At 48.0% G+C, this 54,916-nt stretch overlaps 2 protein-coding genes and 3 pseudogenes across 3 annotated transcripts; 2 read left to right on the top strand and 3 right to left on the bottom strand.

The window, feature by feature from the left end:
* The first annotated feature begins 6,827 nt into the window (after positions 1–6,827).
* LOC144097635 (cytochrome P450 2H1-like) lies at positions 6,828–8,254 on the top strand. Its single transcript, XM_077630289.1, has 2 exons — positions 6,828–7,153; positions 8,143–8,254. Exons 1-2 carry the CDS (start codon positions 6,828–6,830, stop codon positions 8,252–8,254), a joined length of 438 nt encoding a protein of 145 aa, XP_077486415.1.
* A 7,555-nt stretch (positions 8,255–15,809) lies between these two features.
* On the bottom strand, positions 15,810–36,393 carry LOC144098763 (cytochrome P450 2J4-like). Of its 2 annotated transcripts, XM_077631620.1 has the most exons (9): positions 36,283–36,393; positions 31,326–31,596; positions 29,997–30,124; positions 28,050–28,156; positions 26,237–26,538; positions 25,597–25,709; positions 23,448–23,721; positions 18,623–18,810; positions 15,810–16,465 (listed from the first exon to the last, which is right to left on the bottom strand). In XM_077631620.1, the coding sequence occupies exons 2-9, from the start codon at positions 31,583–31,585 to the stop codon at positions 16,203–16,205; spliced, it is 1,635 nt and encodes a 544-aa protein (XP_077487746.1). In that variant the 5' UTR covers positions 31,586–31,596; positions 36,283–36,393; the 3' UTR covers positions 15,810–16,202. The 2 variants fall into 2 exon arrangements, with proteins under 2 accessions (XP_077487746.1, XP_077487747.1); XM_077631621.1 differs by lacking the exon at positions 36,283–36,393 and having other exon boundaries at positions 31,326–32,569.
* LOC144099593 (U2 spliceosomal RNA) lies at positions 19,980–20,127 on the top strand (annotated as a pseudogene).
* Positions 36,394–44,540: 8,147 nt separating the features above from the next.
* Positions 44,541–44,682, bottom strand: LOC144099656 (U2 spliceosomal RNA; annotated as a pseudogene).
* Positions 44,683–50,420: 5,738 nt separating this feature from the next.
* On the bottom strand, positions 50,421–50,592 carry LOC144099643 (U2 spliceosomal RNA; annotated as a pseudogene).
* Between the last annotated feature and the right edge of the window lie 4,324 nt (positions 50,593–54,916).

The following is a 54,916-nucleotide window of genomic DNA, read 5'->3' as shown; positions in this document are numbered from 1 at the left end:
GCTCAAATATTTGAACTTCATGCCCAACGATCAACACCGGCGGCATCGCACGCCTGAGGCGCAAATATGAAAACGTGTTCGGGTGCGTGCTTAATCTTTTGTTCGGTGTATTACATCCGACGATTTCGGAGATTTCAGGCAGGATTTGGCAATTAATCCGACATCGGTTCGTCCTTAGCTCATCATCGCGTCTTTCCTGGAATTCCTTGCCTTGGATTCCCGTGTCCTCGAGGAACGTTCAGATGATGTGCTCGTATTGACTCCTTTGTTCCATTCGCTAGAACCGCCTACGGAATGAGCTTTGTGTGGTGTGAGTGCTGCGGATATTGCACGACCTTTAATTGCTTGCTGAGCCCTGCTGGTTTTGAGGAAAAGAGCTGCGTTCCACTGTGACAAAACAGATATTAGACATATACGGTCTGTGCCACATTACGGTTGAAACATGGGAAAGCACGCGAAATTTATAATTTCAAGAAAAAATGCAAAAAACAAATTGGGAAATCTGTTTTAGAGGGAAACATTTCACGAACGTATTTGTAAAAGTATGGTTGTTCGTATACCGTGAAATTTATTCACGGAAAGAAGGCAGAAAGCAGGCAGAGAAGAATACAGACGGGCCCTTAGTGGTTCTTCCAGTTGTACAGCTTCTAACAGGGTAAGTTTTGCTCAAGTGGGAGCTTTAAGCTGAGCCAAGCTTTTGTATGCCTAATCAGATACGCAGCAAGCGCTGATACACTGTGGTTAGGCAGCGGTTGTCCCAACATGGATAAAATTTGTTCCATTCAAGACGGGTCTTTGATTTTCCAAAAAAAAACAGCAAAAATTGAAAACCTTTTTCATCTTTACACCCACACCTTCATACTAAAAAAAAAAAGACGTCGCAGTATCTTGAAGCAAAAGCTTTAGAACCTTTACTGTCATATATTCCTTTACATTCGCATATTCCTTTAATGTAAATTGAACCAACTCGCCTAAACTAAGGTACTTTAATGACAACACATCTTATATCCTAACATACGTTGTATGCCTCATTGTTAGCAGGTTACAAGAGCTTCGCGTGAGTGTTTCTTGTGAACAATGGAGAAACAAAGAGTCGATATCTTTTTCCCCGAAAGACCTGTGTAGTTAAAACGTAAAACTTCGAATATTTTTGGTTGATCAAATTTTAAGAAACAAAATTAGGCGCCAAAATTTCAAGACTTCTTCCATCAATAACTAGATTTCATTTTCCTGTTCAATCTAAAACATTTTATTCAAATCAGTAACAAATTAATCGCCACCGACGAAAACCATTTCTTTTTTTATTTTCCATGTATTCCCCGTGTATGTATGACTATACATGGAAATCAGCTATCAGCCCTAGTCTTCGGCGTTAGTTTATGTGGACCGTGATCTGGACCAGAAATCGTCGCATTCACGTGCTAACTAACCAGAATCCTGGGCCATGCGTAAGTATATGTGCAACGCCGACTTATGTAGGTGCTCCATTGTTTGCGGGCTCGACGGCGTGCCATATTTTTTACTCATGGGGTATCCACGTGGGCATAGATTTGGTAGCTTTATTGTGGAGAGCGCAATACACTTATCTCTCTTCTGTGCCTTTTGCGGGAACTAAAATTTTAATTTTCTTTTTGAACGTACATATCAAGTTTCTTTTATACAGGTGCAGTGTGACGCTTCATCAGAGAGCCCATATACGCGCTTCTTGTACATTAGGATAGATAACAACAAATTGAGACAAGTATGAATAATTTTATTGGCATGATTACGCGATTGAAGGTTTGAGAATAACAGGAATCTATATCCTGGGAGGAGCAGATGGGGGAAAAAAGGGCAGAGTTGACCTTCAGCAAGGCGACGCGACCCCTAGGGGTTCAGCGCAATGAGGAAAGAAATAATTTAGGAGAGGCCTTTACTCTATTTTTCGAAGCCAGAAGTGGAGGCTCTGCCTCGTCGGTTGGCTGGTCATCTCAGCGCGTTTGCGCATGCGCCGCGAAGGTCAAGGCGAGCAGACGATCTGGGGCCTCTCCGGGATGCCGGCAGCTGACAAATTGGTGATGCAGGCGACGCATCTGGGCTATAGGCCAAACAGTCCCAGTTGTCTTTGCAGGAACATGTAACTTCCGGTACATTTTTCTCATGCAGCTCTGATTGCGAGGGCTTCTCATAGGCTTTCCTACCTACATGGGTGCAACGTAATAAATACAAAGTCAATGCACGTTACATCTGAAATTTTCAATTCCTTCTTGGCTGCCGTAACTATCGTCACTATCGTATAATCACTATAAAGGCAGGCTTCATCTGGGCCGCCAGTACGTGGTGTTCCTTTGCGACTTCGCTTCCGTCAAGGAGGCCCTCTCGCAGGTCGCGCTGCTCAACCGGCCTGAAGAATTCCCTCTCAACGTCAACAAAGGAACGGAAAGTGGGTACCTGTACTGTCGGCCGCAAAAAGTTGCAGGATCTGCAATGAGTTGCGGAGCGATGCAAAACTGCACTGCTGCATGCTCCATCTGCTGTCGCAGAGCGCGGTGAGTGACGAGGCTAACGGCACGCCTTGTGCGGCAATACCATGAGTGAGCCTCGACACCACGCTCTGTGACGGCAGATGGCGCAGCAATGCAGTTTTGCGTCGCTCCGCCACGCATTGCAGACCCCGCAAACTTTCGCGGCCGACAGTACGTCAGCACTTTGCCTGTTGAGCTAGATAGGGGAACCCGTGGGCAACCGACAAACGTGGGGCTATCAATTTAAAGTCATTATTTTCACAATAATAGCAATTAAAATAAACTTGAACAAGGCAGTTAGTCGTGCAAGCTCGCGTACATTTACCATACCAAAAGACTGCGATAACACAGGACATAAAATAACGCTGGAACTACATTACGCATTCTATGACCGGTCTTTTCATTCGGTCATCACAGCAGGTCTCGTATACCTGTCGTTACAAAATAATTAAAAGATGTCTCAAAATGCCAGTTCCTTCACGGACTTGCACGAAAATTCATTTGGGTGCATTCCCAACACTGCGGCTCGCATAGGTCGCCATTCCCCTTTGCCCAGGATAAAATTACGCAGAAAAACGGCCTGAGGGGGGCGAGTTGGTGCATGATGAAATGAACGGCGGCGCAAACAAGACCCTAACAAGAAAGATCTGGACACTACATGCGCACACTGCCAACTGTTTATTACACGGAAAAGTGACATATTTAAACATTCCGCTCAAGCATGATACTCATCGCATTATCGCTCCGAACCCAGCACGTGGAATAAAAAGCAGCTACATCAGGATAACAGACAAGAAAACTTTAACCCCTGCGAATTAAATTAACAGATTTTAATAGAAGGAATTAGAAAAATTAGAAAGAAATCTCTTAGCAAAAGCAGTGTCAAAGAATCATTTCAAAATTACGTAGGTTTAGTGCTAGACCAGTTCAGCTCTCTTCAGCGGCATCTTGAGTAGTAGATGGCACGAAGAAGTAAGGAACCTGTTTTTGAGAACAATAAAAAGACGGCAGACGTTGTATCGGTAGGCTCCGGATTATTTTCGTCCACGTGCGGTTCTTCAGCGCACTTTTGAGTCACTGACATTGCGCAACACGCCGTAGTTTTTGCATTTCGCCACCCCCACAACATGGTCGCCGCGCCTTGGAGCGGATCCTGCGACTTGTATGCCCAACAGCAGAACGCCATTGAGACTGCCCCACCGCGGTGGGTTCATGGATTAATAACTATGCAGCAATGTGTAGACATGTTCTTGGCAGCCATTTCAATTTTGGACAGTTCTCTTTTACGCGCCTAGTGGCTTCGTTGTGCACCGTATATTACTCGCTTATAGATCGACCTGGTATTTTCCAAGACTCGCTCTCCAATCTCGGGGTCTACTAGTATGCGAATTATGGCTAGAACTAAATCGGAAATCCGGTGGACAACGCAGAAAAGGACAGCAGGGAACGACGCTAGCGATGTTACTTCGGAAAGCATTACCTTCCCGTCGAAGTTCGAGCCGTCACTGAGTACGGCAGTTGCTATCACCGTTACTGCGCAAAGATTTCGCGAATGCCGTGCAAAATCATCGGACAAGGTCGATACGAAGATAAGAACCACGGATAAGAACGGAGCTTCGCCTCGCTGCCTCATTACCGCGCCGTCCATGGCCACATCCATAAAAAAAAAATAATAATAATAATTGGTTTTTGGGAAAAGGAAATGGCGCGGTATCTGTCTCATATATCGTTTGGACACCTGAACCGCGCCGTAAGGTAAGGGACAAAGGAGGGAGTGAAAGAAGAAAGGAAGAAGGAGGTGCCGTAGTGGAGGGCTCCGGAATAATTTCGACCACCTGGGGATCTTTAACGTGCACTGACATCGCACAGCACACGGGCGCCTTAGCGTTTTTCCTCCATAAAAACGCAGCCGCTAGCTCGTCGTCGAGAGCAGATGTAAGCATGAAATGCATTGCAGAAAACGCGTGGCGCACTCTACGAAGGTTCATAGATGGTGCTAGCTGCACTCGCGTCTTGGAGCCTTCGTCATCAGGCGCAATTTCTTGTCTGTTTTACGTAGCGAGCGACAGCACGCTCGGCTATCTTCGGCGCTATTGGCGCTGTTACGGACGGCGACAGCCAGTCTGGTTTAGCAACGGCGACAGCAAGTCTCGCCTGTGGGCAGCCAACACTTATGCTTCTACCGGGTGGCTCCGAGCCACTCGATGGCGATCGTTTCTAGGCCTGCCGTGCCGGACCACGCGGAATGGACACAGGTGTCAGCTGGTTCCAATTACCGAGCTTTGCCCGGTAGGAGTGTGGGACCCGAAAGAGCGGAGGTCTGCAGCTTGAGCGCAACCGGCCCCCTTTCTGAAGTCTCCGACGCCGCCGCATTTAGCAAGCGGCCATTATCTTCCCCAATCGCCGTGACTATGTCGGGGAACAAAAGGGGCATCTCTTCGGCGTAGAGAGCACCGCGGCGGGCTGGCGGGCATCGTCCCCGACCTTCGCAAGCATCTCTAAGGACAGTGGACCGCTTTCGGCCCCTCTTCCCGACCTTGCGTTCTGGCCTTGCGCGTCGGCTGTCATCTAATGAAGAACAGGTGTTGGCAGCACGTGTTAACCTTCGACTGGCCAGATAACACCACCTTCCGCAGTCGACATGAACCCGACGGCATGCTCCTCTCTCCCAGGCTCAACATGTGACGGGGGTTTGTTTAAATGTGCGGTGGTGCGAGTTTGTTTGAACAAGTGAAAGTTTCAGGCCACTCCCACCCCGGCGAGGGCGTCCTCAACCTGGGGAATCTAGGGAAGATGAGCGCTATAAAACTCGACCGCGAGTGCATTCGAAGGGATCCTCCCTTAAGATCCTGCTTTGCTATTACGCTTGTAAAAATGTAAATAAATCTACTATACAGTTTCCTCCCTAACGGAGTCCGACAACGTCCTTCGGAGTCGGGACCTGCGGTGCTGAACGAGTCAGCCTATACTCAAGGGCCCCTCGGTCTCCAACTCTGGTGCCACCGGTGGCGTTGAAGCGCAATCCTCAACACATGGTGGCCTGCAATGGGATAGCCCCATTCTCAACAGTGCACATGTGCGACGACTCGTAGGAATAGCGCCGACTTAAAGAGGAGTTGCCGTCAACGCGCATTACACAGATCGCGGTCGCAGTCGATTGAATGACCGCTGCCACATTTATTGCAGTTGCACGGCGCCCGGCCGAAACGAAGGTCACATCATTCTGCTTGGCACGGGCTAGCCCCAGCTCTTCGGAACATATTCGGCTCTGGTAATACGGGCCGCTGAAGTATAAGATACGCTGTTAAGCCGCTTATATTTTTGTTATGGGAAGGGATTTCAGCGTCCCTTGCTTCAATAATAATGTCCCTCCCTCTGTTCGCATGCAGTGTCTCGCCGTTCGCTCTTCTGCGACACTCGCCGCGGTGACGTAGTGGTGATGGTTATCGGCTGCTGAGCCCGTGGACTCGGGATCCGTTCCCGGACGCGGCGGCCACGCCTTGGCGGAGCTAAAATGCAAGACACCCGATAACGAAGAAAGCAATATAGTACAGTTGAACCTCGTCATAACGAAGCGGTTTATAACAAAATAATGGCTATAACGAAGGAATGACGATTCCCCTTGGAAGCTCGGTCAACATGGGCTATAACGAAGCTACGGATATAACGAAGTAATCGCCGGGTTTCTTCAACCTCTTTGTAACGAGGTTCAGCTGTATACATAGTTTCATTGTCTTCTGCAGTGAACATTTGAAAGTGGTTATCACGGTCTACATGCGCATGGGTAATAAAAATGAAACTCGTTCCTGTGTTTCGTTCGGAATAAATTCTTTGCTAAGGCATCGTCGCACTAATCAGGTGGGACCATGTCGGCTGTTTGGCCTGCTCACAGGCATACTTGTGCTCAATGGGCCATCATGGAAGGAGCCACGCCGGTTTATGAGGAAAACGTTCTTACGGGCCGGCGTCACGCAATCTGTGGAGATATAGGTACACGTAAGAAAGAGTAACTGGTTGCAACTTGCGAGTGAGTTCTCTCTTATGGCGCAAAAATAAGAAGGACACATAGGACTACTTACGTGCTTTAACTAAATGTGAAAGCATTTCATTTTTTATTATTTTTTCTCTTCTTTTGTAACCACGCACCTACTCACTAGCATACAGCCTAATGCAACGCATATGCTAGGTGCACCTTCCAGCTTTTTTTTTGTACAATTATCTGCCGTCTGTTACTCATGATTTCATTGGCTACAAAGGCAGTTCGTAGGCGGTACGGGCTGGGAAACACTATTTTTCTTTCTTTTTCTCTGCCCACACTAATATATGTCCGTTCGTCCGCCTGTCACACAACTGCAGGAGGAACTGTCGCACCTGGTACAGAAGCTGACGTCACTCAAACGAAAGCCAGCGTATCCCGATAATGTGCTGACGCCCAGCACGACAAACGTCATCGCAGCGCTGCTGTTTGGCCAGCGACTGGCCTACGACGACCCCAAATGCGCCAGGTTGAATGAGCTCATAGCGGCTCCTGGTGACCAAGGATGCGCCCCCGACTTCATTCTCTGGCTGCGCAAGCTGCTTGTCTTTTTCAGTCTGGGAACCCACGGAAGGCTGAGGGACGCCCTCGTCCGCAGGGATGATTTCTCGGAGTGAGTGGCTGCTTCACAAAAAATAATAAATATAGAAAAGAAAAAAATAAAGTAATCTGTATTATCACACAGGGTAGATCTATGAGAGCCTTTCTCTTCGAGCACTGGTTGTAATTTAAAAACTACTTCTGAGTAGTTGTCAATTTTTTAGCCATCTTTACCGAAATGCAATTACACTTTCTTCGATACTGCCGCAAAAAGTAGGTCTGAAATATTCGATGCTATTTTCATCAACTAATAGATATATAATTCTGAACATCAATTAAACTAAATTGCTAGCTATATACTTCCTGAACACAGGTCCAATTCAGTTACGAATCACCGGGAAGAATAACTACAGCTTATTGAGAGACAGAAGACGGCAGTCATAGAACCCAAGGAGCATAGGGGATTATTTTTTTAAATATAATTTCTGGTGCCCATCAGTGGAAGATTAACAGGGTTATCACCCGCTGTGCTACTTTAACTGACCATATGTTGTTACACTGTGTTATCCTTCTGGTTGTCTTTTTACGAGGTACGTATATATTTTGTGTTCTTTCCATTAAAGTTTTAGTTTCGAAAAAGCCCTCGTGTCGTGTCTTGTTTCTCCCTTTAGTCTTTGTTCCTTTCGATCTACCTATAACTATGAGTCAAATTCAACTCGCCCAATTTTCAACCTTACTACATATGTGGTTACTTTCCCCATTAAATGTCTCACCCGTGTCTATTTCCCTTTCTTGATCTGAGGTATGATATCATTAACTCGATGTTTGTTCCTGAACACACACCGCTCTCTTCCCACCTCTTCCTGTTACCTATCATCATCGTTTCCATAGAGCTCACTGGCCAGAGAGCCTTCACTTCAACTATAAACTGTCAAGGTGACAGCTGGTGTTATGTCATGCTAAAGAAAAAAAAAGAGTAAATTTATACGAACAAAATTCCAGCACGGTGCATACGATGATGTGTCCAGGAAATATTTTCGCCTTTTTTTTTCTCCCTCATAGCACCGTGATCGACATTCACGTGGAAACGTACAAGGAAGGCGTGGTCCAGGACTACATCGGTGCCTTCCTCGGCGAGAAAGAAATTCCTTCACGCGAGAGTGCGCACCTGTGACGTAGCCTGCCATGCTCATAGGAAAATGCTAGCCCCCAAGGTCTACGTCATTGCTCGGAGCGGAGAAATAGCATAAATAACTTTATTGTCTCCTCCTTCCCTCCCTCCTTCCTCTTCTCCCCACTCTTGCGAGTGCCACCAGCCATTTGCACAGCCTGGACTACCATTCAGGTTGCCCACCCGACTTAAGCATGCTTCCGCACCGTAATCTGCCACCATCACACGTCATCTACACACTCTGTGCATTTGTGTTCTCCCTACCACTTCTCTCCCCTCTGGTGTTGAGTAGCAGGCCAGAAACATGTACTCCGACAGGCTTCTCTTTTCCCTCGTTAAAGATCTCTTTCCCTTTCTCGCTCCCTCTTCGGGTCATGGCATCAGGCCCTGCCAAAGGTCGTTCATCTTTACCTTTCTCTTTAGCTTGTCTCATGGTGTAAAAAAGGAAAAAATGTCTCCAGCCAGACCGCACAGGACCAATGCTTCTGTTGCCAACAACAAAGAAAGACAAGGACTCTTTGAAATGCTTGCCGGCTTGTCAACTCCTTATTGGTCCCCTGCGCAAGGCCTCTGAGATCTGCAACGCGCGGTGCCCGTTTTGAAATTGAATCACGGAGGCCACGATCCGTACAGCGCACTGCTTTGCAGGTAAGGCGCTAACCAGCAACGTGTCGTCGTTCTTGGGCGCTGGGAGTGACGTTGTGTGTACGGCGCTCGAGTGACTCCTGCTCACTTGCGCCTCCAAGCCGGAGCTGCAGAGCCGCATCCAGTCCGAGATCGCGGCAGGTGTGGGCGGCAGGTGCTAGCCTAACAATGGTATCGTTAGCGTTCGCAACACCTCTGCCTTGTCTATAGTAGAAAAAGTTATCAGACGACCACCAAAGATGCTCCGGATTTCTGCGTTAGCCCTATACGTTAGTGTTAGTGATCTTTGTTAAAATGGGTTGTTTCCGGTACTCTTGCCCGTTTAGATCATCGATTTATTTTTCCGTCTGACGCCTGATATTTAAATCGCTCAGAGGGACGAGGGAGACCTCCACTACGGCACCTCTTTCTTCCTGTCCTCTTTCACTCCCGCCTTTATCCCTTGCCTTACGGCGCGGTTCGGGTGTCCACCGAGATATTTGAGGAAGTTACTGCGTCATTTCATTTCCTCAAAACCAATTTTCAGTTTCCAGGGAGACAGTCCGATTCTGATAGCGGTTGAACCTGGATCGCACAGTTGCTCGTCCTTTACCGATCGACTGGCGAGCCGCGGAAAAATTGGGGCAAATATAGCAAATTCTGTCGCGGCGCTAGATGAGAGGATCACACCTGCTCGGCAAAGAATGGAGGGAGATGGAGCACCTGTTCTTACCGCACAGCACAAGTCCTGTGCTTTACAACTGCGGTGCCCTGTGTGGACGTCGTATGCGGCAAAACCGGCCCAAAGTTCCTTGAACAGTTAGCGCTGTAAAAAAAGGTCTCGGACATCATTTTGTCGCTACCATAAGGCAGGAAGCGGGAGCGACATCTAGGTCACTTCTCCCACAAATGCTCCCACCGCCAAGCTGATCAACATAACGAGGCAACAAATGGCATTTTCTCTGGCCTATAGGGTGTATGCATTTATCAAACAATCGGTACTTTTGACTTGTGATTCGAGGTGAACGTTCAGCTCAAAATTGGTAAAACATTCAGCCCGAAATAGCCCCCCCCCCCCCCCTAGATCTGTCAAGAAGAAAGTAAAGCGCTGCTTATTCAGCGTGCGACTTCAGCGCAGACGGCAAGAACCAGAACGAAATATTCATTCAAGCTATAGCGCTCAGCCCGAACACTCGATTTTTAGCGCAGGCTCTTAATCCATTCCCGATATTTTGTTCGGAAGACTATTTGAGATAAATTTCTGCTGACACTTTTTACGAAGATGACGTACATCTCTGCAGTGACATGAACCTGTACACGTAAGAAAGCTCGCGACCATAAAAATTCAGAGGGGCACTTTGCTGACCTAAAGTGCGGTGGGGCGAAAGCCTTTAGCGCGGTGTTGCTGCTTGTGTCACTGATGTGTGGTTAAGATGTTGATTAAGCACACAACAGTTTGTGAATCTTAAATGCTGAGACACTGGAGGGCGTTTGGGAGGCATCCGTCTGATTCGACGCCTTTCCGCAAACACTCCCCAGCGTCCTAGACAAGCAGAACTACATATGCGTTGGCAGGAAGTTGCGTAGTCGTTAGCACGCTGGGCGGAACGGAAGGATGGTGGCTGCTGGATGTAACGGACGCTGGATAGATCTATGGCCGCGAGTATGAGCCATTAAAGGCACCCAGAAAGAGGGTCACAATAAAGATGCGATATGTCTGGGATGTTAAAAGACGACGGTTCATAATTATCCCCCAGCAAGAATTATTTTAATGTGTTTTGTGGAAGCTGAGTTAGTTATATGCAGACAAAATTTGAACTTCGCGCCATCGCGCCTTTCCCTCTCATCTCGCACGTCTGAAAGGATTTGGCGCTGTGAGCCAATGATAACCCCAGGTTGCTGACGTCATTTGCAAGACGTGACGTCGTCTGCCAGGTTTTCGTACGAAAGCCCGGCACCGCGCGTCGCCGCGAGGTGCGAAAGCTGGAATTTTTAAAAATGTGTTGTAAATTTCCCGCTCGCTTCTGTGGTCTCGTACGCGGCATGGACGCTCGGTGGCCTGTACTCTACATTGTGCAAGAATTTTGAAGCCAAGCTCAAACACCCCTTTCTGTGGCCCTTTAAAGGCTTTCGCCTTAACAGAGGCCTTCAGTCTTGTGTGATGTCCTCGTCTTGGTCGCAGCACCAGCGAAGACGTGAAGGTTGGCGGCTACGTCATTCCACGAGGCAGCATCGTGATACCCGCCCTGTGGTGCGTCTTCCACGACGTGTCCACCTGGGGAGACCCGGAAATCTTCCGGCCCGAGCGCTTCCTCACGGAAGACGGGACTCGAGCTAGCAAACCGGAACAACTCATCCCGTTCTCATACGGTAATAGCGGTACCGACCTCCTCCTCGTTTCACCGTAAATAGACGTTCAGGGCGGTAGATTAATCCGACGATTAAATAACGCCTCGTGTACATAGTATCAGCGGCTCTAGCGCGCCCACAGTACTTAAATAAATGCCTGAATTGTGAATTTTTAAAAGTATTCGAAACAAATCGAATTCGTTCTCAGGTTTTCTTATTGTTATTGATGACTTCCATGGCTGTTCGTTCAGAAGAACACCTTCAGCTGGGTCCAGGCTGGCGCCAAGGTCGAGGAGCCCCTTTAATCTCACCGCACCGTAATTAATAAATACAAATTTTCACCCCCCCCCCCCCCCCCTCCATGCTTCAATAACCAATCAGCACAACAGCGCTGTCGATGACTGTATAGTGATCCGGACGCTCCAAGCGATGGCGCGCGTTGTCGTGAAACCGACCTTACCTGCATTCCCGTTTTAGATGAAGACGCTCTTCTCAAAACTGTCGTCATCAATGCTTGTAGAGGGGAAAATCCGAGATGTTCACGGTGGCGCCGTCTGTACGCTGATTATAACAACTCGCTACGGTTCGAGGGCGAGGGAGTGCGGTGCAAGGCCTGTCGGACAATGCTATGTTTTAAGGCAGTTATGGGTGCAATCAGGGGATTAGGGTGGGGGGAGATATGTCGAAGTAAACGCAGCGCAGCGTCCTCCTGAACATAGTCTGTGGTCTCACGGTTCAGGCAGCTCCTGGGCGTAAGTGCACTAATATTTTGTATACCAATGTGCACCTTGCGAGGGCACGATTTGGATGCGAGTTATGTGCGGGTGCATGCAAACCTGTCTGCAGCTTTCTGTCGCCAGTCTGAATCCTGTCTGTATGGGCCCGGCTCATGTTGCATCCGGCTGCGTGATAACTAGCTCGCAGTTTTTTGTTTGTTTCTACCTCTACCTCTACGCCATGCATGTTTGTTTCTACCTCTACCTCTACGCCATCCAGTGATGGCGTAGAGGTAGAACATCCGCCTCGCGTGCAAGAGGACCGGGGTTCAAATCCTGGTGCCGAGCAATTCTCCACCGGGTTTAAAAAAAAAAAATCCGCGTGTCGATGGAATTGCATAACCAGGCCTGGAGTGCGGCCTTATCTCGGTGACCAGAACCGACAACGCACTCTCTCACCAGAGCAGGATTTGGCCACCCTGGTGTAGTACTTGGCCACAACCTTCTATGATCAAACCAATTAACCCTCGGCCCTCAGTCCCCAGCGGCTGCAGAGCAACTGACCACGGCGGCGGTCAGACCTGTGACGCAGCGGAGGGTGCTAAGAATCTCTGGCTCCGGACAGGCCGCCATTGGAATCTGAACCTGGCAACGTTTAACGCTAGAACTTTAGCTAGTGAGGCTAGCCTAGCAGTGCTGTTCGAGGAACTAGCGGGAATTAAATGGGATGTGATAGGGCTTAGCGAAGTTAGGAGGACAGGTGAGGCGTATACAGTACTAAAGGACGGACACATACTGTGCTATCGCGGGTTAGAGGGTAGACGAGAACTAGGTGTGGGTTTCCTCATTAATAAGGATATAGCTGGCAACGTAGAGGAGCTCTACAGTATTAACGAGAGGGTAGCAGCTATAGTAATTAGGCTGAATAGGAGGTACAAGCTGAAAGTGGTGCAGGCCTACGCACCCACATCCAGCCATGATGACCAGACCGTTGAAAGCTTCTATGAGGACGTAGAATCAGCAATGAATAGAGTAAAATCGCAGTACACTGTACTGATGGGCGACTTCAATGCGAAGGTGGGCAAGAAGCAGGCTGACGACCACGCGGTAGGTGACTATGGGATAGGCTCTAGAAATAGCAGGGGAGAGTTATTAGTCGAATTCGCGGATAGAAATAATTTACGGATCATGAATACCTTCTTCCGCAAACGAGAAAACAGGAAGTGGACCTGGAAGAGCCCCAATGGTGAGATTAAAAATGAAATAGACTTCATACTATGCGCTAAACCTGGCATCATTCAGGATGTGGCCGTCCTCGGAAGGGTGCGTTGCAGCGACCATAGAATGGTAAGGTCTAGAATTAGCCTAGACTTGAAGAGGGAACGGAAGAAGCTAGAGAAGAAGGCCATTAACGAGTTAGCCGTAAGAGGGAAAGCACAGGAGTTTAGGATAGCGCTGCAAAACAGATACTCAGCTTTAACTGAGGAAGATGATCTTGATGTTCATTCAATGCACGATAACCTGACATCAATAATTACGGAGTGCGCAGTAGAAGTAGGCGGTAGGACAGTTCGAAAAGATACCGGCAAGCTATCTCAGGTGACGAAAGATCTGATTAAGAAGCGCCAAAACATGAAGGCATCTAACCCTACCGATAGAATAGAACTAACGGAGCTATCAAAGTTAATAAATAAGCGCAAGGTAGCCGACATAAGGAAGTTTAATATGGAGAGAATCGAGCATGCTCTAAAGAACGGAGGTAGCCTAAAAACAGTGAAGAGGAAACTAGGCATAGGTAAAAAAAACCAGATGTATGCATTAAGAGACAAGCAGGGCAATGTCATTAGCAATATGGATAAGATAGTTAACGTAGCCGAAGAGTTCTATACAGACCTGTACAGTAGCCAATGTAATCAGAACGCTAATGAGAAAGACAGCAGTGCACAGCAATGCGTCATCCCGCCAGTAACGAAAGATGAAGTAAAGAAAGCCTTAGAAGCAATGAAAAGGGGAAAAGCAGCTGGGGAGGATCAGGTAACAGCAGATCTGTTGAAGGATGGAGGGGACATCGTGCTAGAAAAACTAGCCACCCTGTATACGCAATGCCTTATGACCTCGACTGTACCAGAAGCTTGGAAGAATGCAAACATTACCTTAATTCATAAGAAGGGAGACGCCAAGGACTTGAAAAATTACAGGCCGATCAGCTTACTATCCGTTGCCTACAAAGTATTTACTAAGGTAATCGCTAATAGAGTCAGGGCAACGTTAGACTTTAATCAACCAAATGATCAGGCAGGCTTTCGTAAAGGATATTCTACAATAGATCATATTCACACCATCAATCAGGTGATAGAGAAATGCGCAGAATATAACCAACCTCTATATATAGCTTTCATTGATTACGAGAAAGCATTCGACTCAGTGGAAACCTCAGCAGTCATACAGGCATTGCGTAATCAGGAGGTAGAGGAGCCTTATGTCAAAATACTGGAAGATATATATAGCAACTGCACAGCTACTATAGTCCTCCATAAAGTCAGCAATAAAATTCCAATAAGGAAGGGCGTCAGGCAAGGAGACACGATCTCGCCAATGCTGTTCACCGCATGTTTGCAGGAGGTATTTCGAGGCCTGAATTGGGAACAGTTGGGAATAAGAATAAATGGAGAATACCTAAATAATCTGAGATTTGCTGATGACATTGCCTTGCTGAGTCACTCAGGAGGTGAACTGCAAATAATGATCAACGAGTTAGACAGGCAGAGCAGATCGATGGGTCTAAAAATTAACATGCAGAAAACCAAGGTAATGTTCAACGGCCTAGCAAGGGAACAACAGTTCACAATTGGCAGCGAGAGCCTAGAAATTGTGCCGGAATACGTCTACTTAGGGCAGGTAGTGACAGCTGATCCGGATCATGAGAGGGAGATAACTAGAAGGATAAGAATGGGGTGGAGCGCATATGGCAAATTCTCGCAGATCATGAGTGGCAGTTTACCAATTTCCCTCAAGAGGAAAGTGTACAACAGCATAATCTTACCGGTACTCACCTATGGGGCAGAAACGTGGAGGCTAACGAAAAGAGTTCAGCTTAAGTTAAGGACAACGCAGCGAGCCATGGAAAGAAAAATGATAGGTGTAACGTTAAGAGATCGGAAACGGGCAGAGTGGGTGAGGGAACAAACACGGGTTAATGACATCCTAGTCGAAATCAAGAGAAAGAAATGGGCTTGGGCAGGGCATGTAATGCGAAGGCAAGATAACCGCTGGTCTTTAAGGGTAACGGAGTGGGTTCCAAGAGAAAGTAAGCGTAGCAGGGGGCGGCAGAAGGTTAGATGGGCGGATGAGATTAAGAAGTTTGCAGGCAAAGGGTGGATGCAGCTGACAAAGGATAGGGTTAATTGGAGAGACATGGGAGAGGCCTTTGCCCTGCAGTGGGTGTAGTAGGGCTGATGATGATGATGATGATGATTATGATTTATGGGGTTCAACGTCTCAAAGCGACTCAGGCTTTAAGGGACACCGTAGTGGAGGGCTCCGGAAAATTTTTACCACCTGGGGCACTTTAACGTGCACTGACACTGCAGAGTGCACTGACCTCTAGAATTTCGCCTCCATCGAAATGCGACCGCCACGGCCGTAATCGAACCCGTGTCTTTCGAGTCAGCAGCAGAGCACTGTAACCACTGCGCCACCGCAAACTGACAAATTGAAATTTGTATTTTACCTCAGCTATGATATGACAGCCATACTCTCTGTGTTCGTGAAAAAAAAAATCGACGACTTTGCCAAATGCGTGCTTCGGAGGTGAATGATGCCACGGCCACGTATGTAGATCAAGTGACACTGGAATAAATTATCCCCTCGTAAATTAAACAGCGTGGTGATTTTATTAGCTCCACGCGTCTACAATAAAAGCATACTGGCAATAGAATTCGGCCAGCAGAGAAAACGGTACACTACAACTTATCTGTCCATGAAAAGTGAATAATCAATCTAGGCTCACTTTACGATGAGAGTCATAGTTCTAATCACCATCCATATCATTGTACGTGCAGGGAAAAACAGTGGCTTGCTAATTCACTTTTGCTTCACTTCCTATACTCAGATTACAAATGCAGCAACAGCAAGAACTAGAGAGAAAAAGCTCACTCGAATGCAACGGGGCGTACTGCTAAGTCCCATTATATCTTCACATCCGTATTAGTCTATTCGGACTGTACTAAGCTTATCCGACTTACCAGAAACTAGCCCCGTTTCTAGCATTGTTGATATGCAGCCGTACTTTCAGTAATAAGCCTATCAGTTTTTTGGTGAGAAAACAAGTCCTGTCGGCCGAAAATTTCTCTCCGCCTGAAGACCAACTTTTGGGGTTTGGGCCTCAGCGAGATGCCGAGCTTTTCGTCAAAGACAAGGGCAGGTACGTCTGGTGGCAGCTCAACAGCGAAGTGGCGCAGGATGGTGGCGAAAAAGATGAATGTCTCCATGTTGGCAATGCCTTCACCGGGACACGACCGTTTGCCTGAAACAAAGGGCCGTTGTCAATATGGGTGATACCGATGGATTCACAATTATACTCGATTAAACAAGCGCGAAAAACACGGACTTAGAGGGGAGAGGACAAACACGGCGCTGTTAAAACAACCACACATTCCGGCGCAAGCCTGAAGCGCTCTTCATCCTTCATAAGCCGAGACACTGCATTATATAGGGCGACCTTCCAAACGGGTCTCACCCGGGGCTATTCGCAGAGCTTCAACCCGAGGCGAAGAATACGGTGGTACCACTCTGGTATAGGCTGACTTCCGAAGTGCAAAAACTTATTGCTTTCAAAGCCATGAGTCGACTTCTTCCTGCGGGGGAGCAGCGGCCGGATACCGTTATACGAGACTTCAGTCAACGAGGTAAAAGTCTTTTCCCAGTCCCACAGTAGACTACTGCCGCCGGTCTCCCCCAACCAGTCCGCGTGAACCTCGCAGGGAATCCCTGTAGAACCACACCTGCCGCCACTATTCTGCTTGGAAAATACGGTAGAACCTTTTTGTGTGTCCGACAGAAGGATTCAGCCATCCGCACAAGGCCTGGACATCAGTTGGACACGGTCCTTGCCGCAGGTGCCAAGGTGGATGCACAATGCTGCTTTTACAGCGAAAGCTGTATCTGAGACTTTATCCGGGATCAACGGCAATGTATTTGGTGTCGTACGTCATAACGGGAAACTCGCCCGCATTCACCTCCTGTCCTAACATAATCTCTTATTCAGGTCGGCCCGGGCCGTAAGGTCCATGTGGGTTGAAGAAGGGGGACTCTCGAAAATGTACTATCTGTGATCCATGTGGGCGTGGTGGTGGTTAAGGAGGGAGGGTCTCACTTTTCGGTGGACACCTGAACCACGCCGTGAGGGAAAGGATGAAGGGGAGAGTGAGAGGTGGCAAAGAGAAAGAGGCGCTGTAGCGGAGGCTCTGGATCGGTTTTCGACCGCATGTGTATCTTTGAACGAGCACTGCGACGTGCGGCCTCACACGTGGCAATGAGCACGTTGCCTCTGGGGTAAGCTGCCTTTTGTACGAGCACATAAGCGTGAAATGCTCATGAAAAACCAGCCCAAAGCGTGTGGCTGTCTGCTTTCCTTTGGCCACTTAATCTATAGATGCACTTGTTTCGCACAGCTACCAAACTGACGACGCTATGTTCCTGTTTACAAATTTGCACTGTCTTGGCACTGATTCTAGTGCAAGTCTCTCACTGAAATTAATTTCAGGCTATATAAACACCTTTTTCTAACAAACAACGTAACATGTCTCTGACTGTCCAAGCGATCATTGCTAACTAAATGTGGCTCGCGATTGACAAAAGCACTTTCCTAAGCCTCTTTAAGGTTTCACTAGTGCTGAAGAACGACTTTGGTGAAAATGGCTTAGCACGGTTTGATCGCGGTAAACTTATAACGTTACACGTCGTACGCCAAACTATACTTTTGGTTTGGTTTATGGGGGTTTAACGTCCCAAAGCGACTCAGGCTATGAGGAACGCCGTAGTGATGGGCTCCGGAAATTTCGACCTGGGGTTCTTTAACGTGCACTGACATCACGCAGTACACCAGCGTCTAGAATTCGCCCAGCTATACGTTCTATAGCTCTAATTAGGTGACATATTCGTCAAATGCATTACACTGCTACACTTAACTTTCCGGTGTCCTCGAGTGTCCGCACATTTTTATCCGCCCATGCACCGATACCGCACCTGGATAACATTAACTATCACCTGGCTAAATACTCCAGGTCGAAGCACACGTCGACAACATTAAAGATCATCCAAGCCTTTATGAGCGTTGACTACGCGTTAATAGGAGGATTCTTCTTGTTGTCCAAGTGAAATGCGTTCCTTTATTTTAATTATTTCTCGTATAGACGAATAATGCTCGTGAGATATCCGCAACTTAAGTGTATAATGACAACAAAATTCGTTCTTGTGTGCAAACTGGTCGTTCCATTTCATATTGGAGCTATACGTGTATGTAATGTTCTATGAGAGGTCCTAGAAGGGATCGATCAACGAAAATAGGGAAAAATGGGTGTCGTACTCCATTTCAGGAGGCGGCGTAATCCAGCCGTATCGCGAATTAGCGCGCGAGTATTTTTTTTCATCACCCGCCATTCGACATGCGACGAAGAATTACCGGATGAGAATGGGATCAGCCTCTCCGGCTTGCTAGCCCGTGTTCCGTCGTCGCTGAGGAAGCGCTCCGGCCGGAAGACTTCCGGGTCTCCCCAGAAGGACGCGTCGTGGAACACGGACCACAGGCAGGTGACCACAACGCTGCCTCGTGGGATGACGTAGCCGCCTATCTTCACGTCTTCACTGGCACTGCGATCAAGAAGCGAGCATCGGTCACGTTACGTATACTGCCACTGCATGCTTGAAACTGTACAAAAACGCCTACCAACTTGGAAGTCAGAGAATCAATTTTATTGAGAAAGCAATTGTAGCCGCACTCCCCCAGTTTCAGCGGTGTGTTTTTGCGTATGCGTGTAAAGCGTCTGAATAGCAAGTGTAATTGGCTCACTGGGTCAATGGACACCTCAATCACGCTTTGAGGTACAACCGGCGGGAAAATAAGTCAAGGAACACGACAGGCAGCCAGAATCAAGAAAAACTGCATCACCGCGCCATTCGACGTTGCACTTCTGGGGTAGAGACATCGCAGTGCGCGTGCGCGTCCTTTCATGCTGGCAGCCCTGTCTTTTTTCGTCGCCTGCAGCGGACTGTCTCATTACATGCAGCGTTTGGCGGTAGGTGTCGCTTTCTTTATTCACTACGTCACGCTCGCGCTTCGGCGGGTGCCCGCCCAACTGCCAGAGTCACGCTGTGCATAAAGAAAGCGACACCTAACGCCAAAACGTGGGTATAATCAGATAGTCCGCTGTAGGCGACGAAAAAAGACAGGGCTGCCAGCATGAAAGGACACGCACGCGCACTGCGACGTCTCGACACCAGAAGTGCAGTCAGATGACGGGGTGATGCAGTTTTTCCTAAAGTCACTGGAACGGGAAAAGTACCGCAACCAGCCGCCATATTTGGTCCAGCGCCGCTGAAGCGACGGCTGCGCGCAGTCTCTACGCAGGCATGAACAGCACAAGCGTCACTACGCGACTGGCAATGCTGTGCACGCTTATCTCTGCCCGTAAGAGCAAGTGCTACGTAATGCACCGGACGATCTGTGTGCCGGCGGCCGCGAGAAAGAAGCGAGCGGACCATTTATGGCGGGGAATGACCACGTGACCGCGGAGAACGAATCGGGAGCGCACGCGCACTCCCGGTTCGTTCTCGGCGGTGACGTGGTCATTCCCCGCCATAAATGGTCCGCGCGCGCTGGCCCGCCGGCGCGGCGGCGAGAGAAAACGAATGCGGTACTTTTCCCGTTCCAGTGACTTTAGTTTTTCCTGATTCTGGCTGCCTGTCGTGTGCCTCGACTTATTTTGCCGCCGGTTGTACGTGGCGGTGGTGTCCACCTGCAAAAAATCGTGCTTCTGCATAATACTTCGAGCTTACGAGCTGATACGGGTCCTATTTGAACCCAACATATACTTATTTTTGGAAATGTGGCGGAGTGCTTGAAGGTTGCTTCACTTCCGCCACCGGTTGGCCCGGTATTGCACTGCCTCCGGGATCGGCCTGGGACATTATAGCGCGCGTCTTTTCTATCCTGTCTTTCAACTCTCCTTCTATCTGCACGTGGTAGCGATTGTGGCTCGGCTTGAGCCAGTGGGCAGACCTGTGCACTTTCCTTTCCTTTCTTCCTGGCAACAACAAAAGAAGAAGAAGAGAAGCTTAGCAATGCTAAAGGGTCAGCCATTTTTTTCCTGGGAACAATAGTTCGATGAAGTCGAACTCAGTGTACCTTTAATGTGACATCACTGGACGTTTTCTCACGTACGGGCCAACGTGAATTTGGATTTGAGTAAATTATTAAGGCGAATGCCCATTAGTAACGGAACGCGGCGTCGCTGCCGCCGTCCAGGAAATGTGGCCCACGGAGCCCGCAATGACGTGATCAGCAAACTTCTTCCGAAGGTGCGGGGAATTGAACCGAGAACCTTCAGATTGTGAGGCGAGCACGCAGCCCATATGCCACAAAACAGTGTTGTCTCATGGTGAATATTGTATGCGCTGCCTTACGACTGTATGCTAATGAGTAGTTATGTCACTAGAAAGGAAGGGAAAAAATTGAGAATTAATGATTTCGCCTTCAAAGCATGCACGTCAGCAGTCTTAAGTGCTGTCCTTAATTTTTTCCTCCTTGATTATAAAATTTACATCCAGGTACAGTGCAAAAGAGTCCTTGCTTGAACCGGCTCATCATCAGCCAGATTTCGTCCACAGTAGGAAAAAAAATTCTTCATTTGACCTCCCCTCCGAACAGTTTAAGTGGCTGCTTTCGCTGAGTTTTATGTGAATTCTGTATTACAGCCTCAATTTTTATGTTATTATTGTGGCTTCAGAGCGATATAAAATGTGCAGCTACGCAGGGCGTATTGTGTTTTACGACACTTTTCGTCGAAGTGGGTGATTTACATCCTGAACCGAGCAGGTGAGTCACATAAAAACAGAGAATGCGTCGATGGTTTCTGCGAATTTTTCAGTGTAGCAGCTGCACAAGCAGGAGCTTATCCATGATGCCTTCCGGGACCTACACGCGGAAAAACAGGACACATCTGCCGCTGTGATTTTATATTTTGAAAGAAAAAGCAAGCGCGGTTAGCTTTTTTACCATTCGGAACGACCGTAGGCCGAATTCACTATCGCCAATTTTCGCAAAATTTTCCACTATTTCTGTTTTTCACGCTTTCGGGGCATTTTTTTGTGTGTGCGTGTGCACTATCAGCAAGTGAGAACGAGGCCTACATGATCCTGCGCCTTCGCACCATTGGCTCCTGAGCTCAGGAAGCGAGTTACAAGCAGGCGCCGGTCATGAAGATTTATCCAAAACTAGCCAATGGAATTAAACTATGCACAGTGAAGTACGGGGTAATGTTCCTGTGGTCTGATAGACGGGAAATTTCACGATGATGCCTAAATATTGCCACAGTACTCACCCCTCCATTGGCTCCATCGGCAAGCCTTGGGCATTCTAGGGGCCAGAGGCTTGTCGTCTTCCTCTCTCGAGCCCCCTGTTGTCTTACACGTCCCAGCACGTCTAAGTAATACTGTCCTGTGCACGTCAACCGTTTGTCGGTGACAAGTGAAGAGCTCAGACCTGAGATGTGGCTCAGACTACGCTTTTTTTAAAGGGTTTTTCTGCCTTCTTTCTGATGTGCATGTTTCAGCGAGGACAGCACGTGTTTAAGTTTTCGTTCAAAAAAAGAATTGACAGGAATAACATAAACTCCATGCGCGGACTTAATTTAGCGCTAGCATTAGCTGCTGGTACAAGCTGATTGTCTTCGGAGGAGCAATAGATTGCTACGTCCACGCAGCACGATTGTAAAAACAATTTTTAAAATTTTTGTTGTTCCAAATAACCCCAAAGCCTTTAGAGTGATACCATAATGTGGAGCAGGCATGTCACAATGTGTATACGTTTAATCTGGGTCGGCTGCACACACTCGAAGGCACAGTTCATAAAATAATTGATGCGTTAGGAATGACGCTCACGCAAGGGAGAGTGCTGAAAATTCGCGTTATAGGATGTTGTATACCTCAGCTGATTCCAGGTGAATACGCTTGCAGGACCTGTTTTACTTTTGCCAGAGCCTATGCGAACGGCCCCATAGCACTTAAAGCAGCCTTCAAGCAACTTACTTTCTTTTTTCCTTTTGGAAGCCAGAATGTTGACGGAAGATGATATAATATCTAAGTAGGGACTATCATACGCGCCTGTATGTTCAACTGCAAGTTTTAATTGTACAGTGCTTAGCGGTGAGAAGAGTATAAGTGTGTTCACTTTTCTTCTTGAGGCCAAAATACCGAGCACTGAAAAGGAGGCTGTGAGGCAGCTTGAAAATTCGTTTTTACCACGACTGTCAGATGCTGAACTAGAACAAAAAAATAGGCTGTGGTTTAGCTCTGGTTAAACCTGGACTGACGCGATAGCTACAGCTGGTCGAGTGGAACATGGTCACGTGACCAACCGCGTGACGAACCACGTGATCAGCCACGGTGCCGCGACGCCGGCAGCTGCTCCGCACCACGTGACCAACCACGTGACAGCGTGGCGGCGCAGCCACAGGGTGGCGGAGCTCCACCGCCACGGCGCCGCCACGCTGAAGGCTCGAAATGCTACCGTTATGTAGCTATCGCTACAAAAAGCAATCCCGCTAAATTGGGGGGGGGGGGGGGGGGGGGGGGCAGGCTGCCGCGAGCTTTCTCAAGATGTCAAAAAATCTTGAGTTATTTGGTTGAACATTAGAACGCTAGCAGGCTATCGTGCTACCCGCGATATTAAAACGGGCTACTTAGGGTTGGCCTAAACTCCGAAATAGGAATAAATTTTTAGTTTTGAAGGTGGCAGCGATAGAAGTCGCGTCCAACGATTAATCCCGAAAAAGATAACCGCTAAATATACTGGGATTTTGAACCACAGTTGCGAAATCTGCGCAGTTACAGAGCTCTGGGTGTAAGGCTGCGAAGGCTTGCAGTGAGGAAAACAGTTCGAGGACGGCGGAGCTCACCACTATCGCTGCTGAAAATTCAACGTGCTTCATCGTGCCTTTCTGTGCACAAATTGTGATGCCGTGAGAGACGGCGTCTTCATTAGCTCTTTTCACCGCGAAGCACGAACGGAGCATTTCATGCAGACGTCATCATCATCATCATCGTCAACGCTGCAATGTCCACTGGAGAACAAAGTCCTCACTGATTTCTATAGTCAGTCCTTCCCTAAGCCAGCTACGGCCACCCTATACCCGCAAGCTTAATCTCATTTGCCCACTTGACTCTCTGCCACCTCCTGCTGAGGATACTTATAACACGTACCTCTACATCTAAACACCCCTCCACCTCACCATCGCATGACGCCGACGGGATTTATGGGCTTGTAGCGCGTCGTCTCCCACATGAAAGCCTGCGTGTAGGGCATCAGGCCGCGATCTTTCCAGGAGACGCGTGAATCGCCGCCTTCACCGTTCTTTTTCTCCAGTGCGGCGTCGATCTCGCCGTGGATCCGGCTCTGCAGCTCCGGCTTGGCAGCGCAAGTGAGCAGCAGCCACTCGAGGGCGGTGCGCACACTCTCGCTCCCAGCGCCCAGGAAGGACGACACGTTGCTTCTGAGCACGTTGCCTGCGACCAAAAGTATCGTGCCTTCAGTGGTGAAGTGATACGAGTGAGGTTTGGAATGGGTGCTCTCTAAGGGTAGACAGCTGGGCTAGTTGACTTGCATTATTATGGAACATGGTACCAGCGCAAGAAACAAGGACGAAGGGAGAAGAAAGACAACACGAACGCCGGCTGTGTGAAACAACTACCGCGGGTTGTGTGAAACAACTACCGCTCTCAATCCTTCGCCCGGGAAACGGCGGCAAGTCTGGAAGTTTCCTTCTTCAACTGCCAGGTCCAGAAAGCAAAACATTGACCCCCCACGAAAGCCAGTTTACACACATACATGAACATAATTTATCACGTACAGAAACTAATATTTCAACTGCGATATCAGTGCACGTTAAAGAACCCCAGGTGGTCCAAATTTCTGGAGCCCTTCACTACGGCGTCCCTCATAGCCGGAGTCGTTTTGGGACGTTAAACCCCCCTAAACTAAACTAACTAATATTTCAAATGATACAGAGAGAACGAACAGAAGCGCCTGCGTGTACGACGGAGCGCGCCAGTCACAAGCGAGTCTCCGCATTAGGATATGGAATCGTTAGAGCCAGAGCTGCGATGATAACTACCAAAATTAATCTCACCGCAGTATTTCTAAATATTACATAAAGCGCAGTACGCATAATTGAATACTATGTTTAAACATTCTTTATACAAACGCGTACGGGCACACCACGCAAGGCGTGGGTATGCGAAGGAAACACGATGGGACCTCATCGCCCTTTTCTTGGCCCGTGAAAAATGTCGACAGCCTCCGACATACATAGACACTAGGGGAGGTCCAATAGTCAGTGGGCTTCGGTAAATATGATAATTAAAGGAAACTTTGAACTGCGCCAAAATACAGTCAATTCACTGAACAACATTCCTCCAGATGTTCGCAGCTAATGTCGATGATTTCTCAACGGCGATATCCACATTTCTGGCGATCTATACAGTTTTCCATGCAGCAGGGACTTGTAACTCTCACATGGAGCAAAATGTGGAAAAATTTGGTGACTTCAATAGCTGGTTGCAAGAGGATCCATGCTGAATGCTTGGAATTTGTCGTCTTATTTCGCAAGTTGGATTCTCAAGTCTGGCGGTTATGGACATATTGGACGCGTCCACAAGCCCTTTCACACTTTTTTTACGGTTTATCTCGCTTGAAGTTCTCAGCGGCCGTAACATTTGTGCTGCTGCCAACATCACCTAACCTTCCACAAATTTCCTCCCTCTCACCGGAGGCCTGGAAAGCTGCGCTGCTCAGCTATCAGCGGGGCCGGTGACCAACTTTGTCTAGTGCGATGAGCCAGCAGTGGACCCCTGGACTAAGGGCCTCATCAATCTTAGGCAACTTTTCTCTCTGTGTCTCAATAAATGTTTTCACCGCCACCAACTCCACGCAAACTATGAAATGGCACCCCTTCATTTTTTTGCGCATGCCTCACGAACTGATGTCATCGAACAGGACATGTGCAGGAACGCCGAGTGTTAAACGGATTTCATTCTGCGAATGTCATTGAATCATTTGAATAAACAAATGGAGAAAAAAAGACGCTAATAAATGAGGGCAACTTTTAAGCTAAGAATACGCCCAAGTTCAGTGCCTTGTTAAGGCCTTTCAAGCCCATCGAAGTCACAGCACAACTATCAGACATGCATGTGCTTTTCTTGCTGTGTTGCTTTCGCTTTAAAACAAGACTTTAAACTGTCATGAAGTTCTGCAAATGCTAACAAACACTGAGTATCCCGCCATGCGAACAAGGCGGTGACTATCTGCCGACACAATCTTCATGTACCACTCCTCTTTCTTCCTTGCTTGCTTAACAAGCTACATCACTGTTGTCCACTCACGCGTGAAGGTCGTCTTTTCTTGCTCCGGCCTCTTCATCTCTTTGAGGAAGGCGTCGATGAAGTCCCGTACCACGCCTTCCTTGTAGGTTTCCATATGAAAATCGATCATGGTGCTATCAGGAAGAAAAAACAAATCTATCGTAGACAGATCCTCCCATGCACCGCGGTAAAAATTTAGTATTATATGCTTTTTATAGTTCATCCCCTGCGTTAAGAAAAGAAATTCGGTTAAAATTAAGCTGAGCCAGTTGAAGTTTAATACAAACAGACAATGGGAACCAGGGCAGTCACAAGGAATCTGCGAGAAATGTTTGCCGTCTCCCATTAGAGGAGTGTGTAGGTAAACTCTCAACAGACAAACGACGCCTCTCCCCTCCCCCCCCCCCCCAACCCCCCTTGCATGCTTCAATAAACTTTTAAAATATTCATCCACCACCGCCATCTTGGAGACAGCTATCCGTTCAGCTAAGTAAAGAGATCAAGGTTGACGAACCAGCTTTTGCTAGGCGTTCAAAGGTGAATGGTACAGATATTGCAAGCTTAGAAGTTGAACGTTTCTTTCAGAGAAAGGCGTCTGTATAGTATAGAGAGGCATTATCATGGCTTGCGAATGGAGGGGCTTCTTCAGCCGGCAACTCACTCCGAGAAACGATCCCTGCGGGCGAGGGCGTCCCTCAGCCTTCCGTAGGCACCGACGCGGAAAAAGACGAGCAGCTTACGGAGCCAGGGTACGAAGTTGAGAGCGGACACCTGGGCGACCGACGCCGGCACGAGGGCGACCAGCTCGTCCAGTGTGGCGCGCCGGGGGTCGTCGTAGGCCAGCCGCCGGCCAAACACCAGCGCCAAGATGACGTTAGACGTGCTGGGCGTCAGCACCGACGCGGGGTGCACGGGCGCGCCCTTCAGTGACTCCAGTTCACTCAGCAGGTGCGAAAGCTCTTCCTGCGGTAGTGGTACATGTGCATTGCGGAACCAGTGAAAGTCACTCTCCAAAGGAAGGACATAGGCAGGGCCGTCATGCTAAAGCTTGGTTACGCACTTTCCTATACTTTCAACACGTGGCAGGGATTGTGGCTCAGCTTGAGCCAGTGGGCAGGCCCGCGCACTTTCCTTTTCATTCTTCCTGACAACAACAGAAGGCAAGCAAGCAAGCAAGCAAGCAACAGCGAAAACACACACAGAGAACAGAACAGAAATATATGGCGAGCGTTCTTGAGAAGAACCATAAAATTGTTGCCTCTGCCCGCATCACAATGTGGACAGACTTTAAAGATAAAAGAAATGAACCTGAGCCATTATGAAGTTAGCAGAAAAAAAGAATAGAAGAAAGTTCTACCACGGCCGCCAGCGAAACGACGGTCCTGGGAGCGGACGCAGCGGAGGAACTTACGTACTTCCTAATAGATCATTGAGGCAAATGAACCGCGTGACCGTTGGGTGCACGCAGCCACATCTCTAGATGCGAAAGTCACTCGGCACCTCACGCGTCCCGCGACCGTTACTGTCCCACACTGGCCGTTGGGCTGGAGCAGCGAGCAGCAACCCCGGTGGCAGCATAAGGATGTTGGTTGAAAACTAAACATTTTGACAGACTTGCCTGTCTGGTTGGGTTTGACCAACAAATTACACAAAAGGCTCCTTCTCGAATCCTGGCACGTCCAAACCACCCCGAACAACATCAACCGCACAAAAGGAAACCTGCCCCCAGTATATGCCCAGAGGCTTCGCTCTTGAACTCAACGAAAAAAAGTCGCCATTGACCGCCTTCCCACAGTGCGACAACGTGACTCACAGCCTTAACCTCCACTCTTTCTCCCCTCCCCCCACGCCTTTCGCATGACTGGGTTCGTTCCTTTGACCCCCTCCTCCCCTCCACACTTAAAGACGCTAGCTACTGCCCACAATCACCCCTGATGGAGGAGCCGAGTCGGTTTCGAAATGTTGAATTAAAGTTAAAATTTTTGGTTGGAGATCTGCAGTTCATTATAAGGATGTTGGTGGAGGCGAATTCGTGGCTTCGCACGGAATGGCCCGCACGGTTCTTGTAACCATAGAATCGGCGGCTTTAAATCGCGCGGAAACCTGTTGGAGAGAACTGGCAACTGTACAGCCTGTAAAGTTCCGCTACGGGTGCTGATCGCACATTTCTATCGGCTCCGTCCAGGTGCATCATAGACAGGGTGAAATCGGAAGAGGGACCTCTGCGAAAACGTGGTTCAACAAGCAGCCAATAAATTTCCCTGTATTTTGAACTTTCTTCATTAAGGATTTTCTGCTTGAGCGCACCATTATATCTACTTCTTTTTGCGCCTCAGTCCGCGCGACGCTGAGAATTCACTTCAGCGCTTCATAAAGCGCTGTAGCGTCCCCATTAAGCCTTGGTCTCAGGTTTTGTGTATAGCGTTAACAGAACACTCGAAATGGAGGCGGCTAATCATCTTGATCTTACTTACGTGCGTCTCTCTCTCTAAACTCTGCGTGGCGTTGACGAGGTCCTTGAACGCCTTCACCGTAAACCGGCGCTGCTCCTTCCACGGCGGCCCGCTCTGCACTATCATGCCTGCACGCGAAGCAGAGACGGCGGAAATTTCAAACAAAACGCAAGAAACCACAGATCCATTTTTCTTATGCATAGGTAGATGCGTATAGTCTGCGATAACCTCATTCAACCATCTGTTCTCTAGGAGCCGCGACGTGAATCATTTGCGTATTTGAAAGCTCAAATTAAGCACCGTGTATAAATCACTGTTTGCTATCTGCTTGCAGATGAACGATGCTTAGTCAAAAGAATCAGTCTGTCGCCGTTCCTTTTTGTAGTTAGCCGATGTGCGCAACTTTATAAAGGACCGAAGGGCTGAGCTGCTATTTGCTATACGCTCAGCCTGATTAGCAGAATGAAACAGTTCTAACAAGATTTAGCTAACATAACGGTGATACGTAAAGAGTCGTGAAAAGTTGGGCTAAGCCTTTTTCCTTTTTAGTGCACTGCAATTGCCAGTAAAGCTTAATCTTTTTGGAACACTGCACCACTCTTTTTTCATGGTGTTCCTTGTATCATTCATATACATGCTTTGACTTACGTACACTACACGATAAAGTCACTCAAAGGATGTGATCTAGGCAAAGAGTGTGGGTTTATTGGCGGGAAAATGGCTTATGTAGCATGAAGCAGTCATTAATTCATAAAAGTCAGTATAAAAATATTTCGTGCTGCACATTAGAAATCTGAGGTAAAAATTCACAGTGCTCCATGACTTTCAAGAATTTCCCGTTTACTCGATCTAGCCAATACACAAGGTTCATCTTTGGTGAGCTGCACAAATTAGGCAAGTGCTCTCAAGTTTTATAATATTATCTTGCGCAAAGCAGACTGATGGAACGTGCGAGTTGTAATCATGCATAATAAGAGGAGAAGTACAGTAAGTTCTGCCTCCCGAACTGCAAGCTTTTAGTCAACAGGCGCACTTGAAGAATCTTAAGTTAAACTGGAACTTTGGGATGCAGTGTTTCCCGGCAGCACGTCTGCTACCTTTGCACTCGATTATGCGTGGCGTCGCAGGCCGTACTGAATAATATAGATGAAGCTGCACGCGTAATAATGAACAGAGGTTGACCAAACCCGAAAAGAAGCTGACTAAAAATTCTCAGAAGAATGGCCGGTTTCCAGCTCTCTAATCTTGGCAGAAGGACGTGCGCGTGATTACAGGATGGGCGTCCAAGTGAACCACTTGGAGACGATGTTGACACGATTGGCATAACCAACACTGGTTTGACGTAGGTCCAGTGTTGGTGTGATTATTCGATAAGAGACGAGAAACCTGAACCCAATCGGGACAAAATGTTATTTTGACCTTTCTCGGCAATACCAAAAAGTTATATAGTCCCTTAAGCCAAGAAAAATGTTTCAGACAGATAGTGTTTTACACTTTGTGTCAGAGAGAACGCAGAAACTCTACAGAAGGAACAAATGCAAAGGCCAGAATTTTCCGTTTGAGCAATTTGCTAACAAATTGGCATCTCTCCAAACCTTTCATTTCGGTTTGTAATATTACAGTATATTAATTAAATTCTTCTTGACTGCGTCAAAGACGAAGTTTGGTAGACTTCTTTTCAGTCAAAATGACGTCAATGATCGTGGCCAGCTGATGGGGAAAAAAATGCTTATTTTGGTTTCCCTACACGCATCGCGCGTGTCCTCATTCGTTCTCCCGCCATTCCTTTCCTCCAGCAATCACAGCAGTATCCGTGCCTACTGCACCACACTGTCAGCAGCCGTATTTTGGGTCCACCAGGCCGGTCCCGCATCTGCTGGAGAGGTTCCATAGGTATATAGCATGCCGGCTGAGCGGGTTCTCTCCTGTCTAGCTCTGCAAGAACACCGCTACTGCATACATGCTTACTTTCCGCGCCCTCGTCCACGTTGATGGGGAACTCCTCGGGTCGGCTCAGGAGCGCGTCTTGCGAGAGGGCCTCCTTGACGGAGGCGAAGTCGCACAGGAACACCACGTACCGGCCGCCCAGCTGAAGCCTGCGTCCGTGCACGTACGCTTGCTCTTCGTTCTCTGCTTTCTTCGTGTTCGAAGACATGGTTACGATAATGATGTTTACATCGAGAAATTGGCAACGCAGTATTACAGGTCCAACGTGCAACCGGCCTAATCGCACTATGTTACACCCTCGAGGGGATGAACATACTATGTCAGAACTGCACTTGCTTTTCGTGGAATGTAAATCCATGGGATTATCCCACAACAGTGTAATCTTGACATCATGCTCAGGTCCTATTTTTCTGTCCATGCGGATACGTAGGAAACGCACGTGAGCCCAGCGGTGCCCCGATTTCTTAAAAAAATAAATATGCCGAATTTTCGAGCGCGCATGAACCATATGGTATATATCTATAGAAGGGGCAATGGCAACTGTACGACTTCGTCCCTGACAAAAGCGCGTGATTACAGGCCTCCATCAATGACGTGACCGCATATGGCAAATTGTCGATGATGCCTAATCTATTATAGTAGGCATTCAGGACCGATAATGATCCGTGCCTGCCAAGATAATGTACACCCATACCTAAAGAAAAATGGACGTTCGAAAAGAAAACCAAATTTTCGCTTTCGCACGAAGCGAAGAAACAGCATCGTGTAAAAGTGACGCAAATAAAGTCATAATCATCATCATCATCATCATTATTATTATTATTATTATTATTATTATTATTATTATTATTATTATTATTATTATTATTATTATTATTATTATTATTATTATTATTATTATAACTTCACTGTACTCTCTCAAACAAGGGTGCTTCCTTCCACGCCTCACATGAATTGCAATGCCACAGATGAGGTATACTTTTGAGGGTCCAATTGCGTAAGTATACCTATAGGCTCTCCGATGCGTTTACTTATGCATTCATTGACTGGGACCCCCTGGGTCACTTTCTCGTTGTCCAGCTAGTAAACGCGAGAATTTTCGATCGCAATGTGCCGAAGCCGAGGGCTGAGATTCGGTGGTTGCTTGAAAAATCGACATGAAAAGTTCTGGCAAACTATTACAAAAATGGTGGTCAGCTTTTTGATAGCGCACATTTATGTTCGCCCGTCATGACGAAACTACTGTTTAGCAGTCTGGAAAAGGAACCACTGTCTTTTTAGAAGCTCAATCAATCCTGTCAAACCTTCGGCATCGGGCGTAAACCAGAGAACCAACTGTTCAGAACGCACCCGAACACGTTGCCGTACTTCTGCCTCAGACGTTCGATACCCCGGTGTCCGTCCTTAGGCATAAAGGGCAGGTATCCGAACAGCGGCATGCCGCGAGGTCCTGGAGGAAGGTCTCGTCGCATGTTCCACTGCACCAGGTCCCACAGATGGCGCACCAGGGTCGACAGAAGCCCGACCACCAGACCCGTGAAGAGGCACTTCCAGAACGCATCTAGCATGCTGCCTGCTTGCTTTTCCCGCCCTAGCTCGGCAAACACCATAGTGACACTGTCTGAAAGGAAACAGAGGAACCACCAACACCGAAAATGCCCTGCACGCCTATAGCGGAAATCCTTTCATGTCATATCGGTCGTTCTCATTCGCATCGATCAGCTCATGCTCTGCGAGCTTAAGATTGCTATAAAAAATGGTTGTGGAAGCCACATGGCCACTCACTGCAAAAGCTGCAAGTGCCGTCCAGGTTTCGAAAACACTAAGTTCACTGCAAGGTCTAAAGACAGATTAGAGCGTGAAATCATCGAAGCTTGTTACATCATGCAGAGGGGTCATATCTGCATAAGCAAGCCATCTGTCTCGCTGTCGGAAGAAGAGATTAGATTTCTCAGTGGTTCATTATCAGCGTAATAATCATTGGTTGGTCCTTTTGGCACGTGTGTCTGTTATGTCACCGCTTGTATATGTTTTGCTTTTATCTTTGCCTGCTCGTGTGGTTATAAAGTGGTTTTTTCCATGAATAAACTTAGTTGGAAGTTGGCGCCAGTCCTATCTCGTGTGTGTGTTGCCTCCGTATTTTAGCGCCAGTACGCTTTTTGCGTAAACCATGTTATCACCGAACACCGTGGTCGACGAGGAGCTGAGTGGGGGATGGCACATTTCCAGTTTATACGAACAGAGTATAAGGTAAAGCATTTGTGATGGCGCAGTACTGTCTGGCAAACAGTGCTTGCATTGATTTCCTAAGGCACCTCACCGATATCACCTTATAGGCACCTCATCATCTCAAGAACGCTTCGGGTGGCTCAGGGTCACTCGCATGATGCAGCGACGTCTGGTGGTCGGAAATGCATTCCCAAACACTTGGAAAGGCGCAAAGTGGGAAGCTAGTATCCGTCGCCACCCTGTACCGCTGGCGAATATGCCTCCAATGGTGACTTTATATATTGTGACATTATCTGGATGTCTGCTCGTGCCCAGGCCAATGGGAATTTGTATTCGCGTAACTTATTCCTCCTTGACTGTATTGAAGTACTATGCTGCATTTGGGAATGCATGTAGTGCGACAGAAAAAAAAAAGACTGCAAGCGCTGCTGTTAAATGGTTTTATTGGTGGCTCACGCATAAAATTATGCAGTTTTTTTTCACACGCACAGAAACCACATGCCGCACACGCATGTCGCAAGATCGCCTGACGACCGGGAACCAGCGGTTTCCTCCAGTCCGCCTTGATACAACGGAAGAATGCCTCGGATTCCATAGTTTGCATGTTTTGATAACAAAATGTCGCTGTTTATTAGGTTGAATGCTTTAACATCATCATTATCATCATCCAGGTTTATTCCACTTTGGGGCAAAGTACTGTTCATTTGATCTCCAGCTAGGCCTCTCCTGAGATTAACTGACCCCGTCGAAAATTTTATAAGTGGTTACATTCACTGAAGGCAGTAATACAAGTCAATTTTAGAGTTGTTTGCGTTTTTTTGTGCCTGCAGCGCGATATAAAACGTGCCGCTACACAGCGCGTATCGTGTTTCACAACCATTTTTCAAAGCAACGCGTGCGCGAAGTTGTATCCTGAACCGAGCAGGTGAGTCACATAAAAACAGAGAATGTGTCAATGGTGCATTTGCCAAGGCAATCAGCTGCGCGAACGAGAGCTCCCCTATGCTAGCGCGTGGTACTATACGCGCGGAAAAACAGGCCACATGTTGTCGCTGTAGATTTTTTATTCTTTGAACGAAAATGCCCCGTTCGGGATGACCACATGGCGAATTCGCTTTCTCCAGTTGTTTCAACAAATTGTACACCATTTCTGGCTTCCATGCTTGCTAGGCTTTTTCGGTGTGCGTGCGGGTGTTGATGAATTTTTATGGCGCAAAAATGACAGAGTGTCACGGCTCGAGACGTTTCACTCAAAGACTACCCATTTTCCAGCCATTTTTGCTCCAGAGAAGCCGACCGCTGGCTCAGGAAAAACCTTGCACCTAAGTATCACCGTACCCGGAACTGGAATCGAACTCCACACCTCCCGCTTACGACGCGGATGCTCAAACCACTAGAGGGCTACGGCGCGCGCGCGCGCGTGCGTGTGTGTGCGCGCGCATGTGTGAGTGAGTGCGAAAGTGAGAGCGCGTGCGTGCGTGTGCGTGCATGCGCGCGTGTCCCAAGCGAGTCAATGAAAACGGTGCACTGGAACTGTAGGGGTGCCGCTGCATACAGCTATCAGCTGTAGCTGAGTTACAGGGTAGTGAAATGATACTTTTCCGTGCCCGAGGTTAGAGAGAGAGAAATTGAGAGAGCAACGGGGAGAAGAGAGGAACGGCACGTGCGAAGGCAACAGCTGGCTACCTAGGATTTCCTCCACTTGCTCTGAAACCTCAGGGGAACGAAAACGGCACAACAAGCGCGACGAGAAAATGAACATACATACACGAGCTCTCGTGTGTCTGTTCTTATTCTCGTGCCGTTGTCTGCACAGTTTTCCTTTACAATGTACAGTCACCAACTCACCCAGAAACGTACAGTGGTGAAATCTCTGTACCCGGGAAATTTTTTATTTCCGTTGTTGTGGGGTTAACGTCTCAAAAGTGTACATCGGCTGTGAGAGCTGCCATATAGTGGAAGGCTCGGGATCCGTTTCGACCACGTATATGGTTATTTAAAGTGCTCTCACGTGTCGCACAGCACACAGGTTTTGTTGCATTTCACCTCGATCAATATGCAGTCGGCACGACCAGGATTCGATCCCCTGACCTTGAGCTGCAGCAGCCGAACGCCACAACCATTGAATCACCGCGGCGCTGATCTTACATATCGCGCTTAAGAAGTGCCAGCCGCCTGAAACCATGCAGGCATCTAATATGAGACCGCGATGCTAGAAGTGTCTGTGACCGCCTGCTCCAGTTGCTAGCACGACGCCTTGGCGACCCCTTCCAACCCCCACCCCCCTGGCCTCTTATAACCGACCCTGGCTGGTGCACTGCGATGCGCGGATATAGTCGGAAACAACCCGTATGCAGTGACCGCCGCATATAATTCCTCCTTGACAAAAACTAGTCCTCTGTTAAAGCTTTTCTTGTTCCCTAAAAAAACAACCACCAGAAGAAATTATAAGCCTCAAGAATCTTGATGCACCTGGCTTGCTTGATGTAGTGAAATATTAAAAAGCTGATTTCGTTTATTGCAGTGATTGGTCAGCGGAGTAATACAAAAAGCCGTGGGCCATGCCCCATTGTTACCAACTGCTGTTTCTTTTTAATGCGAGAGCATTACTTGGCCCGTTGTGCAAAAACCCCGCCGTCGCCAGAAATCCGTGGCGGAAACGTGTGGCAGATGCGCGGCCCGCGAATGACATCACCCCTCCTGGAGCAATACGCCATATCACAAGGCAGGGGTAGATCGAGAAAGGCAAGTCGTCTTTCACAAAAGGTACTTCAGAATAACGGCTTGAGGGGCGAGTTGCTGCATGATGAAATGAACGGCTGCGCAAATCAGGACACAGACAAGAGACACCACATGCGCACACTACCAACTGTTTATTCTATGGAAAAGTGGCATAATTAAACAGTTCCGCTCAAGCATGATACTCATCCCATTATCAGTTGGAACCCAGCACGTGGAATGAAAAGCCGCTACAACAGGTTAACAGACTATATACTGCAGATTAGACTAACAAATATCTCTGATCAAAGGAATTAAAAACAAAAAAAAGGTCATCTCTCAGACAAAGCGGTGTCAAACAATCGTAGCAACAGCTGAGTCATACAGGAGAAGCAAAAGCAGTCAGAAACAAAAAAATATATATAAAAAAGTAAAAAAACAAACAAAAAACAATCATAGCAAAAGCAGAGTCAAACATATGAAGCAAAAGCAGTCAGAAAAAGAAAGATAAAACCAATGTCTCTTTCTTGTCTGTGTCCTGATTTGCGCAGCCGTTCATTTCGTCTTCACAGTTAATCGAAACAGGTTTGGAGGCGCCCCTCCTCTTTCCATTTCAGCTGGATAACAAAAGCAGACTCCGCTCAAGATGAGGGCTGCTGGGCCCCTCCCTCACGTGCACTGGGAGAGGGGCCACCGTCCCGGCAGACGATGTCGTACATGTACACAGCGGCGTGTCGGCTCCGCGAGATACGCTAGGAAGTATGATGCCAACTGTCGTGTTCATGCAAACGCGGCTTACGGAGTCTTCATCATCCGAAGTTGAATCGCTCGTGCCTAATCATCAGGCGAGACAGCAAAGCATAGCCGGAAGCGGCAGTTCACTGCCGACAAAGTACGAGACTATCACGACGCAGGAAAACGTGCGAAGGGAGCTGATGCAGCGAAACAACATTAACCCCCCAAGCCTCCGACAACTTAGCGACACATTCAGCGGCAAGTATGAAGTATAAATGCCCCCGCATTTACACATCATAAGAATTACTTATATGCCCCCATATTTTTTTTTTGTCCTACTACCGAGAGAAAACAGGGTGTGGATAGGCAGAAAGGTTGACCAGGACAGGATTCCGTTTAGCTACCCTGCAATGTGGAGGGGAGGAGAAGGTATGAAAAGGTGAAGAAAGAAGATAAACTAAAAGCGTCTCACTCTATGCCAACGGCAAAGTGTGCAGCACACAGCCTGGAAAAAAAAAATGTGACAGCTATGGCATTGGCCCAGGTGATTTTCCATGAAGAGCCTGACAATGAAGCACAAAAAGGGCACAACAGCTCACGGAGACGCAGAGTGCATGCAACTCACCCCTTCTTGGGAACAGCAGCGAATGATGCGCATACGACGCGAGCAAAGTGCGGAGGCGTTGACTTTCAGAGTTACCGGCTCATGCACGGTTGCCATTCCACTGAGTAGCAGCTCATAGAGCAGAGAGAAGAAAAAAAGAAACTGAAACCTGTCCATGCCACCAAGGCCAAAGAACCCATTCCAAACAACGTGCAGATATTTTTATCGTGCCACTTGCGCACATTCACCCCGTAGTCGTCAGAGGCACGAGGTTACTTTCTGTTTGAAAATGCTTCATTTTTACGGCGTCGTTCGAGATGGCGCGGATTGCAATGCAGAATTGGCCGGCGCTAACACAGTAACCAAAAAAGAACGTTGGATTTCCAAATGGTTCCAAAGGGACCGGTTCCAAAGGGACTGGAATGAAGTACTGCTGGTCCCATGTGCAATTATTTCCATTGGATAGTTCATGTTGACTCCCAATTGGAGAAATTGGGCTTCGAACTTGTTGCGCGTGTAGACTCAAACAGAATGCAGTTGGTCCGAAATGGAATTGTTCCAAATGGATAGACAAATTGAATCACGTTTGGACAAATCGGGCTTCCTACTCATTCCAAAGCGACTTTTATGGAATGCAATTGGTTTTAGTTGTAATTGATGTTTCAAATTGTCACAATGGGATAACAACCCTTGTAGCATTGTTATTGACGATCAGATGATTACCGATTCTTCAGTGATTGCGACTGCTAATAATAAGTTTTTTCAGGCTGTGTCTACCGCCCCAGCAACGAACACTGTGTCATCGAATGTATTGTCACAAATACAAGAATCAACAATGCCTGATATTGAATTAACTTACGAAGGAGTGTTATCGTTTGTACTAAATATAAATGAAAAAAGTCTGTCGGACCGGACGGCATACCAAACGCCTTTTTACGCAGGTATGCGGAATTGATAACCCATTACCTGATCATTATATGCAAAACCTCACTCGAACAGAAGCAGCTCCCAAATGACTGGCTAACAGCTAAAGTGGTCGCAGTACACAAAACTGGAAACCGGCAGGCAGTTGAGAATTACAGGCCAATCTCTAACTAGCGTTTGTTTTAACTTTTTAACTAGCGTTAGTTTTAACTAGCGTTTGTTGCAAACTTCTGGAGCACATAATATCAAAGGCAATCCATACACATCTTGAATCAACAAAAGCCTTTTTTTCCAAATAAGCACAGTTTTCGGAAACAGTTGTCAACTGTAACACAATTAGTAGAGACAGTTAATGGCTTCGCGAAGGCTCTTAACGACAAGAAACAAATCGATGCAATATGCCTTGACCTTTCAAAGGCTTTCGAAAGAGTCCAACACAGTGATTTATTTAACAAATTACAATCAATGGGTATTAACCATAAAATTGTGCACTGGATATCAGCTTGTCTAAGCGGAAGATCTCAATTTATCGATATCAATGGTAGTAAATCAGAATTATTAAGCGTAACCTCCGGTATACCTCAGGGGTCCGTCTTGGGTCCCGTGTTATTTTTAGTCTATATACTTAACAACATTGCTTCCGATATTAATAAGGATGTTACAGTGAGACTTTTCGCTGACGACTGCCTGCTCTACTGTGGTATAAATAATACAGATAATCAAAAAGCCCTTAATGATGCTCTCGTTGCTGTCGAAAAATGGCGCCAAGGCTGGAAAATGAAAATCAATGAAGAGAAAACAGTAGTTTTGCGCGTCACGAACATGCATGCCCATGAGCACTGTAATATGCTCGGATCTACCGCACTTACCACAGTAGAAACACTTAAATACCTGGGAGTCCTCATTTCTAGAGATGTAAGCTGGAAAAATCATGTACTTAAAATTTGTTCAACCGCTGAAAAGAAACTCTGGTTTTAGCGCCGAAGATTAAAACTGGCCTCACAACCTGCCAAGCTAGCTGCCTATTTAGCTTATGTGCGACCAACATTAGAGTATGCGTGCATTATATGGGATCCTGTAGAAAGCGGTTTAATAAAAAAACTTGAAAGTGTGCAAAGAAGAGCAACTCGATTTATAATGTCCAGATATACGCGTACTGATTCTGTAACAGAGATGCTGCGTCCTCTCAATTTGCCACCTCTAGCCGAACGTCGCCGAATGACCAGACTAAAATTTTTGTTGCAGCTCTCAAGAAATTCCTTCAATATCAATAGCTCCCATTACTTGGTCCCAAAACAACTTACACATCTGAGAGCAAGCAATGAATACTCTTACCAAACCCCGAACCCACGCATTAATGTGTAAGCTAATTCTTACTTTCCGATGACGATAGCAGAATGGAATGATTTACCAGCATCTCACTTACAGTCCAGTACATTAACAACGTTCGAAAAAGCTATCTGCATTTCACACTAAAAATTGTTTGTTGTTGTTGTTGTTGTTTTTTGAATGTCATATGCCTAACCACTTCGTGATTACATCTTGCCTAAGATGAAGGCCGGGAATGTAGAAAAGTTTTCCTTTTTCCTTTTCGGTGTGAAATAACTACGTTTTTAAAGTGAATGTTTATTAACACTACTTCTGTAAAAAAAAGGAAAACATTACGCTGCAAGAAATATGATTGTGTAGATGGCGATGACTTTGCATTTTTCTATTTCTGTATAATGAAAAGGAAACCTGTTACGCCCCACCACTGTAACGGCCCCACGGCCAACAGTATTTGCAAATAAATAAATAGAAATAAATTGATATATTCTAAATAAACCGTCAGTCGGACACAGCAATTGGTTGGTCATGTACCAACTGACTACCATTTGGATCAGCTTTGTTGAATAAAGAAGCCAGTCGATCTCAGTTAAACACTGGTTTAATCTGCACCATTGCGTCCAATTCGTCTGCTCCACTGTACCAAATTATATACGGTGAGCATTAGAAATCGACAAAAATTTCGGACATAGACTACTGGCTACCATCGCAGGGTGTAAGCGATGTGTAGTCTTTGTTGTAGGCGCTTAAAAAAGGTCCAATGGGCAGGACACTAACACATTCCTCTCCAGTGTGCTCGGTATTACATAACACGTTTGCGTTTTCGATAAACACGGCCGAGCTAATTTAGTCTTAATAACAAAAGTCATCAGCACCATGCTCTGCTGCAACTGTATGTATCACGTGTGCCATCTCTGCGATAAAAAAATTAAATCACTGTAAATCATTAAGGGGCAATCGCCACTGGCACGAGCACGAGTCTTCCATAAACCTCCGCGGCGGTTTGCGGGGCTATGGTGAAGCCAACAGCGCGGTTGGCACACTTTGAAGCCTCTTAATATCGCTACGAAAAGCTATAACAGCTCTCGCTGTAAAAGCTTTTTTTTTTCACAGAAAGTCTGGGGCAGAGAGGTTCACACGAGTGTAGTTTCGCTCCCTGCGCGAACTTCTTTCACCACGACGAAGACGAACCTTTCTATAGTCGGATGCAACTAGAGAACGAAGCGACCCTTCCCCGTCAAAGGACCCCATTCCAGCCAATGGCGTTGGCTGATCCTCAGGAACCTGCTAGCGTGACAATGCAGGGACAAGCAGAGCCACAAATCTAAAATTGCAACGGAGCGCTTAGAGCCTAGGCGCCATAGGCAATGGTTGATGCTGACAAGTCGACTTGCCTGAGAGCGAACCGCTCTAGAAACGTCGGGACTACCTTTCTTGAAATGTTTGCAGGGCCAGATTAAGAAAAATGGGGGCCCTGGGCTAATGCGCATGCAGGCCCCCTTTCCCTATACTCACACCCCCCTGTCGCCTGCTACGCTACTGGAAATATGCCATGTTTCATTTTAATTCCAGCAAATTAAAAACAACGAAGTGTGATCAACGGGATTATTATTACTGTTATTATTATAAGGAAAGCAAAAAAAAAACTTGCTTGAAACGCGTGCGGTTTTAAACACCAACACATATGTTCCCTTTGTGATTAATCTGCATTCTGTTTTCAGCAACACCTAGGCTTTAAGGAAAAGTTTAGTGCACTCAAGACGAACAAGAACGTAGAAAAGACAACCCAGCTCAGATGTCGATCCTTCTGAAGCTAGGCTTTGTTTGCATCACTAAGTTTAATCCCGTGAGGAGACGCATGGTTGTATCCAAAACATTCTTTATTAAAATTCAAGCATCAGACTGCAGTAATCGTTATACACGTTACTCTATAAATATGCAATAGATATATACAATACTTAAGGCAATACAAACACCACAAAAATGCACTAGAATACAGGTTAAAATTACCAACTGTAATTACAAAACTTTATTTGAAAATATTTTCGTTAAAGGTAAGACAAGCAAGGACGACACCAAATAAACGTGGCACTATCAAAAACAACAAAAATACAGTTCTTTATAAGCACGCTGAATATCACAAGAAGAACACACAACAGACGAACAACGAAGATTTGCATATCTTGAATTACACTGCCCAGCGTTTTGTTGGCAACGTGGAGGTTGGGAGGTGACACAACGAATTTATTGGAACTATTCATGTATAGCCCAAACAGTCTTTTAAAATGGCACCTTTCGCGGCATCGCTTAGGCGAAATCAGATATAGTCTGTTCGAAATATAGATCGCGGAGAAGGTCACTTTCAATGGACAAGATACCAAGGGAGTTCACCTTGTCGTCAAGGGGGCGCGAACGAAGGCGATTTTTTATCAGCGACAACTTGGAAAACGATCATTCGGTCTCATAATTTGCCACGGGTATGCTTAAGTACATTCGCAAAGCAATAGAAAGGTTCGGAAACACGTCAATAAGCTTTCTTTCGAGCAGCAACTTCATTATTACCAGGGGACTCGCGTCCTGGCACACAGAGTTGTGCAGAAAGTTCGCAAACTGAACGATTTCAGCGGAAAATGCTGGCTCCAAATCATTTTTGTAGGTTTTCACCAACTTCTCAGCCTGCTGCGCCAGAGAGGCCTCGCTCCCAACTTCTGTCAGCAATTTTAAGAATCCGAACTTTTCGCAGAGTTTGCAGAGAAAAGTTTATCGTAGAGACCTACAATGTTGTACTTGGCAGTCTAGGCTCTGCTTTGAGAGTGCGAAAGGCTGCCTACACTGTCAAGTACAACATTGTAGGTCTCTACGATAAACTTTTTTCTACCTTGTAGCGCACTATCGCTTTTTCCGTCCGGGTGCTTACTCAAAACGATGCGTTTGCCCTCATCCTGATAACATTGATTGCTACTTAGCGTGCGTGCTTTCTCTTCGAAGGTATCGAAGAGAGGTCGCAAAGGATTAACAAATCCTTCTAGAAAGCTCAGCAGGTCTACAGCAGTTTAAATGTCTAGGCCTGGTTTCTGAAGTGCTACGCTCGTTTTGTCAAAGCGCTCCAAGATTTCACTCCAGAAAAATCGCCATGAGTGCAGTCTCTAGGTTTGTCATTTTCTTGAAGAGAGAGTGCCCTTCGTTCCCAGTGTCACCGTTTCCTTCCTCATTCTTTGATATAGCTTCAAGGCAACACAAGACTGCATTGAAATTTTTCAGAATGGCCTTACATGATTCAGCGTTTCTTGACCACCTGGTCTCAGAGAGACGTTTCAAAACAAGCTGCTGGCCAGTTCCGCCCATGCTGTCCGAAAGATACCTCCATCGCTTAGGTGAGGCAGCAAAGAACACATACAGCCTCTAAATTACAGTGAAAAATTTGACTGCCTCGAGGCAACTGTCAACGCTACACGCGCCAACTAAGTTCAGTGGATGGCCAGCACACGGGACGTAGACTTCCAATTCGTTCAGGTGTTTGATTTGAGCTTGCAGTCCTTTGTATTTTCCTGACATATAACTCGCATTATCATAAGATTGGCCCCTACAATCATCAACTGAGATGCCATTGGTCGTCAAGAAGGACATCATGGTATCGAAAATATACAAGCCGGTACGCGATTCGATTGGAACAAATCCAAGAAAGCGTTCGTATACTTTCCCATTTAAATAGTATCGTAAAACAACTGACAGCTGATCAACGTGAGTAAGGTCTGGAGTCGAATAAACAATTTTGCGCGTTTCACTTCGTCAACGAGACGTTTTCTTTGACAGCCTTTGCCATATGCTCGATAAATTCATCACAAATGGTTTTTGACAGATACGGTGGGTGACCTTTTCTTTTGTTCCCGTAGTGTTTGATGTGCTCCTCTAGAAAGGAATCAAGCTTGGCAATGGCCTCAAACACTCCCATATAATTGCCATTTCTCGGTGAACCAAGAATCTCCGCACTGCCCCTAAACGCTAGGTTGCGCTCAGCTAGAAGCTTAACTACAACTACGAGCTTCAACACCTCTGTCCAGTAAGCGGTCTCAGTGACAAGATGCTTAACCAGCTCCTTGTCAATTGTGCTGCTCGAGTTAGAGCGGGCGAGCCATGCTGCCACGCAGTTTTGGTGCTCGACGCTATTTTCATGTGCGCAAACCTTTTCTTCTGCTCTTTTCCAATCAGAAAAGCCATGCGCGGTGAAAGCACTGGGGTTGCTTGAAATCGAAAATAGTTTTCACATGAAGCAGCAAACGGAACCTTTGGACTCCGAGTACTTTAGCCAATGTCGCTCGTACGCCTCCCCATTTACAGCCTTTCGCACGAAAAAATGAGGTGACATATTTAGAATGTCCGGACCCCGTTGAGTATCTGTTACGGGTCCAATTGAACTTATTTTTGGAAATGTGGCGGAGAGTTTGAAGGATGCTTCACTCCCGCCACCGGTTGGCCCGGTATTGCACTGCCTGTCCAGGATCGGCCTTGTCTTTAGCGCGTCTTTACTATCCTGTCTTTCTATCCTATCTTTAAACTCTCCTACTATCTGCACGTGGTAGCGATTGTGGCTCAGCTTGAGCCAGTGGGCAGACCTGTGCACTTTCCTTTCCTTTCTTCCTGGAAACGACAGACGTTTCCATGCATGCACTTAGTGCTGTATATACGTAGGCTTTCTCTAATCATGCAAGCGCACTCTTCATGTCAGGAAAGAAGGATCCACGCTAGCATCAATGCTCTTGGGTAAAGAGGAACTCAGGATCTTTCAAGTTGTGTATACAACTTTTTCCTGGCTTTCCCCGCAACGTCGTACGTGTTGCAAAATAAAAATGAAATTTTTAGCTCCTCGAGCGAACCAAGAGTCGATCACGTGACCCGATTTTGGTTGTCCTTGACCTTTCACATCTGCAATGGCTTGACCATTTGTCTGACCACTGACCATTCACTGGTTCCCCAAACTTATAAACTGAAGGCTGGACCTTGGCTGAGCCTTGAAGGTCATGGGAAGTACACGCCGATCTCAGCCCGTTACCTCTAGTAGTGAAGCTATCGCTGCAAAAAAGTGGCGCCACATAATCTTGCCGTAAAATACAAGAACCATTTCAATGGTCTTTGAGATCTGCCACACAGCAGCGACGCATATCCTTCGACTTCGATAGCAATTGAGAACCTCGAACATTTCAGTATCACACTAGGAAATATAAAAAAAAGCTGCGTCCTCGCTTGCAATAACTTTGAATTATATATGTCTTCATGTTAATATGGACTGCTAAAAAAATGTGCAATATTCACTACAACTGCGTCCAACGTAAGACGCAGTTTCAACTGTCTGCTGTTGCCAGGAAGGAAGAAAAGGAAAATGCACAGACCTGCCCACTGGCTCAAGCCGAGGCACAATCGCTACCACGTGCAGATAGTAGTTAATTATTATTAATTGGTTTTTTGGGGAAAGGAAATGGCGCAGTATCTGTCTCATATATCGTTGGACACCTGAACCGCGCCGTAAGGGAAGGGATAAGGGAGGGAGTGAAAGAAGAAAGGAAGAAAGGGGTGCCGTAGTGGAGGGCTCCGGAATAATTTCGACCACTTGGGGATCTTTAACGTGCACTGACATCGCACAGCACACGGGCGCCTTAGCGTTTTTCCTCCATAAAAACGCAGAGTTCAAAGATGGGATAGAAAGGCAGGATAGAAAAGACGCGCGGTATAATGACCCAGGCCGATCAAGGAGGCAGTGCAATACCGGGCCAACCGGTGGCGGAAGTGAAGCAGCCTTCAAGCACTCCGCCACATTTCCAAAAATAAGTCCAATTGGGACCCGTATCTGATATTCAACTAGGGTATCAGTTTCAACTCTCTCTCTCTCTCTCTGTTGTTGCAAGGAAGAAAGAAAAGGAAAGGAAAGTGCACAGGCCTGGTCACTGGCTCAAGCCGAACCACAATCGCTACCACGTGCAGTTAGTAGGAGAGTTGAAAGATGGGATAGAAAGACAGGATAGTAAAGACGCGCTAAAGACAAGGCCGATCCCGGAGGTAGTGCAATACCGGGCCAACCGGTGGCGGAAGAGAAGCAAACTTCAATCTCTCCGCCACATTCCCAAAAATAAGTCCAATTGGACCCGTAACAGATACTCTACGTGTATACTAAGGTATACGCCGGCCTCGTTCAATCAACACTGGCAACGGCACCCGGGCTCTGACACGATGACGTTGAAAACCGCTGATGGTTATTGCACGTTGCAGTTAAAAGAATAGCATTACGCAGCTGGCTGAGGGTCTTGTGTGTGATTATATTGTTATGCACGCAGCTGCAACCGTCGGTGCGCACCATATTTCGCACTGTCACAGAAGTTGGTAAGCACATTTGTGCATTCGGCGCAAAATAACCGCCCACTACCGTACAAGGTGAATTTTCATCCACTTCGATATAAAATATTGATGATAATACGCGATGCTTAAAGCGGCACATTAAAACGACAACGGCACAGAGTTCGAGTTTCGAACCCACTTTCCAGTGCCGATTCTTGCCGTCAGCACCAAACATCAAGCGAAGTTGAGGACGCCGTAGGAGCAACCTGTGGGCGCGGTGTTGCCAGACCAGTGTTGCAGGCGTTACCGAAAAAAAGTAACTAAATATACGTTACTGGTTATGCTAAAAAAAGGAACGCGTTACCGACCTACGTTAGTCAAAAAAAAAAGGTAACGCGTTACCGTTACCGAAAAAAAAAGTACCGCACGTTACTATGTCTTTATTTCATGACCATAAATTTTAATTAGTGCGCCTTCGCTGCAAGAACTGACGATACCAATTTTATAAAGCTCATATTTCACATAAAACTTCTACCCAAACAACGATTTTACGCGAAATCCTGATTTAAGAGGGTTCACCAGTGACAGTGTCCCTAGGAAGTACATGGGAACTTTCAGAAGCTGTAGCCTGTCTAAAAATGGCTCGATTTTTATGAGGTCTGTGGCAGCGTTTTCTTCTTTAATGAATGAAGGAAATGTTGCAGACAGATATTATTTTTGAAGTTTCATTTTTTTACAAATCAGAGGTATATATCCAGAAAAATTGCACATTTAGATATGTCGGTCTTTCATGTCATCTCGTGAAAAAACTAAGCCAAATATCAGAAATTCGTCCGTAACATTTCCTCCCTTTTTCTTTCTTGATTGTCGAGCCGGAATTTTCATTCATATCGAGCGTAGTATTTGCGTTTTAGAGGCTCTGAAAGTTGTGTATGTATTTTCTGCAGGGATTTGAAATTCGCGCCAAAGATTACTAGCGCGACGTGGCTCCATCTGGCGTCAGAATATTTTGTCGCTACTACACCCAACCACCAGCCTCTTGGTTGTCTGTTCGTGCGCGCAGGTTTTTATTCAGAACTTGGATGGAACTGAACTCACTTTCCTTTTTTCTTGCTTGGGCTGTATTCGGAAAGGATTTCTGCGTTTCTTTTTTGCTCGAGCTCTTGGTGCGGAAAGGAAGTGGAATGCAAGGCCACACCCAAAAGCGCCCCCCCCCCCCTCTTTCCCCTCCCGGCAGCCACACAATAACGCATTGTTAGTGGCAAAACACAGGATGGGTGCTCCCTATTCAGGACAGTGTGGGAGAACAGCGTTGTTCCTTGCCCAACGCAAGGGCGCAGTGACCCAGGTGTCGATACAAGTCAAGAGTGAAGCTGCAAATATTCCTCATAGGAGGGCCTCGAGCCGATAGCGGGCGGCGCTTACATGAACCCACACGCATGGTTGTTTGAAAATCGGGAGTGGTGCGCACGCCGAGCCGGGAGTCGACGGGTCGGGGCCAGTCAATTCCTCCGCAAGGGTTGACTCAACTCGACCCTGAACCGATGTGCTTGTAAACGCTGTTGGGTAGAAAAGTAGGGTTATTGAGAGGGAAGGGGATAAATGCGAACTTGCTTTCCACGTGCGCCGGCGCACCTCCGATACAGCGATGGCGTGCCTCAAACTTGGAGGCTGCTACTGCTTGCTCGACGCTTCGTGTCGCTACAGCTGAACCGGTCTCGAATCGCTAAAATCGAGTTCATGTAAACACGCAGTGGTTGAGTTGGATTGACCATGCTCAACCCGACCCCCGAATTGACCCGACGCTATCGGGTTCATGTAAACATGGCTAATGGCGTAGACTGATTGTCATGACGCAGCGATTAACCTCCTTTCACTGAGGCACTTGCCAATCACCTGCTATTTCACGCTATACTCGCGGACAACTATGTATGCCAGTGCAACAGCCCACGTCAAGGGGAGAAAGGACCGTCTCCTTCCTTTTCCTGCTCAGCCCCTGCTGCACTGCAACTGCGACGTCATGAGAACCGGTCGAAGCCAACGTTCGCCTCTGCCTCCAAGCTAGTGAAACCAGAATGTGTCGGATCGGCATCGAAACCTCGATTCTCTAACCAATCTTTGGTCGAGCGTACGTCACTCTTTTTCCCCAATTCTCCTCGCGACCAAGCATATCTCTGCCAGAATGTTCGCGTTATTAGTGCAGGTGTGGTCCACTGTACGCGGGTAATCATGGTTGCACCTTATCTGCAGGAAGCCGCTGGCGGATTTCCGAGCCCCCTACTCCAGAATAGACATCTCTGTGGTGTAAATAACGTGATGTCAAACGTTCATGGCCTGGCTAGCAAAATCATCCAGTTTTGCTCCTGAACCGGTTTCGCATGTGTCAAGCATTCCCCAACCGTGTTTATTCTCCCAGTTAGATACGCGTCGGCATGCGCCACACCTAGTCGCACCTCCTGCACTACGCTTCCAAAAGTCGCACATTTAAATCAGAAAAACGCTCGGAGGGGGCGCTATAAAAATACATATATAAAATATATACTACATAAAAGTATAAAATATTAAATATCATAAAAAAGCAGAGCTCATAATGAGACTTCTTCGGAAACCTTAGCAGGTGTGGAATTTTCGCTTTCAAACCCGGCCATGACGTCATGACAATTCAGGTGCGCTGCCGTTTTTTTGTACTGAAAGAGCACACGCCGGTTCGCGTGGCTGCAGCGGCCATCTTCTATTGAATTGCAATCTTTATTATTTTTAACAATAAACCACTAATAGCAACTTTGTCCAGAACAGTTGGTAGTCGCTTGTGCAATGACGAAATTCGCGTTCAAAGGCACCACGAATAGCAACAGGACGATCTCAGTGCTTTTGCAAAGAACACATCTCACCCTTTTACCCAAGTCTGATCTGTTCCGTGGTGAAATTATGAGCAGTGAAGGAGACATGAAACGAAGTATTTCAGCAGTAATTTAGTTACTCAAGTGACTATCGCCCATAAATAAACCGAAGAATTCGGCGACGCCGATAGCAACAAACGTGCTCGGTGGTCATCGAAGAGGAACCTTCAAGATAAGGCGCTAAAAACAACTACAACAACCCAGAATAATGGCGAAATTGTTGCGCCTGGCTGCATTCCTTCTAGATAACGCTTATCGCATCTCGCATAACAAAATGATATTCCCGCGTGCCAACGGTTTTGAACTCGAACAAACAAGTAGTACAACAGTTTCGCGGCACTCCTTTTGTCAAAGAAGCGTCGGACGGATGCTTAAACAAAAAAGTGAGGTCAACAGCAGCAAAGGTAATGCAAAACAAACACTGGCAGTGTAAACAATGAGAGCGCAAAAAGATTTTCACAGAGGCTGCGTCGTCGAATCGGCGTCCACACTCGTACACGGTCACCAGGCTTGTATTGCGTGTAGCGACGGAGGAATACGCGGAATACGGAATAGCCGGCCAAAGCGCGGAAGGGGAGGTGTTCCCAAGGTGTGTTAAAAGATGACACACTCATCTGTTCTGGCTAGGCTAAACCAACACTGCTTCTAACTACAGGCTGTATACCCCACCCTATCATTGTAAATTGTATTTTCGCAAAAAAGATGCGAGGGAGCTTAGGGGACCCAAACCGGAAAACGTACATTTCCATGTGGCGGCTGAGTGGTGGGTTACTGGAAAAAGGTCCATTCTGTGACCACCACCCCTTGAGACAGGTTATTCTTTAGTGCTTCCGTCTCCCTGCTTTGGCAGGATATACAAAGAAAGTTCTCGGCCCTACTTTTTGTTCGCGCAAGAACTATTACTTGCGCGTCGCGGTCCCCGCCGCGGTGGCTCAGTGGTAGGGCGCTCGACTACTGATCCGGAGTTCCCGGGTTCGAACCCGACCGCGGCGGCTGCGTTTTTATGGAGGAAAAACGGTAAGGCGCCCGTGTGCTGTGCGATGTCAGTGCACGTTAAAGATCCCCAGGTGGTCGAAATTATGCCGGAGCCCTCCACTACGGCACCTCTTCCTTCCTTTCTTCTTTCACTCCCGCCTTTATCCCTTTCCTTACGGCGCGGTTCAGGTGTCCAACGATATATGAGACAGATACTGCGCCATTTCCTTTCCCCCCAAAACCAATTATTATTATGTCGCGGTCGAGGAGATGTCGCGGTAGAATTTACACACCTGGAGAGGTTATAGAAGTTCCCACCTTTCTGTGGTACTTAAGTGCTGCCATCTATCGACAGAAAAAGTTCAAATCTGAGTTGCCTCGTAGCTGGTGAGCCCTCTTCAACGAGAATACTTTGCACAAATGTGCAAGAGCTTGGCAGTGTTTTAATGGCCTAAAGTTGCTTGTAGAGTCATGTGAGCCAAAGTAATGTGATCACTGTGTGCAGGCTGGCGTTGAAAAGCAGCCTCAGAGATTGAACAACGCTGGCTATCCCTGCCTTTTGATAACCGCTGTCTGCGAAGCTTTGCTGCAGAAGATTAAATTCGCTTCGAGCGGTAATCTACCAAGCAATCAGCGAGATGAGAGGCCTGCGGCAGTAATTCCGTATATGCATAAAATAGCGTACAACATCAAGAAGATAGGGAGTCGATACGGAGTGAATGCGGTGTTTTCAGCACCATGTAAGCTTGGAAAGATTTGATCCATTATGGACATAGGCTGCGACATACGCTATGCAGGTCTGAAGTCATCTACCAGATACTGCTAAAGTGTGGGCGCGTTTACATTGGGCAGACAGGCCGTTGTTTCAACGAGAGACCGAGTGAGCACGACCGGACGATGAAAAACATTTAAAGGGGAACGTCCCTGATCACTGCAGAGATTACAAAGATCGCGAACCGGTGCTGTAAGCGGCAAAGCTTATCGGAAAATGCAGAGAGCCAGTTGAAAGGGAAGTTATCGAAGCATTTCACATACAGAAAGGTGGGCCCACGTGCATAAGCACTTCGTTGGTGAAACTCAGCGGCCGGGAACTGAATTTTTTAGACGGTCATGTGTAGATCATGTCATTTCGTCTTATATGTAATCGTCCTAAAATTTTATCATGCCTTGTTCTGTGAGTAGTATTTCACTGGCTTTTTTTAAGCGCAAATTGATCTTTTCTGTACTTATTTTTACCTGTTGGCTTGTTCTGGCTATTATAACGCACTGATGATGATATTGTAATGGCATATAAAGGTGGTGTTTTGCGAAATAAACTCAGTTGGTAGTAGGCCTTTCTGCCTCCGTGAAAAAAAAAAATTTAACGAAGGTGACACATGTGGTGTGTGTGGTAAATCTGCAGAAACAATAGAACACCTGACACCAAATTATGATGGCACCCATACCGATGTCGATGCAGGCGCGGTCACTCTTCCTGAGGCCCTACTAGGGTTTAGAGATACCAAGTCATGTATACATAAATCTGCGGTGGAAATCAGCAAAAAAAAAAAGAAAATGGCGAATTTTAATGTCGAACGCACCCAGCTTCCAGCGCTCGTTCAGGTTTGTTTTTATTAATGAGATAGTAAAGAGGAAAAGAAAAACATAGCAATCTGAACGGTGTGAGGCCAGAGAGATGTGTGATAGGTGTTTCTGCTTTTGGATTTCAAAAGGTGGGCTGATCCCGGCGGCAGTGCAATGCCAGGTCAACCCGTGGCGAAGGTGAGGCAAGCCCCAAGCACTCCGCCTATCTACAAAAATTACCTAAATATCTTGGGTCCAAATTGAACCCATATCAGATATTAAGCTGATAAGAACAGATACTACTATTAAGAGAAGTTTATTGGACTGATAACAAGCAGGGACTCTCGTCCCTCAAACAAACAGTGATACAAAAAACGACCTAAGTCGTCAGTGGTACAAAAACTGCACATAACAAAGTGCACATGTTAAAAACACTTTTCAAAACAAAACAAAAAAAAAAAACACATGACAAGAATGCACATGACAAGAGTGCACTGAAAGAGTTCTAACAGTTCACGCCGTGAAGTTTGCCGCGCACTCGTGTCACTTGTAGACCACGGCATACAGCAAAAAACGCGCACACAATTCTGCCGGTGGCTAGAACGGCAGAGTCAGCACAGCCACACGGCCGCGACGTACATCGATAAAGCGGGTGGACCACCGCCGAAGGAATTTGTGTTCCTCTAGCGTCACAAGGTCTTCGCATGCTTGTTCTAGCATACGTGCGCGTACACGCTGCAGTAGGGGGTACATGGCCCTCTGTGGGCGGCCGCGTAAGGCCGCAGCTCCCCTCTGCCGCCATAGGACAAATGCGCCGACGCAAAGTAGCATGCGGACGAATGGCTCTCGCGATCTTGTGTTGGAGTTGAGACGAGCCCCAAACATGCGTGACATGAGCCGCCAGAAGATTCTGGCTACTACGCATTCGAACATTGCATGCTCTAATGTTTCCACTAGACCGCACTGCGGGCAACGGGCGGAGGGTGCCACGCCCCATGCTGCGAGGCGGTCAGCCGTGGGTAAAACCCGCCAGCCTCGCAGCCAGCTAAAGTCGCGCACCTGCGCAGGGAGAGATGAATGTCTCAGGTCTCGCCACCGCGCCTGCCCGCTCCTTGTCAATTGTTCCGGTGTTGCTTCTCGTACAGCGAGGAGCTCGCAAACCCGTGTGGGTGGCGTGGCGAATATCTCCACACCAGGCAGGGCTGTGGTGAGAGACCTGAGGGCACCGCAGGCTTTCCGGAAAAACAGGGGGGGCTGCAAGGCTGAGGGGCCGATACTGTGTTCTGAGAAGAAAAGGGGGCGCGATGTTCCGAGAAAGTAGGCAAGGAGCCCCCTTCCCGGGTAGTCCGTATTGTCGACAAGGTCGCGGATCCCTCGCAAGGCGAGGACACTGCACAATGTGGGTAAATGAGGGAGGCTAAATCCCCCCATTTCTGTAGGAAGTCTGAGCAGAGCTCGTGCTACTGTCTCAGTCTTACCTGCCCAAAAAAACGAGCCACATAGAGTGGACATGCGTCGCGTGAGGTTACTGGGAGGGTAGGCGACTCTGGCGACGTAGATTAGGGGGGCGCATACCGATGATCGGATGATAAACGCGCGCTCTGCGAGAGAGAGGCGAAAGCGCGCCGCTACGGTCAAGCGTCTTTCTGCGGTAGCTCTGAGCTGAGTCCATGTTTCTCGTCCCGCCTCTCCGGACGCGAGAAAGTGAACACCCAATACTTTTACGGCGGAGACCCACTGCACGTCGCACAGCAGATCCGATGTGAATGCGCCAAAACGCAGCGCTCTGCTCTTGCCCCTGTTCAGCAGGGCGCCGGACAGCTCGCTGTATTCTTCAAAGAGCCGTAAAAACGCCGCGTAGCTGTCCTCGTCCCGCAAAAACAGGGACACATCATCGGCGTACGCAGAGACCTTAACCTGGCCTTGGCCAGGCAGGGGGAATCCGCGTACTGATGGACTGTCGGCTATGCGACGTAGCAATGGGTCGATGCAGAGTACGTAAAGCATGGGTGACAATGGGCATCCCTGCCTAATGCCGCGAGAGATGCAGAAAGGAGCGCTAATCGCTCCATGTATACTTAAACTGGCTGTAAGCCTGGAGTAAAGAAGATTAATTCTTTCGATGAATTCGGAAGGGAAGCCAAAGGCTTCTAGGACTCCTAGGAGGTACCGGTGCTCGACACGGTCGAACGCCTTGGCTTGGTCCAACGAGACGAAGCAGCCCGGGATCCCCGCTCTCGAGGTGAACGTGAACAAGTCACGAGTGAGTGCGAGAGCGGAGAACACCGAGCGGCCCGGCACGCTGCACGTCTGCGCAGGACTGATGAGCGTGGGCAGAGCCGTGCTCAACCTGTTCGCCAGCAGTGACGCCACGATCTTGTAGTCTGCATTGAGCAGAGTGATCGGGCGCCACGCTTGCGGGTCGGATGGGCACCCGCCAGGCTTCAGGATGAGCACGACTCTGCTTTCCCGGAAGGAGTCCGGTCTAGCTCCATCTGTCACAAACTTGTTCACCATGTCGAGCAAGTGACCTCCCAACAACTCATAAAATCGCGTGTAAAAACTGATCGGGATTCCGTCAGGGCCGGGGGCCGAGGCGGTGTTCATTGCATTTAGCGTGGCGCGGAGCTCGTCCCGCGACGCCGGCGCGCAGAGGTGAGCCGAAAGCTCCTCCGGGATTACGGGAAGGTCCCGGCAAAACTCGCGGATCGCCTCGCGAAACTCTGGGCCACCCTCCCGTTCGACGCCAGAAGCAAACAGCTGTGACACGTGGCGTGTGAACACGTCACGAATGTCAGTGGCGCTGCTGCTCCTAGCCCCGTCGGGGAGGACGACCTCTTCTATTAAAGCGGGGGAGTCCTCGTTAAGGGTGCCCGCGCGTACTTGGCGCAAGACCAAGGGGTCTGCTATGGGCCTGCCCTGGGTGAAAGCTTGGCTCGCCGCACGGGACGACTGCCGCAGCAGCGTCCCGTACCGCGCCTTTAGCAGGTTTAAATAATCCTTCATAGCGAAGGTGAGCGGCGCGCCTCTTTTTACTATACGAATGCGCGTCAGCGTCTCATTAAGTTCACGCGTGATACGTGATCTTCGTAGGCGGCCCTCTCCGATGAGGAGGGAGCGCCACTCGGCTTTCCGCTCATCCCAGGGCACGGGTAAATCATTACGCGCGCCAGGGGCATTCAGCGCACGTTTTAACGAAGCGACGCTCGACGCGTCTGTCAGTATGCTGGAGTCCATTCGCCACGTGTCCACACGTGGGGCGCACCCGCCGAAGTCCAGTACTACTGACAGCGGTCGATGGTCAGAAATGCGCGGAGTGCCCCTGGGGAACTCGAGCACACTACAAGATGTAACGAAGCGCGCAAGCTCGGGGGGGAGGAGAAACTTATCTAGTCTGCTGGCGGACTGTCCTCTTTCCCAGGTAGGCCCGAAGGTGTTGCCGTGCTGGGACACCCATGCATCAGATAAATGAAACTGGACGCAGAGGTCCCGTAGTGACCGTGCTCCGGCGTAGGGCCGACCTTGCCCGGGGCCGTGCACATCTCGCGAGGGGTCAAGTACACAGTTGAAGTCGCCCACCATGAAAGTGGGGTACGTATCGAGGAGAAAAGAATCCAGCGATTCAAAAAACTGCGAAGAATCGCTCCGTCGCGCCGGCGCGTAAACCACCAACGCCCTGACACGTCTGCCGTTTAGCGCGAAATCGACGGCCAGTGTGCGGCCGTCGATCCCGTACGTGCAGTGCGCGCCCGAGCGCAGGGAGCTGTTCAGAAATACTACACCGACACCGCACGAAGCGGCGTCAGTGAGTGAGAAGAACGCGGGCGCGAGGAAGCGATCCTTAAAGTTTGTGGCATCACGTGGGTCACGGAAATTACATTCTTGGAGGAACAGAATGTCGACGCCCTGCGCGCGGGCGAAGTGCATCACCTCCCTCTGTTTATCTAGTGATCGAAATCCCTGAACATTCAGGGAGAGGAGATGCACGGCCGCCATTGCGAATAAACAGGCCGCCGACATTCTGCTTACAATTCTAGTTTTCTCCGCCATTGGCGGAGTTGTTCACTCGCGCGACCTTTTTCGGTTTTGACCGAGAGGCCCCTTCAGGAGTGGCATCGGAGTCTTTGGCCGGTGACAGTGCGTGCTTGCCGGTTGACCCTTTGTTGGAGTGCGGGTCGGTGGAGTCTCTTACCGAGTCATGCTGGGCGGTGTCGGTAGGCAGTGGCGCACCCAGGGCGTGGTCCTTGGGTTCCAGGGTGGCTTCGTCAGGGGTGTCCTGTGGCGACCGGTGCCGTCGTCGTCGTCGAGACGCACGTACTGCGTTCGCCGAGCCGGGTCGTGGGAGCTGCTCGCAGCGGAGGTCCCCTGTCAGGCGGAGTGTCGCCTGGCGTGAGGTTGCTGCATCGTCCTCCTCCGCCGAATCGCACGAGTCGCTATCGCTAGACGATCCCGAGGTGAAGAGCGGCGGGAGGTCGCTGTTCGGGGGGAACATGAGAGACTCGGTCGAGTCTCCGGTGTCTGCCGTCTGCTCCCCCGATGGTGCGGTAGGCTCCGGCTCGGGCTGGCTCGCGGCAGCGTGGTCTGCTTCTGTAACAGGCGTGTCGGTGTCTTGGCTTGATGCGGGCACTGCGACCTCCTTC

The sequence above is a fragment of the Amblyomma americanum genome, chromosome 7 (genome assembly GCF_052857255.1).
Source record: "Amblyomma americanum isolate KBUSLIRL-KWMA chromosome 7, ASM5285725v1, whole genome shotgun sequence".
In the NCBI taxonomy this organism is placed as follows: domain Eukaryota; kingdom Metazoa; phylum Arthropoda; class Arachnida; order Ixodida; family Ixodidae; genus Amblyomma; species Amblyomma americanum.
This window is presented reverse-complemented; position numbering and strand designations above follow the sequence as displayed.

Bases quoted from the DNA above. Each gene is read 5' to 3' on its own strand.
- LOC144097635 (XM_077630289.1), top strand. From the start codon at position 6,828: ATGTCCGTTCGTCCGCCTGTCACACAACTGCAGGAGGAACTGTCGCAC. The intron at 7,154-8,142 runs GTGAGTGGCTGC...TCTCCCTCATAG, and splicing joins CGCAGGGATGATTTCTCGGA to CACCGTGATCGACATTCACG.
- LOC144098763 (XM_077631620.1), bottom strand. From the start codon at position 31,585: ATGGTGTTTGCCGAGCTAGGGCGGGAAAAGCAAGCAGGCAGCATGCTA. The intron at 28,157-29,996 runs GTAAGCATGTAT...CTTCGCGTGCAG, and splicing joins CGTGGACGAGGGCGCGGAAA to GCATGATAGTGCAGAGCGGG. The intron at 16,466-18,622 runs GTAATTCTTCGT...CCTTTGTTTCAG, and splicing joins GCTGATCCCATTCTCATCCG to GCAAACGGTCGTGTCCCGGT.